At 38.7% G+C, this 71,554-nt stretch overlaps 5 protein-coding genes and 1 long non-coding RNA gene across 11 annotated transcripts; 3 read left to right on the top strand and 3 right to left on the bottom strand.

Moving 5' to 3' along the window:
* Positions 1–1,948: 1,948 nt before the first annotated feature.
* Positions 1,949–6,630, top strand: LOC149384875 (alpha 1,4-glycosyltransferase family protein). Its single transcript, XM_089625830.1, has 5 exons — positions 1,949–3,223; positions 3,308–3,457; positions 5,087–5,221; positions 5,588–5,782; positions 5,863–6,630. The coding sequence occupies exons 1-5, from the start codon at positions 2,067–2,069 to the stop codon at positions 6,047–6,049; spliced, it is 1,824 nt and encodes a 607-aa protein (XP_089481956.1). The 5' UTR covers positions 1,949–2,066; the 3' UTR covers positions 6,050–6,630.
* Positions 6,631–9,182: 2,552 nt separating this feature from the next.
* LOC149384874 (cytochrome C oxidase biogenesis Cmc1-like protein) lies at positions 9,183–10,078 on the bottom strand. Its single transcript, XM_089627025.1, has one exon. It carries the CDS (start codon positions 9,997–9,999, stop codon positions 9,745–9,747), a length of 255 nt encoding a protein of 84 aa, XP_089483151.1. The 5' UTR covers positions 10,000–10,078; the 3' UTR covers positions 9,183–9,744.
* A 3,689-nt stretch (positions 10,079–13,767) lies between these two features.
* LOC149384873 (uncharacterized) lies at positions 13,768–16,931 on the top strand. Of its 3 annotated transcripts, none has more exons than XM_089627319.1 (4): positions 13,768–14,270; positions 14,362–14,844; positions 15,241–15,890; positions 16,168–16,931. In XM_089627319.1, the coding sequence occupies exons 1-4, from the start codon at positions 13,872–13,874 to the stop codon at positions 16,679–16,681; spliced, it is 2,046 nt and encodes a 681-aa protein (XP_089483445.1). In that variant the 5' UTR covers positions 13,768–13,871; the 3' UTR covers positions 16,682–16,931. The 3 variants fall into 3 exon arrangements, with proteins under 3 accessions (XP_089483445.1, XP_089483444.1, XP_089483443.1); XM_089627318.1 differs by having other exon boundaries at positions 16,165–16,931; XM_089627317.1 differs by having other exon boundaries at positions 16,123–16,931.
* Positions 16,932–44,847: 27,916 nt separating this feature from the next.
* On the top strand, positions 44,848–51,002 carry LOC149384872 (Trypsin family protein). Its single transcript, XM_089625853.1, has 6 exons — positions 44,848–45,160; positions 46,366–46,869; positions 47,646–47,789; positions 47,916–48,156; positions 48,357–48,857; positions 49,956–51,002. The coding sequence occupies exons 2-6, from the start codon at positions 46,375–46,377 to the stop codon at positions 50,387–50,389; spliced, it is 1,815 nt and encodes a 604-aa protein (XP_089481979.1). The 5' UTR covers positions 44,848–45,160; positions 46,366–46,374; the 3' UTR covers positions 50,390–51,002.
* Positions 51,003–52,626: 1,624 nt separating this feature from the next.
* Positions 52,627–60,529, bottom strand: LOC149384871 (uncharacterized). Of its 4 annotated transcripts, none has more exons than XR_016301190.1 (6): positions 60,040–60,529; positions 59,415–59,481; positions 59,153–59,223; positions 53,842–53,979; positions 53,086–53,168; positions 52,627–52,933 (listed from the first exon to the last, which is right to left on the bottom strand). It is a non-coding gene; the product is annotated as an uncharacterized LOC149384871 (long non-coding RNA). The 4 variants fall into 4 exon arrangements; XR_016301191.1 differs by having other exon boundaries at positions 53,842–53,940; positions 60,040–60,528; XR_016301192.1 differs by lacking the exon at positions 53,842–53,979 and having other exon boundaries at positions 60,040–60,525.
* Positions 60,530–61,953: 1,424 nt separating this feature from the next.
* On the bottom strand, positions 61,954–67,076 carry LOC149384870 (peroxidase A2-like). The gene is made up of 4 exons (XM_089625090.1): positions 66,825–67,076; positions 65,348–65,539; positions 64,627–64,792; positions 61,954–62,669 (listed from the first exon to the last, which is right to left on the bottom strand). Exons 1-4 carry the CDS (start codon positions 67,026–67,028, stop codon positions 62,203–62,205), a joined length of 1,029 nt encoding a protein of 342 aa, XP_089481216.1. The 5' UTR covers positions 67,029–67,076; the 3' UTR covers positions 61,954–62,202.
* Positions 67,077–71,554: the final 4,478 nt, after the last annotated feature.

The raw sequence follows: 71,554 nt of genomic DNA, 5'->3' as shown, positions 1-71,554 counted from the left end.
TGCGACATGTCGCACCTAAAAATGTCGCATATAATATGCGACACTTTTAGATGTGACATGTCGCACCCGAAGCCTTTAGCGACGGAATTTTGGGTGCGACAATGTCGCACATAAAGTCGCACCCGAAGAGCTTTCGGGTGCGACATTTTGAGCATCGGGTGCGATTTCGTCGCACCCGATGCCTAAATTTGTAGTAGTTCCATAAGTTATGACATGCAATAATGGTTAACGGTCATAATCGTGCACTTACGATGAAATATTTCAAATGTTTCAAACGTTTGAACCATTATAACTCTCCACTCACTTATGGTGTTGTTGAGTATTGGCATTGTAATCATTCATGGATGAGCCTATAAGAGCTTGGATGATGTTCGCATTCGATCAATACTTGAACAGACGAAAAGAAAGGTTTATAAACAGTGCTCTCAATTCCCTCGTAGACTACGGTACAGGTTCTCGTTCGCCCGAATTGAACATTATAGTGCATTGTTTATCTTGTACGTCATTGTATTTTAGGAGGCGATTGTTCATATTTTTCAAAACTCAATGGAGAGTAATAACACTTTAAAAAAATCGTCAAACGAGTCCGTTTTATTTTATATATCAATTCTAGTTCGATATAGTTTTAACTTTGTTTTAAAATAAATTGCAGTTCATGTCTATTAATTTTTCTGTTTCATATTTTTTTAAATAAAATTTTGTAATTTATCTTTATATTTGTATATATTATTAGAAAATATGGCTAACAAGAGGCATCACGACTTTCATGTAGACTGTTTCTTCATGATTTTTTAGGTTGTCCTTCGCAGAGATTAAAACCTCTTCACAAGGGCGAGAATGCGATGACAATGTGCTGAATAGAGCATAATTAACACAATTGGTCGTCGCCTCTATGATCATTTACGCGCAGAGACAAAGCCAGGTGAAGTCCAGGGGAGGTTTTAACCCCTCTACCAGAAAAAAAAGATAATAATTCCCCTATATAATTCATTATAAAAAATAAATTACATATATTAACTTCAAATCTCCTGACCTATTATAAAAAATAATACCCACATCACTTATTTTAAAAGTAATTACAACCTATAACTTTAATAATAGTTTTTTTTAATCAATTGATTTCATTTGATAATTTGTATTTAGGTATTCATTATCTATTGATTTAGGATATTTAAGCTAAATAGTCAATTGAAACGAATAAATTTGTAAAAAAAAAATATTGGAAATCTTGTTAAATAGTCATTATTTGGTTATTTTGCTTTTAGAAAAACTCAAATAACCTTGCCAATTTTCTTTATAAATTAAAATATTGACTATTTCTTAATGAAAGTTTAAAACGATCGTATTATCTAATTTTTTCTTAAATTTTTTTTATCTTCACTAGTATCATCAATTTTTTTGTGCTTCGTCTTGCTGACGTGGTTATTGGTTCTCAAAGGTTAAAATCAAAGCCAATCAAAGTGGCAAAGTTTGAGGTAGCGAGGTATTTTTTTTAGGTCCTGCTTCGTTCCTTTATTTTGAGGGCACAATCGACTATTTTTTAGGTAGCTAGATATTAACACAAGAATAAAAAAAAGGAAAAATTATAGTAATCATTTGAAATTAATTGATTAGTAAACTAGTCCAAATTTTAAATTTTCAACAAATTAGCCAAAGTTACGTTGTCAAATTTTTTTTATGCGATGATTATATTTTTTGACAATTATTATAAGCAAGTTATTACTTTAAAAAAATATTAATCTTATGATCAATTTTGTTTTTGAAATCAAATTACTGTATATTTTATCTATTCTTCTAATTTTAGATAAATTTTGATTATTTTATAATTCTTTATTTTAAATCGATTATTTAGCAAAATAACACGTATAAAGATATCCTAAATATAAATAAAGGGGATAGTGAGAGCAAATCTATATGGGGGTATTTTCGTAACTATCCCTTAAAGTAAATACAACAAGCATAGTGGTCGTTCTTAAATCTCGACAATTACAAAACCCAAGCGAGGCACTAATGTCCGGTTCGATAGACAATGCCAGAGTCTGAATCTGAATCACCATGGAAATGAAATGAAGAGCGCCAACGTCCGCGGCTCCCACCGCCGCGGCCGGTCCCGCTCCGGCGCGTACTACCTCTGCGCCGCCGCCGCCGCGACGCTCCTCCTGATCTCCGTCACTGTCCTCTACTCCCGCCTCTCCATCACCTCCACCGATCTCCACCCACCGCCCTCCCTCTCCGACGACCTCGACGACGACAACGACCTCCTCCGCGGCGCCGACGACCGCATCGACGAGCTCGACGACGAAAACGACGCCGCCGTCGATGACGACGAAGGGGAGGATTACGACCGAAGCTCCGATAAGACTCGCACGGATCCGCGTTCGCGTTCCGGGTACTTCTACGATCACCTGAGCGGAGCGATTCGGCGGAGGTTCAGACGGAGATCGATCGACGACTGGGACGAAAACGACGGCGATGGTGATAGCTACGTCGGGTTCGGGTTGTTCGAGCCCGGCAGGGAGGATCTGAGCAAGGGCGTCATCGGATCCGACGATGTTCCGGTTGACGAGGCGGTTCGGAGGAAGGCCGTCGAAGTGGTTGGGATCGAGGATGCCTTGATGCTGAAGATTGCCGGGGCTAGGGTTTCTCCGCTGAGGGAAGGTTGGGGAGACTGGTTCGACAAGAAGAGCGATTTTTTGAGGAGAGACAAGATGTTCAGGTCGAGCTTCGAGGTCTTGAATCCATTGAACAATGCCATGGTTCAGGATCCAGACGGGGTTGGGGTCACTGGATTGACTAGAGGAGATAGGTTGATGCAGAAGTTGATCCTGAGTGAGATTAAGAAAGTGCCGTTCTTGATGAAGAAGCCTTTGGGTTCCGTTGCTGTCTCCAATGGGGTTGAGGCCGAGAGGAAGGATCCTGAAATGAATGTGGTACGGAGGAAATCGGAGGCGGAGAGCCATGTTTATGCAGATGGGAAGAGATGGGGTTACTATCCGGGGTTGAGGTCGGATTTGTCGTTTTCGGGTTTCGTGGACGGGTTTTTGGGGTCGGGAAAGTGTGGTCTGAGGGTGTTTATGGTGTGGAACTCCCCGCCTTGGATGTTTAGCGTTCGGTATCAGAGGGGGATCGAGAGCGTCTTCCACCACCATTCAGACGCTTGTGTTTTGGTGTTGTCGGAGACCATTGAGCTTGATTTCTTCAAAGACAGCTTTGTCAAGGATGGGTATGCACAATCATTTCACGTCGTCTCTGTTCTGTTGATTCATTTTTCTGTCTGCTGATTACGGGTTTCTCTTTTCACTTGAAGTTATAAAATCGCTGTTGCTATGCCAAATCTTGATGAGTTGCTGAAGGATACGCCGGCACATGTGTTTACTTCTGCGTGGTTTGAATGGAGAAAGACAAAGTATTACGCCACTCACTACAGCGAGCTTGTTCGCCTTGCTGCCCTCTACAAGTAAGATCAGTTTCATCGTGTATACGATTTTTTTTTTTTTTTTTTTTTTTTTTTTTTTTTTTTTTTACAGATTCCTAAAATTCCTGTTAAGATTTTATTTGTCTTCATTTAGTTGTAAGTCATAGTATATAGGAAAGATTATGCGCCTTTATCTCACTGCTTACTGGATAGAAAACTGGCCATGTTTGATTAATCTTGACACTAAAGTTTGCAAAGCCACCACCGACTACACCGTGATTGCTTTTTATTTCTACTTCAAAGTCATCATAAGAGGTAATACCCACTGAAACATTCCAATGGGTTCGTATTGGTATCATGTGGTTGTATACCCAATCGGTATTCTTATAAAGTTGCACGAAAAGACGTCTTTCCATCCAAGCTCACTAGCATGATATGAGTCAGAAGTTACCGTGTCCAATGCACGACGACAATCTAGGACAATGTATTGAATATTTTCATTTTCCCCTTTGCAAAACGGGCGGTAGCTTGAAGAGCCAATGGGCATTGTGGGGTTGAATAATGTTTTCCGTTTTGAGAAGTGCCAGCCTCTGATTGTCCCTTCTCTGCCTTTAGCCTCTGGTTCGGTTCCTCTGGAAGAAGTTCGAAGGTTCGCTCAGCTGTCAAGGTTGCTTTTCTCGCAGCCTGCTGGGCTATTTGGAAGCTCCGGAATAAGTGTATTTTCGATGACGCCCCTCCATGCTTCGACAGCCTTTGGGACAGTCTTTTCCGCAATATTGGTTTTTGGCTTGCTACCCTTGAGCCCGAGTTTCGGTCCTATAGCCTAGCTTCCCTTTCTAGAGATTGGCCTAGTGCCCTTTAGCTTGTATCTTGCTTTTTCATAGTAAAAGCTTTCTTTTCCCTTTTTATTTTAATTGAGTTTCTTCTAAAAAAAAAAAAGAAGTGCCAGCCTCCAACCGAATAATTTTCCCTTTCTCGATACTTTCGCCTTCCAGACAGTTTTGAAGATCTTGTCTCTACTATCAGGGTTTCTTATGTATTCGGGGCTGTGAATCCCTTTGGATAATAATAGGAAAAGAAATGTTATTAAACATTGGTGGCTGTGAATCCTTTTGGGGAATCATATTAAAAAGTAACACTCCATTACTTTTCTTTAGTTCACGAAGCGCTATGGAAGGCTGTGCTTCTACTGAACTCACAGCAAATCACTTCAGGTCCAATCAACTTCGTGTGCAGAACTGAGCTTATAATAGGCAGTAAATCAGACTAATCAGTGAATTTATTGTTCGTGTATATGCTTGAGGAGATTCTGCGATATAAGTGAATATTGTTGGTGAATTTAGTCGACAGTTCATGAATCATGATTAGGATCACCAACCTAGCTCTGATGGCAAACCAAAGCAACTTTGTGGTTCTGCCCGATAGATTTCGACTGAGGAGATAACTTTTCATCTACTTCATCATTACGATATACAAAACTATTACATTTTAATAAGGTTTCGTACTAAGCAAACATTTACAATATCTGCGTATGACCTATTGTACATCTGATATTGGAGATTTGTTTTTATACGATCAGAGTCTTGTTAAATCACTATTCGTGCGACTTAAAACATTTTATTCCCGAACATAAATAACTTCAATTATGCATTTCTATTGTGTTTTCTCCAGGTACGGTGGGATATATCTTGATTCTGATATAATAGTTTTGAGACCGTTATCTTCACTTCATAATTCTGTGGGACTTGAGGATCAGATTAAAGGAAGTCCCTTAAATGGTGCTGTGATGTCATTCAGAAAGCACAGGTACAAATCTCCCCCTTCGTTTCTCTATGAGATGGGGCTCCCATTATTCTTGCTTCCAATACCCTTTGTCAATATTTTTTTTTTTTTTGGGTAGAATTTGATGTAAGCTAATCGGTAAGATGTCTTATAATAAATTTGTCTTCGCGTAGTACATCAAGAGTGGGCAGGAAAAACATTGCTTATAACTGGTGGAGTATAGTGAGCCTGGGTTTGAAATATGTTTTGCAGAAGGATGCAAAACGGCCTTATATTGTTCAAAATCTGCTTCATTCTGTTTTTAACAGTATTTATAAATATAAACAGAAACATTTGTGTATTACGTAAGTTAGTAGAGATTCAGAGTGTTATTTTTTGTCTGCTTCGCAGTCCTTTCGTGATGGACTGCATAAAAGAGTTCTACATGACTTACGATGACACGCGCTTGAAATGGAATGGAGCTGAACTTTTGACAAGGGTTGCCACAAAATTTCTAAAGACGAAAAGAAAAGCCTCGAGAGAGTTGGAATTGAAGTTGCAACCCTCTTCAGCTTTCTATCCAATTAGCTCGCGGTATATCACAAGGTAAGAAGATCATGTTTCACATTCATCATTTGTCATATTGTTTTATCATCCAGTCATTAATTAATCTGAGCTTGAAACAGATACTTTATATCGCCGACAACAGATACTGAAAAACTCAACCATAATGCCTTGTTTGAAAGGATTCGGAACGAGTCATTCACGTTTCACTTCTGGAATAGCATAACATCTTCCCTCATTCCAGAGCCAGATAGCCTTGTGGCCAGGCTCATTGACCACACCTGTATCCGGTGTTCTGACGTGTTGTGAGGTCATAATACCACATTTCTCAAAATCCGCCAAATTCAAAATGTTTTGCCCAACAAACAGGTTCTTTAAAAGATCCCTGTCTCTCCTTGTATTTAGAGAAAACAGACAGTTCAGATACCCTGTTTGGATACTTAGTCGCAGCCCAAAAGGATAGTAAATTGTAGGTTTCCCTAGGATGATAAAAATGTAACTACCCAGTGATATGTATTTAACAGGGACATCTCAGTTGTTTCAACCATTTTTAGATTACAGTGGTGAATAGTTCTCGTGCCTTCCTCGGAGGGATCATCATTTGGCTCGACCCAGTTCTCTTATAGTTATGCAATTTTAAGATTAGGGAACAAGTTCGGCTCTCTGATTTCTTCTGCGAGAATGTGTATCGGCTAGAAAATTCAGAGAATGTTATCTTGTGATGGGAAAGTTTCTCAAGTTTCTATGTATAATTAATTATTTAAATATTAATTTTGTCAATAGACCTTTCTTTTTCATATGTAGATTGTGATATAGAAAACAATTCTTCTTCTTGCCTGGTCGTCTGTCCGAAAGCATTTGTCATAAAATATTCGTCTTCTTGCCTGGTCTATTTTTTTTTCAAGTATTTATTAGTTTTTTATTTGGTGAAAAGTATCAATCGAGTAGTAATGAACCGGCCTCAATATTTCTTTTGCCATAAAATATGAGTCGGAAATTGGGTCCCAAAATTTTGAGTATTTGACTGTTCAATAGTTTTTGAAAAATAACAAAAACTTGGTTAGTATAGACTCAGGCAAAGCTGTATACCCTGGCGTCTCTGCACAGACTTGGTTAGAATAGAAAGTGTTCTATTGAGGTTACACTTACACCACAATTACAGTGAAGAATCATCAACATAGCGAAGACATGTAATCTCCGCAAACTGCTTTCCTATAAACGCTCTTGGTTCACCGCCAATCTCTATGTACATATTGTCATCTAACTCGGTCCCATCAAAATCACCCACCCTCATCTACATGTGGTTAATCATTTTTGAGAATTTTATGATTTTTGGGCTGCTCAAGGAATACTGGCCAGAAGAGGACACACTAACAAAGCGCCTTCTCATCAGGTTACATGCCCACAGCCTACTCGAACTTGTCCACTACGCCAAAAAAGCTAAAGTTGTGGTCGCCTATCTTGTCTTCGGGGACAAATTTGACAAATTCCTACCTATGTCAACAAACACACATGAACTCTATATAAACAGTCAAGACATAAGTCTACAATTATAGATATTATAGACTTATATGTCTACGGTTACTGTAATTGTACACATATATGTCTACAATCACAGATGTCTCCAACTTATAGGTCTACAATATCATAAATTGTGAACTTCTTTGTTTACAAATACCCTAACTTGTTTACATTCAGGAATGCAACGGACGGAAATGATCCTAAACAATTTTACGTCATATTGGCTCTACAAATATACCTAATTCTATTCAATCAACAAATTACCCAAATTGATAACCCTAAATTACATTCCAATCAACAAGTTCTAAACCAAGTTCTATTCAATCAAGAAATTTACCTCATTTCTTGTGGACTTTCGCTTTTTGACCTTTAATTGGAAGTCTGATGCTTCAAAATCCGATTCCGACATCGGCGATTCTGACAGTGCATTGTTCACACGTTTTGCATTTTGACTTCGTCCTGGGACTCCTCTGAACCGGTGTGTTTTTTTTGGGATTCGCCATTCTGCGGTTTAGAATTCCAAAAAGGGAATGGAGAAGAAAGAAGGAATGGAGAACGATTTAGGGTTTCGTTCAGTATCGAGAACAAAAATAATCACAAAATGGGTTTTGAATGATATACTTGTTGTATATTCAGCGCGACGGTTGTGGGCAAGGGTGTTTTTCCCGTCGTTTTCGCCGATATCGGTGAGATAGAGGGAGACCGTAGAGAAAGTTTAGAGAGTGCGAACGTAGAGAGGGAGGAGAGAGACTGAAGGAAATGAGAACTCAACCGTCTTAATTGTTTTATTTTTATTTTTTATTAATGTTTAAAGTTTTTAGAGGGAAAATGAGTAAATGGGTATTCAAAAAAAAAAAAAAAATTTAAAGTCAAGGACAAATTTGTATTTGCTCACATAGTTCACTCGTAGAAGTGTCCAAAACTATGTTTTGTTTGATTTTGGTCAAAAGTATTGAAACCAAGAACTTGAGCAACTGGTTTAAAGAATGATGAAAACAGTAGGAGGTGGTCCCGTCCTTATAGGTCAAACTATTTGTTGGTGAAAAATAGAAGACAAAATGACCACTGTGAGATTGAGGCAAGACTGTGTAATCCGGTGTCTGTGGACAAACTTGATTGGCAACATTGTTCTGTCTGAGGTCAAAATATACATTTTCGCTTAAGAGCCTGAACCAAAGGTTCAAAGAACAATGATGATTGGTGACTACTCTCAAAGTCGCCTTTATCAGGGCTTGTGACTTTCGGCATTTGTTATGCGATACAAACCCTTTATAGGGTCAGGTCAACCTGAGAATTCTTCCCATAAGATTATGGTCAAGTTGATCTTCAATTGGTACACCTTGATGATGTTGGGATACATGGATCCACTTTGGAGATATAATATCAAGCTCGGAGCATATTTGATATCCACGAGGATCTTATGACCACATCAAAAGGATTGGGTATTCCAATTCCCGAGATCCCCTCGACCTCGACCTTTACAATGTTTTCTGATGTTCTAGGTTGATATGACCTCTAGGGGCCAGTTGGCCTTAGTACTATAAACCTCTCTTCGGCCTTGGGTGTTCTCGTAGGAGAGCAGAGGGATCACCCTACTATAACAATGCACAATCTCGATAATCTAGCATGATAAATCTTGGTTTTTTTTTAATCTATATCGAGTATAGAGCTTAAGTTATACATCTAACCCAAGACGCTTGCATCTGATTTGCTTCTGTTTTTTCTACAATTTTTCAGCTATTGTATATGTTTAACGTTTGCACTTGGGCAGGTTCTATGGACATAAAAAAGCCCAAGAAAATTGTCAACAATGAGAGTTTGGATATTATTTGGATGTTTGATTCCGTGTGCATAGATACCGGAGAGAATCCAGACTTGGACATGTATGTATCCCCTCCGCTTGCGAGCTAAAGTTGATGAAACTTGTAAAAAGGTTTATGATACTATAAATAATGGCATCTACACCCTAGATGAGATAAATACCATGTACTATGGACGGTGAATATTCTTGATCGTGTTCACTGGTAGTTATTATGTTGATCCAAGAACAGGCAGTGAAATAGTTGATGTTGGATAGTTTGCCACACTAACAAGAACCAACGATTAGCTAATCTCAATTAAGGATGAAATTGTTTCAAGAACTCGTGGCTCTTGATGAGTACCAAAACTCTCAGGGACGAGCAGCACATAAAGCAACATTATTTTGGAAACAATCCTACAAGAAACCCATTCAAAATGGGAACTATTAGTAATTTTGTTTCACACAAAAACATCTGAAACTTTGACGTATCTTAAACCAACGAATAATGTTTGTATATATCCCGATAATAATTACACGAGGACCTAATTCAGTAAAGGCGAATCCCGGAATCAAAGAAGCGTCGCTGTATCAAATCCCCACTTTGTGATATACAGTTCTGTCCTACGGCAAAAAGAAAGAAGAATAAAGAGAAATAATATTGGGAAGAGAGAGAGATAGAGAATTAGGGGGTTTGGAGAGAGGAGAGGCAGAGGGAGAGAGAGAATTGGGCTTGTTGGCACTGAGATCGCTTGAGGGCGGTGCCGGAGCTGGAGCAGAGGGTCCTTACGGCGTCGCATTCGTGGGGGCAGGCGGTGGACAGCAGACACTCGGCCAGAGCCCTGTTGAGATGGCGGCAGCCCGCTTCCCGCCCCACGCCAGCCGGGATCCGACGGTGGCACTCCTCCAGCGCCCTCTTCATCCTCCCGCACTCCTCCATCCTCCCTTTCAATCTATTTTCACAATCAACTTCCCAATCATCTCTCTTCCCCTTCTTTTATTTATTTATTATTTTCTGCTGATAAACGTGGCATACCGCTTTGACGTTTTAATTTTTTTTTAAATACAAAGCGGTGATTGAACTCACGACCTACTCTTCGAATGAAGTGTGAAACTACTAATTAAACTATACTAAGTAACACACGTTTTGATGTTTAAGGCTTTTTTAGTGACAAATTAACTTCTAAGTGAAAAAAAAACAAATTGGAAAAAATAAAAAATGTGTTATAAAAACCAAATAAATAATTGAAACTAAGAATATTTTTAAACCAAGGTTCTAAATGTCATTTTCGTTGCCATTTCGAGTTTCCTGATTTACAGAAAATCAACAAACCGATGGAAATCCGAACGGAAAAAATGTGGAAAAAGACATTCGATTTGCCGTTTTCAAATGTCATTTTCTATAGAAAATCGACAAACCGATTGAAAACCAAATGGAAAAAATGTGACAAAATATATTTAAAATATATACATTGTATATAATACATACATATATTTTTCAATTTATAAACATATATAAAGAAAATAAATTGTATATATAATCTTTTTTTATATAGAAAATTATATATGTATATATAATATTTTATTAATGTGTGCTAGTAATGTGTATAATATCTTTTATAATTTGCTTTTAAAAAAATAACAGCAAAAAGAAAACGACAACAAAAAAATAATAAAAAAAAACAGCAAAAAAAAGGGCCGGCTAGGTATCTAGCCCAAATTAGCTACATTCTTTAAAATTCTAGTCCAACTATCATTTAAATTAGGTAACTAGTCCAATCCACTACCAAACAATATTATATTCCTATCTTACCCCTCATCAAATTCACCAAAATTTTCGCCTCCGAATCCTTCAATCCTCCGATATTGCCTCCGACCTCCTTTATCGCCACCAATTTTCTAATTTTTCCACTTTCAAAAGCGACGAATACGTCTCCGTCCTCGTACTTGGAAAAAATGGTATGTAAATATTATTTCCAATTCGATTAACCCATAGAACACCATAATTGAAACCCTAGCCCCTATCTCCGATCAATTCTTTGTTCGATTAACTATAAAATATGGTAAATGTTATTTCCGATTCGATTAACCCATAGAACACCATAATCGAAACTCTGAAACTTTAATGGTAAATAATATTTACAGTCCGACCATTCGATAGTATATATTATTTATCATTCGAAAAAGCAAAATACTTGTCTCCAATTTGGCGAACGATTCCATGATTCAAATCCGATGATGAATAACTGAAAAAAATTTGGAATTAACAAACAAATAAGAACGAAGTTTTATGAAACCAAAGAACCTAAACACCTACACTAGACAAACATAAACTAGGAAGGATTAAATGACTAACCTAGACAAACAGATAATATAAGAACAATTGAAGAACATCTATGAAATCGACAATCCTAAACATCTATTGCAAATGAGTCCTCGTATATCCTGGTTGCAAATCGCAGGATAATTTTAATGGTAAATAATATTTACAGTCCGGTCATTCGATAGTAAATATTATTTACCATTCGAAAAAGAAAAATACATGTCTCCGATTTGGCGAACGATTCTATGATTCAAATCTGATTATGAATAACTGGAAAAAATTTGGAATTAACAAACAAATAAGAACAAAGTTTCATGAAACGAAGGGTAATTTTGGAAGTATGAGAAATATGAGCTATTTCCCTAAATAAATGGATAGTTATGTTATAATTTAAAAGTCCCCTATGTAACTAGGCTAGTTGTTTACAAATCTCTAAAAAAAAGACACAAAAAACGAACGACGAAAATTGACATAAAACAACGAAAAACGATGACGAAACGAAAAAAAATTTGCCTTCGTCAGCCGGACCTTCGACAGCGACGCCGTCGCCGGAAATCGGCGAAAAACGTCGACATTTAGAACCTTGCTTTAAACGCTAATAATTTAAGGGAATAAGAGAGAGAGAGAGAGAGAGAGAGAGAGAGAGAGAGAGAGAGAGAGAGGAGAGAGAGAGAGAGAGAGAGAGAGAAGAGTAAGACGTATAACCGAGATTAATTTTCTTTTTGGAATTTTAGTTTTAACCTTTTTTTTACATCCTTTTTAAATATATTTTATGCATTTTCTTTTTTAGTATAATTTTTTGGAATGTTAGTTTTAAGTTTTAACCAATTACGATTTTTATATCTTACAAACTTTTCAAACAATTTTTTTTCTTCATATTAATCCAAATATATATATATATATATATATATATATATATATGTTACGCCATTGTCCTCGATTATGAATAAACGAGACGCATGACTTGCAAACAATGAGAAGATATCGACTATTTCGAAGAGCCGACATTCAGACAAGATCCGCGACGCTCAACCCGGCGAAAAGTCTTAAAGAGGGCCCGAAGCGAAGCCCTCAAGACGGATACGCAACAGCGCGCACCGAGCGCGCGCCACAGCGGCACTACGATGACAAACACTTTCTCGACAGGCCCCCCTTGGCCATATGACCGGCCCCCTTGGTCACATGGCCGGTCTAAAATCATATGGTCGGTCACTTGACCATACGGCCGGTCCACGACCATGTGGCCGGCCCCTTGGCCACATGACCGGCCCAGAGTCAGTGGCCGATCAGTTTAGCACATGGTCGGGCCGGACTGTGCCACTCATCCGGCCAGATACACGGTTGGGCCGGCTCTTCGTCACCTGGTCGTCCATCTGCTACATGGCTAGGTTGGCTCCTTGCCACCGGGCCTGACTCCTGCCACACGGCTGAGCCGGCTCCTTTCCACCCGACTGGCCTCCTACCACACGACATGTGTCTTCTTGCCACCCAAGGCATGCCCAAGGGGCATCCATGACCTCTCAAACTGTATAAATACCTCTCTCTGTGAGGGAAAATGTAACGAAATTCTTCAAACTTGAAGCTCTCCTAAATTCACATCTCGCTGAGATCGTTCTCTCGAGATTCTTACGCGTCCAACGTAATCACACTAATGTTGAGCGTCGGATGGCGCGCCAGGGCACTACCTCCATGCCCTAACAACTCGTGTTGTTTGTCTTTCAAGAACACTTAAGCATAGCTAGAGCGACTGGAGCGAACTCAATAGCACAAGATACCATTCCCACAAACAAGAGCTTGGATTGGAGAGTCTTGTACCGATTTGGCATTAGTACGGTCACAGGGTCTGACAGTGGATCGAATCACTTTGACTTTAAGGGTTGATCTATTTTCGAGCATTAACTATATACATATTCAAAATATGTAAAAAAATGTATGTATATATATACATATATTTATGATAATAATTTGTAAATATTTTGCTATTTTTTTATATATGTTGTATATGTCATATTGTGACTTTTATTGTAATGGTTTTAATTAAAAAAAATCCACGTATGATTTTTATTTTTATTAATATTTTTTAGAATGCATCGATTTAAATATAATCAATATGTATAAAATTGTAACAGAAATTAAAAAGTATATAAATTAAAAGCATGTCCAAATCACATCCACTCTATTATATTCTCCTATATAATCAGTTGGATATGTTATTAGTGACTACTATTCCCCTTGGTCTTCGCATATAAACCGCAGAGGAGTTGTAATGAAGCGTAATCATCAATAATTAATTTGTTTTTCCTTTTTGGTAGTAGCAGCACAAGTAAGACAGTCCATACTACTTTTCCAAAGTGACAAACTAAGAATAAATGCTATAGAGGTTTGTAAAGAAAGAAAGATTGCTAAAAGACACAGCGTACGCATCACTCAAATGGAAAAGAGTAGTAGAATATACAGAGACGAATGAGTAGAGAGGAGTAGGAACAATAATGCAGAGGAGAAATGGGCATGTGTACATGGAAGTGCCGATCCCGAGGCGGGTTAAGAAGGCGTGGGAGGCGTGGGACCTGAGGGTGTGCATAGCGGGGAGCCTGGCGCTGCAGCTGGGGCTGGCGGGGCTGGCCCCGCTGCGGCAGCGATGGAGGAGTGCGCCCCTGCGCGTCCTCGTGTGGACCGCCTACCTCCTGGCCGACTGGGTGGCCGCCGTCGCCATCGGCACCATCACAAAGACGCTGGGCGACGTCGGCCGCCTCCCCGGAAACGACAACCTCTGCGCCCTCTGGTCCGCCTTCCTCCTCCTCCACCTCGGCGGCCCCGACTCCATCACCTCCTTCGCCCTCGAGGACAACGAGCTCTGGCTCCGCAACTTCTTCACCCTCCTCTTGCAGGTATACATTTTTTTTTTTTTTTTTTTTTTGTCGACTCGCTAGTCTTTTCCTCCTAAATTCGTGTGTGAATTTGATCGGCTTGTTTGATTAGGTCGCCTCCGCCGTGTATAGCTTGTACTTGACCATCCCGGACAACAATCTCTGGCTTCCGACACTCCTCATTCTGGTCTCTGGAACCATCAAGTTTGCGGAGAGAACCTGTGCTCTGTACCTCGCCAGCCTCGACCATTTCGGCTCCACAGTCCTCCCCGACCCCAACCCCGGCCCCGACTACGAAGAGGCTGCCGCCACCCACTCCGCACTCTCCAGATTGCGATCCGAGCCAGCGATTGCAATGGCAACCCCGACATCATCGACCATTCAGGTGCGAGCCTCGTCTTCCATGAGCGACCTCAAGCTCCTTGAGGTGGCGTACGCGCGGTTCGAGAGCTTCAAAGGCCTCATTGTCGGCTTCGTGGTGAGCTCCAAGGACCGAGAATCGAGCCGCACTTATTTTCTCAAGGACGACGCCATCAGCGCCTTCCGCGTGGTTGAGTACGAGCTCAGCTTCATGTACCAAGTCCTCCACACCAAGGTAAACATGAAAATGAGGGATTTGTAAAAAACTATAACCGAAATTAAACATTTGAATTTAACCATTGTGACCTTAATTTTATTAGAAACAATTATCAGATCAAATTAACTTAGTTAATTTAATTAATATTTTAAACTAAATTTAACATAAATAAAAGAAAGTAATTAAGATGAAACTGTACTGATTACCCTTAATTAAAATTATAACTTAAGAAATCAAACACACGTCTTCCTAATACATATGTGCATGCGTCTTGTTTTAGCTTAGACTATTTTCTTAACTTTTAGATAGTTTGGCCATGGGGTTTAAATATACGTCTAACTCCAGTTTAATGAAATTCAGTTATTTTCGGTTAAAGCTAATTTTAGTTAAATGAATTTCTACTTTTACGCGAAGGCCGTCGTCCTCCATACCCCCTACGGCTACCTCTTCCGGTGTGTTGGGCTGGCCGCTCTAGTCGCTGCTGCAGCCGTGTTCTTCTCGACCCCGAAGCCCGCCGGCCACTACGGCGTGCTGGAGCTCAAGCTCACATACGCGTTGTTTGCCGGTTCGATCGCTCTAGACGCCGTCTCCTCTGTCGGCATCGTGTTCTCCGACTGGATCCTGATGCACCGCCGCCACCGGAGATGGCTCGGGAAGCTGATCCCGGCGAGGGTCTCCGGCCGTCGGCGGTGGTGCGGGAAGATCTCGCAGTACGACATGGTCACCCACTGCCTGGACGGGACCAAAGCCCTGAACCACCCGTTGCTCTACAGGCTCGCGGATCTGTCGGGGACGAAGGAGATCCTCGACTGGGCGAAGATCCGGCTTTACTCGACCTCGGAGGTGGTGCCCGACTACCTGAAGGAGTTCATCTTCTCGGAACTGAAACGGAAGTCGTTGGTGGAGAGGGCGTCACCGGCGACGGAGCGGGGTGATGCGGCGCTGAAGCGCATGCCGGAGAGCTACGCGAAGCTGAAGTGGAGCGTCGAGGAGTTCGAGTACGCGGAGAGCCTGCTCGTGTGGCACGTGGCCACAGAGCTTTGTCGCCACGAGGCAGATGACAGGTCAGACCGCCCGACCCTACATGTTATAGTATCAGAAGAAACTAGCCACCTATAAACTTAAACTTTGATAAATACCCAACAGTCTTGTAACGACTGTTAAAAATAAAGGCTAAAAAAAGGTGCTTCTAGGATGTTATAAGCTCTTGATATAGAGACAGTCTAAACCATTGACTACAAGATAGCAATATTAGAATTCGCCAAGTTTTGAACATTAGAGTTATGGGTTTTCTAGATTAGGAAGCATAAAAAGGAGAGGTTATAATTGGGGTGACAGCAGGTCGAGCCATGTGGGGGAGGGAAAGGCGATATCGAAGTTGGTGTCGGACTACATGTTCTACCTTCTGGTGATGAAGCCGACAATGGTGGCTCCGGTGCTGGGGAACTGGCACGTGGTGTTCCAAGACACGTTTGCGGAGTCGACGCGGTACTTTGCGAAGCACGGGCTGTCGGAGGGGTTCGAGGTGTACGAGAGGACGGCGGCGGTGAAGACGAAGATGAGGGCCGCGGAGGTGAAGGGGGCGGCGAGCAGGTCGGTGCTGTTCGACGCGTGCGTGCTGGCTCAGCAGCTGAGGCTGGAGTCCCACGGGCGGTGGAACGTCATGAGCCGCGTGTGGGTTGAGATGCTCTGCTACGCCGCAATCAACTGCCGCTCCATCGTCCACGCCCAGCAGCTCAGCAAGGGCGGCGAGCTCCTCACCTTCACTTGGCTCCTCATCAACCATTTGGGCCTCGGCACACATCACCTCCTCGACTCCAGCCATCCTCTACCCACCATGGGAATCATCAACTAAGTCTACACCTATTCATTCTTTTCTTTTTCATTTGTACTATTTCTTGTAATTCGCACCATTTATTGCAGAATCTTTTATCACCTAGTTATTAGTTCAACGGCATTTTTCTACACTCCGACGGATTTTGGAAGAATTTCTACGGTACTGTCATCTTGTTTCGAGTGTACCATTATTGGAATATATAAACTTGTTCGAGCAAAGAATAGCTATTGATATGTCAAAAATAACCAATTGGGAATGGTCACAAGAGAAATAAATTCTTTCCTTCTTACTTTGATTTTGATGAAGCACGGAGAAGTAGTGCAAAGACTGTCATTGTATACGGTTTCCCAAGGCATTAGAACGTTTCCCTTGGAACAATTGAACTTTATTTTCTTTTGATTGTCAGGAGTTCGTAGGGACATAACCTTAAGAGCTTCTCCAGTGGGGACACCTTTAAACCCTCACTTTGGAATCCAAGAAATGATAAGCTAAACGATAATAGAGGAACATAATAATTTATCCTAGGCTCAGGTCAAGTCGATCCTAATCACAAAAGAACAATCACTAATTACTCTCTCTCTCTCTCTCTCTGTCTCTCTGTCTCTGTGTTTATAATTGATTACAATTCGACTCAATGCAACTCAATGGCTATTTTCTTTACTTATACTCAAGCCAAAACTTTACGGTTTAACCATCTGGATGGTGACGTGGACCACGACAGAGACACCATTTTCCACAAATTCCCAAAGTGTCTTTGTCATCCGAGTTCCTCCTAGTGAATCATAGTTCATCCTCGTGCCCTATTCATATTGATATTGAAACTTTGACAAGTCTCAGCAAGTTCAAAGCTTCTTTGCACTTGCTAACAATGTACAAGTTTTGTAAAGATATCTTTAGTGTTGATGTTAGTGTAAAATTTATCAGTGATGATTTGCGTGTTGTTGATTACATCTTTGATATGAAACATAGTCTTACAATGTGTTTTGTTCTGGAGTGAAAAACATTATTCTTTGAAAGATGGATAGAACTTTGAGAGTCACAATATACACGTTACTACAAGTTTTGTAAAGATATCTTTAGTTTTGATGTTAGTGTAAAATTTATCAGTGATGATTTGCCTGCTGTTGATTACATCTTTGATATGAAACATAATCTTACAATGTGTTTTGTTCTGGAGTGAAAAACATTATTCTTTGAAAGATAGATAGAACTTTGAGAGTCACAATATACACGTGTGTCTTCATTGCTCAAACCGAGTTTTGTTGTAGAAACTTAACCCCATAGCCTCTTTAATTAATAATTGCCTTGGTCAGAGTATGTACTCAACTTTTATTGTTGATAGAATCACTGGCTGCTGAAGAGAAGCCTTTCGATTACTTATATTTCCTTCAACAATGAACGTATAAGCATATAATAGTCTCTTTTTATCTAGACCACTTGCATAGTCATAGTAATTGACTCTGCAGCTTTGGCCATTCTCTCCTTTGAACACCATCTTCAAATCAAGACTCCTTTATCCGAGCAGCCATTTTGTAGCCTATTACTGGTCACTGATAGGCTTTCTCATGAAATCACTTATAAGATTGACTAGAGGCAGGCTCGGCCCAACCCTTAGGCAAGTTGGGCAATGACCTAAGGTCTCACCAAGGCAAAAAAATGCCCATTTTATTCAAAATAAAAATATAGTAGAATAATTGTTTCAAAAAGGATTGTGGGCTTGTTAAGTGTATTCACTGATAAGCCTTGCAAAAATAAAAATAATTATAAGAAAGGACAGGGTGTGGTTTTGGCACCAAAGCAAATGTGAATGTAGACACTTCAATGCCCACTTTATTTTTAAGGCCAACGAAGGACAGTTGACAGGTTGCCATATTTAATAATTTATTTGAAATATCCTGCCTAGCAAATGTGATACATTTCCATATTTTGCCATACCTTGAATACATCGGTCTTGAAGGCCTTAACGCTACAACTATTTTGAAATGATATTTAATTTGTTCATAAAAATTAGGCCTCAAAATTAAGAAGATCTCTAATTTTAATTATATTTAAGCCTAATTTTGTTTAAAAAAAAATTAGTTCTAACTTTTCTAAAGAAAAAAAATTAATAATTACAAGTGGAAATTACATCTAGTAGAGTATTTTTTTTTCTTCAAAAACGAGGTGAACGTTTTACATTACAAAAACAATGGATTTTAAATGTGAATTTTTTGTTGTTGCAAAAACGATAGGTGAACGTTTTTGCCCTTCCTTCGTTTATATTCGAATTGCTCTTACGTTTTACTCTGACCATGGCTTTTTTTGTCAGGTGATTGTTGTTGTCCAATAAAACTTAATTATACATTATACGATTTGTTGTCGGTCGTTTTCGAAAAACCCGATACGCCAAGAAGACACGTCGCTCAAAGGGCCGATGGTCAGGCCGGAGGTCCTGAAGAGTGGCGAACCCTCAAGTCCTCGCCCAAACTCTTGACTCCTTGAGTCGAGCCTAGCCCCTCGAGTCGAGACTTGAGTCGGATCCTCGAGTCGAGCCTCGTCCCTCGGGTTGAGACTTGATTCAGTCTCCCCGAGTCGAGCCTCGCTCCTCGAGTTGAGCTTTGAGTCGGTCTCCTCGGGTCGAGCCTTGAGTCAGTCTCCTCGAGTCGAGCTTCGCTCCTCGAGTCGAGCCTTGAGTCAGTCTCCTCGAGTCGAGCCTCGCTCCTCGAGTCGAGCCTCGACTCGGATTCTATCCGTCAAATAGCCACATTCATGTCACAAACCCAAAAATGCAAAGCCCACAATAGCTTAACGAGCCCGGAAGGACGACGGTCGCAAAAAACCCACGAAGGCGCTGCCCAGCGCGCGCCGCGCCCGGGCAGGATCGCGCCGCGCATGGTGCGTCGCTGCCCCCTTGTGCGCCTCCTCTTGGAAAGATGTGCGCCCCCAGTCCCACATGGGCGACGAAGGACCCCCTTAGGGTCCCCAAACACCTATATAAACCCCCTCTCACTGAGGGGGAAGCCATCCATTCATCTCATATCGATACGCTCGATTTCTCACTCCTCCCTGCTTCTCTTGATGCCATATTTGGCCTGAAGCATTCTCACAAGTCTCTCTCGTTCTCAGAGGTTCCGAAGCACTCACGGGGACTTCCCGGACGTCGCTCCCTCTGACCGAACGCCCCCCGGTGCTCAAGCACGCCCCCAGGGTTCTCGACTAGAGTCCCTTTACGCGTCTAACACGCTAGACGCTCACGCGATCTCCGAAGTTCTGAGATGTCGCCGAGGACTCCTCCGCGCCTCGTCTCCTTCGTTGAGCACGCTTCTCCACCAAGGTTCCACGCCTCATACTGCGTCCTACACGCTTGAACTACGTTCTGACCTGATCCCACGCACGGGTACGTAGGCAGCCGACACCCAAGGCATGGTCACTCCTCTTCCTCACCCCTTTCCTCTCCCGAGAGGCGGGTTGATCGGAGAAAACCTAGCTCGAGACTTTCGAGTTCACACTCTTGGCCCGGGTGCGATCACTAGGTCCGGCCTTGGATCGAACCGCCCGAGGTTTTCAATAGTTGTTCATTTTCGTGCGACAACATTTTGGCGCTAGAAGGAGGGGACTTCCCGACCTGTTCAGCCCGAAATCCCTTCTGTTCATCTTCTTCTTTTCTTCTACAAACTTAACTTTCTCGAACTTGAGAAAAGATGAGTAGTCAACCACCCGTACGTTCTGAGGGCGTTAACAACCCCGATAACGTCACTGGGACCAAAAAGTACTTCTTGCGCTCCCGAGCGCATGGTGACGAAGAGTCGCTCCATGAAGAGAGCTCGACCCGCTCACCATCTCCATCTCCTGATAGCAGGGACAACCGCATCATGGAGTTGGAGGAGAGTATCCACCGACTAAAGGCGAGGAACGCAAGGTACCACAGCCGACTGGCTGCGAAGCAACCTGCGCATGACACGGTAATCCCCAACGGGGATCCTGAAAACCTCAACGAGGAAAGCCGCGACACCGACCCTGATTACGAGGGTACTGGTGAGTCGGAGGATATCGAGACTTCTCTCACGAAGGACGGAGAACCCCCCGCCGTGTTTGAAGCCGGTCCATCGAATCCCCTACCCCGGACAGGTGACGCGCCGACAGCTTCCCAAGAGGGGAATTCCCGACGTTCAACCCTCGATCGACTAGGTCAAAGGGAGAATGTTGCGGAAAGTCAGGGCACGCAAAAGCGCGCCATCGCAGACGAAGCCTGCGACTCCGTACGACCAGCCCTGATCTTAGGGACCACCTCACTGCTCAACACATTGGGCGTGGCAATGATCTGAGAGAGCGACTAAGCTCTAGACCCAACGTCCTGCTGGCAGCCCCAACTAACGGGAACCGCCGCACAGGTCAGGGGTCTAACGAAAAGCGACAGGTAACTCCTCCCGAATAGGGGGTTACTCCGACAATCGGTCTCGATGTGGTCACTATGATCCACAATCTTCGGAATGAGGTACGAGACCTCCGAGAATACGGAGTAGGTGGAAGCACCTATGGGGTCGTTGAAGAGAACTCCTTGCCTTTCACGGCTCAGATATTGGCTGAGGTTTGTACGGGGAATTTCAAACTCCCGAACCTCACTCCCTATGATGGGAAAGCAGATCCTGCTTACCACATCCAGCATTATGAAACCTGGATGACAATGCAGGGTGTTTCTCCTGGTGCCATGTGCCAAGCTTTTAGTTTGACCCTCGCCGGACCCGGTTTTGAGTGGTTCAAGAACTTAAGGCCAGGAAGCATCCACTTGTTCAAAGACCTGAAGGACATGTTCCTAGCACGGTTCGCTACATCTATGGTCCAAAAGAAGACCAAGATGTACATGTGGTCAATCAGGCAAGAGAGTGGCGAGTCTCTTAGACGATACCTCGGCCGATTCACTGAAGAGTCGAACAAGGTCGACCGCTTTGACGACGGTGACGCAATTGCCGCTATCATAGAAGGCCTGCGCACAAGTGACTTCCTTAAGTCAGTCGTCGGCCGTGTCCCTTCGATCATGGCCGAGTTAATGACTCGGGCTAAGACCTTCATGGGAGTCGAAGATTACCTCGACGGCCGCAAGAGTAACAATCAGAGTTCTCGACGTCAGGAAGAACCTAGCCACGAGCAAAACGAACCTCGTAAAAGGCGAAACAAGGGAAATCAGGTTTCTAATAACCAACCCCCTGTACCCCAAAAGCCGCGACTTGCGGAAAACTTCAAAGGGTACTCGTCGTTCACGCCGCTGAACACGGCGCCGGAACGGATCCTGGCTCTGGCACGTGACAAGTTCACGCCCCCGGCTCCAATGAAAAAGGATCCCGCAACTCGCAATCGATCTAGATATTGCGAGTTCCATCGGGAATACGGTCATTTGACCTCGGAATGCTACAACCTTAAAAGGCAAATCGAGGCTTTGATCCAACGGGGTGAGCTGAAAGAGTTCGTGTTGCGCAGGATTAGCGCTGCGGGCCCCTCCACGAACAGACAACAGTCTGGTCAGGGAGGAGGAACAGCCGCTTCTGCTAACCGAACCGCGGCTGCCGCCAACGCCAATCCACAGCTCCACGTGGTGACCACCATATTGGGAGGACCACAAGATGGAGATTCGGCCCGACAACGGAAGAAATTCCTTAGGGCCGTAACTTAGGAAGACGCTGCTATGCACGTTAATTTCACGTATGAAGAACCTCTGTCCGTGCCTCACGAGACGATGTATTTCACCAATGAAGAGGCCAAGCGAGTTCTGCATCCGCACAACGACGCAATTGTGCTCAAAGCCCAAGTGGCCAATAACTTGGTGAAAAGGGTTCTCATCGACAACGGCAGCGCTGCCGACATAATTTTCAAGTCCACCCTAGAGCGCATGAAGCTCGGGGGACTGCGCCCGACTCCGACCTAAACGCCCTTGTTTGGGTTAATTGGGGAAAAGGTTATGACCGAGGGCATCATCGACCTGCCGGTCACCTTTGGGACCCCTGGAGAAATTGAGGCCGTTCACACGGTCCCATTCCTAGTGGTCGATCAGGAGTCGCCCTATAACTTAATCTTTGGGCGACCCACATTGAACCGGCTAAGGGCAATCACTTCCACGTACCACCTACTGGTGAAATTCTCCACCGAAGAGGGAATTGGCATTATGGCCGGAGACCAATCCCAAGCCAGAATATGCTACGTGCAAGGAGTTGATGGTAAATCCGCGGGAAAAACAGTCAACACAATCTTCCAACTGGAAGACGATTACCCATGCGACCCAAGGGACGCAAGGAAGTTCGGAGAACTTGATCCCCGGGATGAAGTCGAAAGACTCAAGGTGGAAACCTCTGATGATCTTGTGCCAATCGTCCTGGACGAATCTAAGCTTGATCAGGTTGTAAAGGTCTGCATCCGGCTTCCACTCGCCATCAAAACTCAGCTTACTGCCTTCCTCAGGGATTTCAAGGATGTTTTTGCATGGACTCATGCGGACATGCCCGAAATTAATCCCGAGGTAATAGTGCACCGACTGAACGACGACCCAAAGGTCGCCGAAAAAGTGCAGGCTAGACGAACGTTCAACCCAGAACGATACCTGGTCATAAATGAAGAGGTCGAGAAACTCCTCACCGCAAACTTCATTCGAGAGGCTAAGTACCCCAAGTGGGTCGCCAACGTGGTAATGGTGAAAAAGCCTAATGGGAAGTGGCGAATTTGTATAGACTACAAAGATCTTAACAAAGCCTGCCCTAAGGACTGCTTTCCACTCCCGCGTATCGAACAACTGGTGGACGCCACGGCTGGCCATGAGCTTCTCAGCTTCATGGATGCCTATTCGGGCTATAACCAAATTTGAATGCATGAGCCCGATCAAATTAAGATAACCTTTGTCACTGATCGAGGTCTCTATTGTTATAAGGTCATGCCTTTCGGCCTTAAGAACGCGGGAGCAACATACCAGCGCTTGGTAAATCGGATCTTCGCCGATCAAATCGGCAAGACAATGGAAGTGTACGTAGACGACATGCTCGTTAAAAGCCTACTGGCAACCAATCACGTACACGACCTAAGGGAGATGTTCATGATCCTCCGCCGATACAAAATGAAACTCAATCCCAACAAATGTGTGTTCGGGGTTGAATCCGGGAAATTCCTCGGATACATCGTCAGCCGACGAGGGATAGAGGCGAATCCCGAAAAAATCAAGGCACTCCTTGAAATGAAGTCTCCAAGACGAGTCAAAGAGGTGCAAAGCCTGATCGGTCGGATTGCCGCTCTGACACGCTTCGTGTCTAAAGCCACCGACAAGTGTCAACCGTTCTTCAAAGCTCTAAAGAAGGCGGACGGCTTTGATTGGACGGACGAATGCGAAGATGCCTTCCAGGAAATGAAGGCTTACTTTGGGTCCCCACCATTCATCTCTAAACCAAGAGAGGGCGAGATGCTATACGTATATCTCGCCGTCTCTGAAAGAGCTGTAAGTGTTGTTCTTGTCCGCGAAGAAGACAAGGTCCAATGGCCGGTCTACTACGTGAGCAAAGCCTTACTTGACGCGGAAACGCGCTATACCGAGATAGAGAAACTTTCTCTGGTTCTCGTAACGGCAGCTAAGAAGCTACGACCGTACTTCCAAGCTCACCCAATCGCGGTGCGAACCGAGCATCCGATCGGTAAAGCTCTTCAAAAGGGAACATCGACTCGCATGGCGATCTGGTCCCAAGAATTGAGCGAGTACGGGATTGAGTTCCGCCCAAGAACGGCTATAAAGGGGCAGGCCTTAGCCGACTTCGTGGCAGAATTCTCCTATACTCCCAATATGGGAAGAGCAGAAAATGACCTAAACGATGATGCGTTAACTCGGAAAAGAAAGGTAGACTCGACGGGTCCCATCTGGGAGTTATACATAGACGGAGCATCTAATGCTCGGGGGGCTGGCATCGGAATAGTCCTGATTAACCCCGACGGGGAAAAATTGCGTTACGCCCTGCACTACGGCTTCCAGGCCTCCAACAATGAAGCCGAATACGAGGCGCTCATTGTGGGGATAGAGCTAGCTCAGAAGCTCGGCTCCCATAACCTGCGAATACACTGCGACTCGCAGTTGATCGTAAACCAGGTAAAAGGAGATTACACCGCCAAGGAACCTAACATGGTTGCATACCTGGCTAAGACAAACTCCAAACTCGGTGCCTTCTCTTGGTTCGAGATTCACCAAATCCCGAGGGAACAAAATTCAGAGGCTGACGCACTTGCTCGCCTTGGATCTGGCATCGACGAAGACGGACTACCCATTGAATTTCTCCCACGGCCATCCGTCTCCCGAGACGAAATCGGGACCATAGAGGTGTCATCTCAGCCTACTTGGATGGACTCAATTGTCGAGTTTCTGTGAAGAGGGGAATTCCCCGAAGACCGCAAAGAAGCCGATAAGCTGAGGGCCTTAGCATCCAAATACACGCTCCGAGAAGGCGTACTCTATAAGCGCGGTTACTCAACACCGCTGCTCCGATGCCTCAATAGCGTTGAGTGGACCAAAGTCCTCCACGAAATTCATGAGGGCATCTGTGGGAACCACGCCGCTGGAACTTTCCTCGCGCTCAAAGCGCTTAAGCAAGGCTATTTATGGCCTACCATGAAGCGAGATGCTTGCGAATAGGCAAGGCGTTGCGACAAATGCCAGCGCTTCGCGGAAATTCCGTGACAGCCTCCGACCCCATTAAGCAGCATCGTTGTCCCACGTCCCTTTGCTAAATGGGGCGTGGACATCATTGGCAAGCTCCCTAGAGCGCCAAGGCAATACGAGTATACCATTATCGCCATTGACTACTTCACTAAGTGGGTAGAGGCCGAGCCGCTTGCTAGAATAACTGAAGCGAACACGACAAACTTCATCTAGAAAAACATCATATGCAGGCACGGTATCCCCGCCTCGATCGCGACCGACAATGGCGCCCAATTCGACAACGCGCGAGTAAGAGATATCTGTGATCAGCTAAAGATCAGCAAGACCTTCTCCTCGCCGCGTCACCCTCAGGCCAACGGCCAGGTCGAAGCAGTCAACAAGACTATCAAGGGAAATCTTAAAAAGAAGCTCGAAGATAGAAAGGGCGCCTGGGCCGAGGAATTGCCATTCGTCCTATGGGCTTACAGGATGACCGCGCGAAATGCCACCGGCGAAACGCCATTCTCCCTTGCATATGGGGTCGAGGCCGTGGTTCCAATTGAAACCGAGATACCCACGTTCCGAGTCGATGCGTTCGACGAAACGGACAACGACGAGGTCATGCGCCTGGAGTTGGATCTGATCGATGAAAAGAGAGCGGAAACATTCAGACGCCTCGCCGCACAGAAACGCAAGGTCGAAATATACTACAACTCCAAAATCAAAAGGCGAACCTTTGCCGTCGGAAGCCTTGTACTCAGACGAGTGTTCCAGAATACACAAGTCCAAGGCGCCGGCGTCCTAGGCCCGAACTGGGAAGGTCTCTATAGTCCGAAAAGTCATTCACGACGGGACATACTATATCGAGCACACAGACGGAACTCCGATTCGCCACCCGTGGAATGCGGAACACTTGAGGCAGTACTACCAGTAGCTAGCGTTCCCCACGTTTTTGTCGCTTTTATTTCCCATTTTCAATAAGGCCTACGAGCCAATGTTTTAGGATTTTAAATTTCTCGCAAATTTTTCGCAAACGTAATAAAACTCGAGTTTTCCGTTTCAAATTTCATTTTGTGCAAGTTTTCCGGTTATCAAAAATTTAACTTATAACCCTAAAACTTGGGGGGGCTAGCAATGGTAAGGAAACCCTCAAAAGACCACGCTCCACCAAAAAATTTGTAAGACGCCTACATGGCGCACTTAAGACGCCTACATGGCGCACGTAAGACGCATACATGGCGCAACCTAAGACGCCTACATGGCGCACGTAAGACGCCTACATGGCGCAACTTAAGACGCCTACATGGCGCACGTAAGACTCCTACATGGCGCAACCTAAGACACCTACATGGCGCACGTAAGACGCCTACATTGCGCAACCTAAGACGCCTACATGGCGCACTTAAGATGCCTACATGGCGCACGTAAGACGCCTACATGGCGCAACCTAAGACGCCTACATGGCGCACGTAAGACGTCTACATGGCGCAACTTAAGACGCCTACATGGCGCACGTAAGATGCCTACATGGCTCACCTAAGACGCCTACACGACGCACCTAAGACGCCTACAAGGCGCACCTAAGACGCCTACATGGCGCACCTAAGACGCCTACATGGCACACTTAAGACGCCTACATGGCGCAACCAGGACGCCTACCTGGCGCGACCTGAGACATCTACGTGGCACAATCCGGCACACGTAAGGTGCCTACGTAGCATGGCTAACTCGCAGTTGAAAAAACTTACAGAACGCAAACCATCCAAGCGACTGGCGCGTCTGAAAAGGTATCCTGCTGAGGTAAAAGAATTGGCAACACCATTGACACAAACACTTGCCTATCTAAACATGCCATAAAAAATGAATGTGCGAAAACGTTCATAAAAATAAATAATATCTCACAAAAGAAAAGGGCAACTGCCCCAAAATCCTAGAAAGCATGCGCTAAGACAAGTGGGCTGAAGGGAAAAATCCTAGTAAGCAAGCGCTAAAACGAGTGCGCTGAATGGAAAAACCTAAAAGAGAGCGTCCGCTAAACACTTGCGCGAAAAAAATAATAATAAAGAAAAAATGTCACTCGACAGGATCGTCGCCTACGGGATCGGCCCCGTCGAGTGGTGGGAACAACGAGTCGAAGAAGTGGAAAGTGACCCCCCGAGAAACATTCTCGGTAGTTGTGGCGTCCCGACACTCCACCGCCGCCACGTGTCTAGCCTCCTCGACTCCGACATCGAAATTGTCTTGAAGGTCGGACGCGAGCTGTTCCGCCGCGGCTTTCTCCGCAGTGACCCGAGCCATCTCCTCCGCCAAGGAGTCGCGCTCACGCTCCGCTCGAACACGGGCAGCTTCGCTCGATGTAAGCTGGCCCTAAAGAATGCCTACTTCTTCTGTGCGCGATTCCAACTGGCGTCGAAGGTCCCGCACCTCGCTTCGGAAGACCTCCGTCGATCGAGTCGCCACTTCGAGAGCTTGACGTTCCGTCGTTAGCTCCTCAGCCCTCTTCACCACCGCCGACTGAGCACGGTCGCATTTGCCGTGGGTAACTCCCAATTCCATGCGAGCCTCTTGGAGCTGCTCGCGGAGACTCGCAAACTCTGCCTTTGAGTGAGAACCTCGCTCGGCACGGGCCAGCTGAGACTTCGCTTGAGCAAGCTCCTCCTGGGCAAGGCTCATCCGTCTGATGAGGTCGTGAAGGATCTTTTCGCCCCGGGTCGCTCGAGCAAGCACCTGAGAAGGCAAAAAGACAATTCAGTAAAAGACAAAGCCCTAAAACAGACAAGGCATGAGAAACTCACTCTCTGAGCGTCAGAAACGCCGTGACGAAAGAACTCCACGTCACTGCTAGCCACGACGCTCTTCCACATCTTCATCGAGGATTGAGCGAGACCCAGGGAACATTCCCCTCTAACCTCCGCGGCCTCCACGTCCACCATCGAATTTATGCGCTTCGAGTCCGAAGACGTGTCTGGTAGAGCCGAGGAGGAAGGTCGCTTCAAAGAAGCGTGAGGGCCGTTCTCTGTCGGATGACCGGTATCGGGTCTCTCCCGACCATTCCGCGCGGCAATCAGAGAACGGACCGCCGCCAACGACTTCGGGTCCCGGGAAGCCTTCGCTAAGCGCGCTCGAGCCCTCGCCCTAGCCTAGGAGGCTACAAAAGCGACAAAGTCAAAGCCCTAAACTAAAAGCAAGAAACAACAAAAGAGCGAAGGTCGAAATACCTGGAAGACCGCCGCTCGAGGGAGATGACACGGCGCTAGGAGCACTCTCGGTCCGCTGACTGCCGCCATGGCTATGAGGAAAAGGCGAGAACCACCCGGTGGAAGCCATCAGCTCAGCCGAACGAAATCGTTCGATAGCCTTCCGAGCCTCCGACATTCCCCGGATCTCCTTCACGAAGTCGAGATCGTCGGCCCCTGCGTCAGCAGAAAACTCGGCCAATGGACCAAACCAAAGCGGCGCGTCGCCAAAGGCCTCGCCGAGACCCACACCCACGGTCTTCGGTTATACTTCTCCGAGTCCGTGATCAGCTTAGTGTTCCGGCGATCGCGGGCCATGAAGAAACCAGGCTGCTCGGGCGCTGGGAAGACCGCGATGAGATTGCGAAAGTCGTTCACGGTCATCACCCGCTCGGTCTGGCAATGCCACTCCATGTGACACATCGCCACGATGCGGTAAAACGCCGGACTCATCTGACAAGCATGCACCCCCAGTCGTGCGAGGAGCTGCTGGACGATGGGTTGGAACGGCAGCCACAGCCCGCAGTTGAGACTCGTGACCGAAACTGCGGCAAATCCACGGTGAGGACAGAAAGGACTGTCGCCCTGTAATGGACGGAGGAGCGCCACGGACGATGGAATGGCGAATGCCTCCCTGAGACCGATGAATGTTCGGCAGGTGAGCGAGCTCGAAGCATCGACCCCCGAACAATCGAAGCCCTCGGGAGCAGCAAAGCCCTCCTCGGGATACCACTCCGTCCTAGCAAGCGACCTCGCCGATACTATCGCCTCTGCGTCAGGGGTCTCGGGCTGAGAACCCCCTGGCTGTACGGAAGGGCCTCCGCCCTCCGGCACAGCCGCGGCAGCCGTCGACGGCCCTTCGGGACGCTTCGGTGCGAGGCCTTCGGCCCCCGGACATGTCTCTGAATCGCCTCCGGGATCTTCAGACTCTGGACCAAAATCGTCCACGCAGTCAATCTCGTTGAGGACCGACTCTAGCGGAGTCGCTTCATCCACGCTCGCAATATCGCCCGACGTGCCATGAAAGTCCAAGTCGGACTTAGGCGCGTTGAGGCAGGTCTTGTCACGAGCCCCCTCGCCGACCAAGTTGATCACATGGCGAGGAGCAGGATCCCCGGACGCGGGATGATCGACCTCCCCGCTTGTGCCGCGCCCAGTTGACGCGCACCCCTCCTGAGGCTGAGGAATGGGCACGGTCGCGCCCAGCTCGCCTTCTTCGAGCCACTGCTCTACTCCGCTTGGATTCTCTTCCACGTGCAGAGGAACTTCCCCTAATCCCGCGAAGAGATCATCCTCTACATGTTCAGAATCCTGAAACAAGAGAGAGAAATCAATCTCGAGACTCTCAGTTGAGAAAAGGGAAGGAGCATCCATAATGCAAGCGTAGAAAAGGAACATGTGTAGAGAAAGAGAGAAAAAATAAAGTGGAAGAATAAGAGAGAGGGGGGGTCTATTTATAGACTCCTAGGGGGGTAGGAGTCGAAATCCTACTCCCACAAAGAGAAAAAACGGAGAAAACATCCAAAAAGTCGGAGTTCCCCCGCGCGAAGCGAGCCAGCCCCGCGCACGGGGCGCGCCGCGTGCCAAGACCACGCGCCACGCGGGTTGCGCCGCACAGGCCGCGCGCCGCGCGGCCACGCCAAACAAAAAAAAAGAAAGAGAAAAAAAAATTCCTTGGGTAACGGGACTTGGAAAATATTTTCCTCAAACACCCAACTGGAAAGACAAAAAGTTCATCGCCGGGAACCTCCCGAGCGACGAACTTGGGGGCTAATGTTGTCGGTCGTTTTCGAAAAACCCGAGACGCCAAAAAGGCACATCGCTCAAAGGGCCGATGGTCAGCCCGGAGGTCCTGAAGAGTGGCGAACCCTCAAGCCCTCGCCCAAACTCTTGACTCCTTGAGTCGAGCCTAGCCCCTCGAGTCGAGACTTGAGTCGGCTCCTCGAGTCGAGCCTCGCCCCTCGGGTTGAGACTTGATTCAGTCTCCCCGAGTCGAGCCTCGCTCCTCGAGTTGAGCCTTGAGTCGGTCTCCTCGGGTCGAGCCTTGAGTCAGTCTCCTCGAGTCGAGCCTTGAGTCAATCTCCTCGAGTCGAGCCTCGCTCCTCGAGTCGAGCCTCGACTCGGATTCTATCCGTCAAATAGCCACATTCATGTCACAAACCCAAAAATGCAAAGCCCACAATAGCTTAACGGGCCCGGAAGGACGACGGTCGCAAAAAACCCACGAAGGCGTTGCCCAGCGCGCGCCGCGCCCGGGCAGGATCGCGCCGCGCATGGTGCGTCGCTGCCCCCTTGTGCGCCTCCTCTTGGAAAGATGCGCGCCCCCAGTCCCAGATGGGCGACGAAGGACCCCCTTAGGGTCCCCAAACACCTATATAAACCCCCTCTCACTGAGGGGGAAGCCATCCATTCATCTCCTATCGATACGCTCGATTTCTCACTCCTCCCTGCTTCTCTTGATGCCATATTTGGCCTGAAGCATTCTCACAAGTCTCTCTCGTTCTTAGAGGTTCTGAAGCACTCACGGAGACTTCCCGGACGTCGCTCCCTCTGACCGAACGCCCCCCGGTGCTCAAGCACGCCCCCTGGGTTCTCGACTAGAGTCCCTTTACGCGTCTAACACGCTAGACGCTCACGCGATCTCCGAAGTTCTGAGACGTCGCCGAGGACTCCTAATTACAAAGCTTAATTATCATAGTTTGCCTAAGACCTCCATATGTATCGGGCCGGTCACTAGAGCAATGATAGGTATTGCATTGATTATAATATACACGTACCTTCAAACATAACTAGAATAGTGAACATATCTCTCATAATTTATTTTGCTTTAGAATAGTGAACATATTTCTCATAATTTTTTGCTTCAATTGCATCTCGATGCTCAGCTTAAGTTCGAAGTCTAAAGACACCTACACATTCATTTCCTCTTTATGAAATCTCCTTGCCAAGAATCTTGGATATAGGTCCAATATCTTTAATGTCACGACTTCAACTTTATTTTGACATGCTATGAACGTGTCATTTATGTAGAAGAGCATGTGCATATAATCAACTGTCTTGAGCTTGGTATAGTTCCCACAACTATCACAGCTGATCATTTTTAAGGGCATTTGCTATCGATGAGAATTGAACCGAATGACTTCCAAGTGGTGTAAAATTACCACTAGACCAAATTAGTTGTCATCATCAAATTTGATCCATGAGAAGCGTTGTTTTAGAATAGTTGTTAGCATGAAATCATCAAACCTCATATTATGCTGGCGTGGAGACTCTATGAGGTCATAAAAATAAGTCTTACAAGCAATATACATAATTTTGTGCCATATATGAAACCTTCTGGCAGTTGCTTGAAGACTTCTACTTCCAATTTTCTTTGTAACAGACCGTCTTTACATGTAGTTGAATTTAAGGTTAGGTATGTAAGCTATTATAATTAAGGTGTGTTTTACCCACTACTACAAACTGTGGATTACACAACGGACTTTTCACAACACTTAAATTGAGTGTTGTGAAAAATAGACATTTCAGAACGGTTGTTTTAAAGTGTTGTGAAAAGTAAACATTTCACAACGGTTATTTTGAAGTGTTGTGAACTATGAGTACTTTTACAACGGTTATTATGTTCAGTTGTACAAAAAAAAAAAAAGACAGTCTGGACCTTCTAGAACGGTACAGTGTACCATTGTACAATCTCGTCGAGGTAAGGGGTACATCTCGCCGCGGCGAGATAGAGTCATGACCTTATACAACGGTACAAAATACCCGTTGTACAATTTCGCCGCGGCAAGGGGTATTTCTTGCCGCGGCGAGATAGATTCACTGCTAAAAATTGTAGTTTAGACCTCGTGATAACCAATCACTGCTATAAATATTATTTTAGAAGCGAAAAATATATAGGAGTTGCTTTTTAGAAGTTGTGCTTGTTGCTTATTAAGTGATTATCGTGATTTCTTACAAATAAGCCATGATTTGATTTTGTTTTTATCATTTAGATATGTTTTACCACAAGTAAAAAGAGACCTCCTGGTAATCAATCACTACTAAAAATGATCTTTTAAAAGCGGAAAGTCTTTAGAAATTTATTGCTTATAATTAGAAGAAGTGACTTGTTACTTCTAAAGCAATTACTGTGATTTCTCAAAAATAAGCATTGGTTTAATTTTTTTTTAAGTGATTTGTCTTTTCTAAAATTCGGATTTTGTTTTTAATTTTAAAAGAGCAACATAGATTATGAAAAAAAAATTGTTGTTTTGCAATTGATGAAAATTCATTAGAAGCAACTTCAGAAGCGAATTGTCGCTTTTAAAAGTTTGCTCAAATTTCTCGTTAAATTTTGAGCGAATTAAATTCTCTATTTTATTAAATATTATTAGAAAAGACTAGTCGCTTCTAATATGATACGTTTGGGTGGAAGATTTTTTCAGACGACAAAGTCATACAACGTTAACTATTGAGAATTGAGAAGAAGAATAAGATGATCGAGTTAGGCTCTTTACTCGACGACCATTCGGGTGATTCTCTGGTTTTGAAAGTGGATTGTCTCTTCGGTGGAGGTTCTCCATTAAGGGACGAGACTCCTCACTGGCGATGGGAACACGACCAATATATAGCGCAAAAACAGTCATAAAAATGCGTATATTGTCCAAGCCCAACACCTCAATCGATATGAGTGCTCTACTAAAAAAATCATTCAATTTTGTAAGAGAAAGTCAGGTCGTGGTGGAGCCCGCAGGTTTTTTTTGTGCATTTTGTAACGTCATCCAATAATTGTTTGGTTGAAATAAATACCTTTTTTCCATTCAAATGATATAAATAATTACTTGAATGTGATAATTTTATATATTGTTTCATTTATTTGGTTGGGCGCATGATGATTTTGGTTGGAGCCTTATTTCTTTATCTCTGTCTTTATCCAATGTCTCTTTCAAACAGTTTTAATTTTTATTTTTTTAATTAACATGCTGCCAGATAGGCAATTCCAAATTCTATCATTGTCAAGCATACGCTACAAATACATACGTTAGAAAAGACTAATATCCAGCTACACATTTTTTTCTGCTCAACTTGAGCCCGGGATGATGATGATCGTACATCAAATTGTACAAATATATCTGAAATGTTTTCATAATAATATTGCAGAACCAGTAAAAAAAATAATTAAATAAATGTGTCTTCCTTGTTTATTATATCTGTTGATGCATATGGTCACATTTATGATAAAAGTTGAGCTTTAACGAAATGGCGTCATCTTAGTGGAAAGTGTTGGAATTAAGTTGTCCTCCTCCCTGTATCATTTGTATTACATGTGGCGGGCTGATCATTATTTGATGATTAAAATATGTGACTTATAAAAGTTGAAGATATCCTGAAAAATTCTGATTAAAAAAAAAAGATATTCCGAAAAGAAAAAAAATTGAAGATAAGGTCTGGATAAATATTTGATGCTATGTAGAGAGAAAGTGAAAAATTAAATTCTAGTGAGGCAATTTTTACTTGTCGCGATGTAATAAATAAATTATCATATCATGCCATGTTATATATATATATATATATATATATATATATATATATATATATATATATATATATATGTGTGTGTGATATATAAATAATTTATCAGAAAATTAAGAAAATAGTTAATTAAAATGTTTGACATTGCTAAATAGCCAACGTTTGATAAATCTTAGTTAAATAGCCGTAAATAATAATGTAGCCTAATATATGGAGGTGACTATTTATCTAATATTTACATCTATAAATATATGAAGATGACTATTTATCTAAGATTTACCAAACGTTGGCTATTTAGCAATATCAAACGTTTAAATTATCTATTTTCCTAATGGACCCATAATTTATTACGCCATGTAGCTCTATTTTCTAGTTGCCCTTTATTTGTAATAAAATTCAAATTCAAGTGTAAACAAAGATTTTTTTTAAGGACTGCTTGAGTATAAATAAGGTTGAAATTTCATTTTTGGGACAAAGCCGGTTAATAAGGAGATATAATTTTATTAATAAATTTCTAGAGTTTGAAACAAAAGTTTAAAAGACTAATCGAACGAAATTGATCAAAGATATTCACATCTCCCATTTTTTTGTATCAATACCACATGGCAAAGCTACTATTTACTTCCAATCTCACTCTTTCTTGAAAAAAAAAACTTGCGAAAACTCCACCAAATCATTGCCCAAAATATCCAAATGACTTCTATGAATTAAACCTTGAAGATGACCTCCCTTGGGGTCTTCAACTCATGCATCATCAACACTATTTTCTTGATCTCAATAAAAGTTGGAAGCTCATCTCAAAATTCTCAAAAAAGACTGTGCTCATATATTAAAAGAGATTGTCATACATTTTCTGTAAGAGTCCCTCAATTTCTTTTTTTTTTTAGTCGAGTTGTAATCCATTCTCATCCACCATGCTCCAGATTTAGTATCGTTTTCTTGAGCCATAGCCATCATTTAGAATAAATGAAATTCCATTCCCCATCATTGAGTCACAATTCCCTCGATTTTTTACGCCAAACCGTAGCAATCTTGGTATTCTACTCCAGTAAATAGCTTGAGTATTTGTTTCCTCGTGAATATATCTCTCTCAATTTTTCTCATCTTGAACATGGAGAAGATTTTTCTAACATTACTTGACTATTTCCACCTTGTACCCCCACCTCTTTGATTGTCATCTACTCAAGTCTCGACCAATGACTTAGCACTTACCACCTTTTGATAAGACTTATCATTCACCCAAGCCTCATCGCACGAAATAAGGTTTCTCTCTTAGCATCATTGAGGAAACATTCAAGAAGAATTAGAGCATGGTCAAAACCCCAAGCAGGAAAAACTTGAACACCGAACTATTAAGATGTGAAGCCTAATCAATCGGCTTAACGACTGAAGATCTAGATTTAGATCCTTTAATCAGATCTAGATCTTGTCTCTTTCAATTAGATCTAGATCTAGTTTCCTTCGGTCAGATATAGATCTAGTCTCCTTTTAGGCTGTATAAATATTGTTGAGGTGTGGAGCCTAATGATGTACGGCTTAACACCTAGCGTTTCATGAGTGAGAAAAATCGGCACAGAGAGAAAGAGATGGAACGAATTTAAACACGCATCCCAAATTGATTTTATAGTGATATTTGCAGCGACATAGTAGAGGTAGATCTTACGTTGAGATTGAAGATCTAGATCTAGAATCCTTTAATCAGATCTAGATCTTGTCTCTTTCAATAAGATCTAGATCTGGTTTCCTTCGGTCACATCTAGATCAAGTCTCCTTTTAGGTTGTATAAATATTGTTAAGGTGTGGAGCCTAATGATGTGTGGCTTGACACCTAGTGTTTCCTGAGTGAGAAAAGTAGGCACAGATAGAAAGAGATAGAACGAATTTAAACACGCATCCCAAATTGATTTTATAGTGATATTTGTAGCAGCATAGTGGAGGTAGATCTCACATTGAGATTGGATCACTCTAAATCGTATGTCTTTCTTTGCATTTATTTATTTCGTTTTCTTATTGTGAGAGAGATTCGGATGTGAAATACCAACAAAATGGTATTAGAGCTCTCAAGTTGAGTCGCGGCGAAGAAGAGGATGAGAGACGAAGAAGGCACGGCACACGGGATCACAAATTTCGACGGGTCGGACTATGCATTCTGAAGAATGCAGATTAAGGATTATCAATATGGGAGATCAACCTTTGAGCGTGAAGCAGGAGAATATGAATGACGCAGAGTGGACTTTCCTTGATACATAGGTGCTCGGAGTCATCCGGCTAACGTTGTCAAAAACGCTGCACACAACGTGGCAAAGAAGAAGACCACGGCGGGCATGATGAAGGTTCGATCCGACATGTACGAGAAACCTTCAGCGATCGAAAATGTTGTTCTCATTAGAAAAAAATTTCACCTAAAGATGGAGGAAGCAACTCGGGTGGCCACATACGTGAATGAGTTCAACACGATCGCCAATCTACTGTATCGGTTGAGATCGAGTTCGACGATGAAGTGCGAACTATAATCTTGTTTGCGTCCGTACCGAACAGCTGGGAGCAAGTGAGGGTAGCTATAAAAAACTCGGTTATACACGCGAATTTGAAATTCAACGACATGCGAGATCGCATTCTTGCCAAAGAAATGTGAATAATTGATTCTGATGAGGTCGCATCAAGATCGGCCTTGCACGTGGAGAACATGAGGAGAAACCACGACATAAATCATTACTGAGGAAAAGGCACGTCGAAGTCACGCAATGGCCGAAGTCAGTTCAAGCACGGACGACCCCTTGAGTACTAGAATTGTGTCCAAGCCAACCAAATAAGGAATTATTGCAAGGCACCGCCTAAGGAGAACAAGGCCAGTATCAATGCCACCACAGAGGACTTGACCGATGCGTTGCTGTTATCGGTCGAAAACTCGATTGACTCCTGGGTGCTCGACTCATGTGCATTATTCCACATTACAGCATATCGAGGCATTATGGAGAACTATGTCACTAGAGATCACGACAATGTTTGCCTGGCTGATGGAGAGGTTTTAGAAATTTTTGGCGGGTGAGACGTCAGATTGAAGATGTTGAACGATCAAGTGTGGAAGATCACGAAATTCAGACATGTATCAAAGTTGATGAAGAACCTGATCTAAGTGGCCAGCCCGACAACGATGGTCACACCATGACCCTTAAGAGCAACTCGGGATCATAAGTCGAGCACGCTCTACATGACGTTGAGTTGTCGATAGATGATCTCTGTGGTCGACAACACTGAGAAGACCAAGATGTGGCACTACAGGTTCGGGCACATAAGTGCGAAAAGGATGGAGATGCTGGTGGCAAATAGCATGAATGTATTATAATAATTACTCTCAAGGATATTATTGTAATTACCTAATGATTACTAGTATATGAAATATAAAGACATAATCAATAATAGAAAAAGATCAGTTGCAAACAATTATAAGCAACAACATTTGACTTATCCATAGCCCTCAGCATTAATTGAGATTATATCTCTACATCTGATGTGAGAAAGTTAAAAGTGTTAGGTGGACTGCTTAAACTAGTCACTGATTAGTCTATGAAAGGGTAGCTAGATAGAAAATCACATATGGTACTCGCTCTAGACTGGATCAGACAAGTTGGAGCATTCTGTGTAGGGTGCCATTCTGTTGGTGATTATGCACCCATATAACAATGCGGAAAAAAATTTAATTACGCTACTTAACTAATTAATTAATGTTATATAACAAGATCTAGTTTTGTTTAATTAATTTAACTATGAGATCATATATGTCAAGCAACCAATTTAAAGAGACGAGTTATAGAAAACTTACGGGTTTCTCCTTAAGCTTTCTAGATTGGGATCTCCTCGAGCTCCTCGTCTTCTTCTCGTCTCATCTCAGCCTCTTAGCATCGTCTTCTACGATCAGACTTTCGGGATGTCTCTGAAACTCTCGGGATCTCTTCTTTACCTCGATGACACCTTATTCTTCCGAAACGTAATCTTCGGACGAACAAGAATAAGGTTTGGACCACACTCTGAATCTCATTATGACTTTGATTTATGATTTCAGATCGTACCGTATTTATGAGAATGGAATCACCGAATTCGGTGGGATAAGGAGAAAGAGAATTTCATCCAACACAAGGAGAGTTGGTCAAATTTTTAGCTATCAGCTTGAGTGATATTTTGCTTTCTCTTAGACCTCTATTTATAGTGGTATAAATGAGATATTCTATGAATCTCTTAGATATATTTTATTCTCCTTTATTCTTTCCTCTTTTGTAGTTAAGCATGAGCCATTGGTTCTTGACTACAAATCCTATTTTTTCTCTCATCCATCGGATCTAGGATATTTATTTCCTTATTTTTCTCATATATTTAAGAAATCTAGGTATTTGAGAATAACGAGGACAATATTTTATTTCTTTATATAATGGAGAGAATATCTCAACCATTATTATTCTTTCTCTTATTTAATTAGTTACTACAAATCTAGTAACTAACTAAAGAAAAAATATTGGGTAATTAGTACCCATAGTAAGCGCCCACTTAGACTAGTACTGGGCCTAGGAATTTCGAATTTTACAGTGTCCATAAGGCCCAACTTAAAATTCAATAAATTACTTACTTAATCCAACAATAAATAATTAATTTCACAATAAATATTTAATTCGGCAAATAGACAAATTTCCGAATGAATGCTACTAAAAAATTTACAGTTTTAAGATTGTAATAATAATATTCATTGTCACCAGGGAGTTATTATTCATCTTTATCGAAGCCGAATCGGAGACTATGGACCTAGTAATAGGAGCTTAACAAATCCGATGGAAAGACAAAAAAATCCTTTCTCTTTTTTTCATAGATTCATCTAATCTTGTTCAAATACTTCACCATGTAAGCTAAGACTGAACCCTCCGTTATACTAGAATTATATTTAATAATCGTGACGAGTGTCCACTGATCTAGTCAGTTCGTGATCAAGATCCTCCAGGTCCAACCCGTATTAAGAAATGTCAATTATTCCGTTATACCTTTCTTGATACACATATACCCTAAGTACCATTGCTTCCCCAGCGAAAGATTCTTCCGAATTTTACTTACTTCGAAAATAATAGTAATCTATCAGTTCTAGAATCAACCCTTAGGTGCCCAACACGTGATTCAGTTTAATACGGAGGCTATTGAAGATAGTTGTTATTGATTCTGATTCCAGAACTCAACCCACTAATCATATGATCTAATAAAATAAACTTCTTATCTAATTCAATAATCATTCATGTTTATTATCTTCAAGTGAGCAATATTCCTAACACATTTATGACCTAAACAGGTTGTGGTTAAGTACATATTTTAAGCAACCGTTACGACGCGATGTATTGCAATCACAAATTATGGTCACAATATGCATCAGCCTAAATCCTGAGGTGCTCTTGGAAATTAGGGTTATATACTCGACTCTTTGATTCATTCGTTCATAGCTACAATGATGCATATATACTTATGGTTTGAGAGATTGAGGTATAATAAGTGATAGAAGGGAAACATTAAAAGTGAAATCCAGCTCATAATAACGAGAGTCAATGTTCGCTCACCTGACAGATGAATCTAAAATCGATCAATTGTCGACACTTTAGTGCTATGATCAGCAAATGAATCTTTTGCTAGGGAATCAATGGCTCATAAGTGACTCGAGGGTATAACGGTATGTTTGATCCTTCGTGTCACGAGCCGAACTTGGAGGGTAGATACTTACCTACTGACTATATCAATAGACACTTATCTTTAAGGATCATGTAAATATAATTAAGATAACTTTGAGAGGTTCAGTTATGGGATTTAGGGGAATATCTCTAAAATTTGATGAAACAGAAGACGAGAGGTAACAGTGTCTATGCTCTCGCTTGTTTTCATCTAGCTTTGAGCTATTAGGTCCATAGTTCCCAAGTCGGCTATGGTAAAATGAGTTAGAATACTCTTGAAATAAATATGTGAATTTGACTAGTAATAAATTACTTTTCAAATAAATTATTAATTGTTAAGTAACTTTGGAATATAACTAAGATTTAAATGGGCCTGAAAGAGCAATTTAAATCAGCTCACATGGCCCAATAAAGCTTGTAGTAGGCGGGGTAACATAGTGTACATGGGCATTGGATTTGTTTTTATCAAATCTAATAGGATTGAGTTTTTTTTCTCAAATAGGAAATAAATATTGTATAATAAATATGATCCGATTAGTTGAGTATTTAGTATAGTAATTATTCAGTTACTTGAATAATATATTCTAATATGAGAAATAAATAAATATTAGATATAATCTGAATATTTATTTATTAAAATATCTTGATGATAATTTGATTTATTCTATTCATAGTATAAATATCTCATATGAAATAGAATAAGATCAAATCAAATAGAAAAATGCACATTCTATTTGCGTAAGTTAGAAAACTGAAGCTAGTCATGCAATTGAAGAAAAGATGATGAGAACACCGTGGTCAAGGTGAATCAGCGGACTCCGGTCACCAAGCTGAGGAGGTAAACCAGAGTCAGTAAACCGGTGCAAAAGTTTTCTCCGTCTCTCAACTACATCCTATTGACTGATGGAATAGAGGTGAAGTGCTATGATGAAGCTATGTAGGTCCATGCCTCGACCAAGTCGGAGCTCATCATGAAGGAAGGGATGGATTTGTTCCCGACGAACAACACTTGGAAGCTAGCTGAGCTGCCTGGAAGGAAGAAAGCTCTGCAAATAAGTGTGTGTACCAGATCAAGGAGGAAATGGACATAAGTCAACACTTCAAGGCATAATTGGTTGTGAAAGCTTCCAATAGAAGAAGGGAATTGATTTTATAAAAATCTTTTCTCCCTTAATCAAGCTCATGACGATCAGAATCGTACTCGGGCTGGTGGCAAAGGAGAATCTGCATCTCCAGCAGATGGACGTGAAGACGGCTTTCCTTCGCGGTGATATCGACGATGAGATCTAAATGAAACAGCCCGAAGAGAAGGTCAAAGAAGAGCTCGTGTGCAAGCTTCATAAGAGTCTCTACAGGCTGAAACATGCCCTAAGGTAGTTGTACAAGAAGTTCGACAACTTCATAAAGAGAGCTTAGTTTGGTGGATGCGAGGCTAACCACTGCTATTACTACAAGAGAGTTGAAGACTCCTACGTGTTTCTTCTTCTCTACGTCGATGTCATGGTGATTGTAGGTGGCGACCTACATGAGATCGACGAGCTAAAGAAGAAATTGTCCAAAGAATCCATGATGAATGACTTGGGAGCCACAAGCAGTTCCTCAGGATGAGGATCAAGAAGACTAGAGAGAGCATTGAGTTCTAGCAGGAGGAGTACGTAAAGAAAGTACTCAACCACTTCAACATGGAGAAGATAAGGCTAGTCACCATGCCGCTGGCTAGCCACTTCAAATTGTCCAAGGAGCAATCGCCACTGACAGAGGACGTATAAATACGTCTATGCATTTGGAGGGACTACTATCTTCTAGGTGTCGAGATTGCAAAATTAGTTGGATTATCGAGCTATGCGACAGAGTACATGGCCATCACTGAGGCCACAAAGGAGATGATATGGCTGTAGACGTTTCTGCGTAAGCTAAATCAAGACCACAACAGGAGTGCGCTATATAGTGATAGCCAAAGTTCCATTCAGTTGGCAAAGAACTCGATGTATCATACTCAGACAAAGCATATACAGTTGCAATACTACTTCATCATATCAACATTGAAAGATGAAGTGTTAGTGCTTTAGAAAATCCCAGTTAATCAGAATCCAACTGATATATTGACGAAGTTAGTGCCATATGAACAACTGTAGTTATGCTCGACTTAAGTTGGACTCCTTACATGCTGATTAGAGTCACCGTTGCAAATAGAGATAGATGATGATATTAGTCTCAAAGTGGGAGATTTTTGAGGTGTAGATCCTAATGATCGGCTTGACGTTTGAAGATCTAGATTTAGTCTCCTTCAATCAGGTCTAGATCTGATCTCCTTCAGTCAGATCTAGATCTGGTCTCCTTTTAGACTGTATAAATATTGTTGAGAGTGAAACCTAATGGTGTATGGCTTGACACCTAGCATTTATCGAGTGAGAAAAGTCAGTACAGAGAGAAAGAGAGTGAACGACTGTAAACACCCATCCCATATTGATTCATAGTGAAATTTGTAGCGGCAAAGTAGATGTAGAGCTCATGTTGAGATTGAACCATTATAAATCGTGTGTCACTCTTTGCATTTATTTATTTTGTTTTCCAATTGTGAGAGGGATATTCGAGTGTGAAATCCTAATACGAACCTTAGAAAGGTCCTCGACAAACCCGAGCTCATAATTGCCAGGTGTAATCTTTCTCAGATTCTTGTCTCCATCCCTTTATCATTTTTTCAAGTGAAGAAACTCACATTGAGATCTAAGATCAATACCCACAGATAGATTAAAGATTAATACACTTTATAATATTATACGAAGATTGGGGGTCTATGGGCTTAGATTGACCTACTTTCTCGGGCTTTCCTTTGACTTATGAGCATGCTCGATCACCATATTTTCTTCACCTGTTTTGACTTTGATACCCTTATACTTGGGAAGTTCTTTTCCTTTGAAGTATTTTATTGCTCAAGTTTTCAACTTTGGTTGTATGTTGCCCAAATCCACTGTAGAAGAGTTTTTAAAGTTCACCACAAGTTGAAATAATTTCGCATTAGATAATCTCTTTGCTCAATATGGTTGTAGTAGGATATCATTCCTGCAATTAATCTTATCAAGGAACAACGCGGTGTGATGAAATTTCATATTCTAAGATGAGATGAGGCCGATCGAGAGGGAATCTTGTAAGTATGAGACATATACCTGCTATATTTTCTATCATCCTCTTGTGGTCTCCTTCCCCCTGTCAATGTTCACTCTTCCTCTTCCAGTGCATCTCCTCAATCATAAATATAGGAGTGGCCATGACTTCAAGATGACCTAAGATCCTTTGATGGTCCAAGACCAGCCCCAAGAACCTTGTCCATGTCATATCAATCTATAGACAAAATTGAAACATTTTTATATCCTTCACTTTCCAAAAAATATAAGCACTTCCAGCCCATATGAATAATTCGTAAACCCTTCTTGCTCCAATCATGGTTGTTGACAGAATTTTGCCAGCCATGAGTAATGGCTCCATTCTTTCTCCATGTCAAAATCTAATTTTTAGACAGAAAAGATGCGTTACCATCACTTCATTATCTGAGTTCCCAAGGTCCTCCACCACCACTAGAGCACGTTTCAACACCCTTCTATCAACTCTCACGGTTTTCAATGCAGTCTTATAACTCTTCAACAAAGCCAAAGAATGATCGCTCCACGTGTTTCCCTTAGATACTCCAAAAGATTCTCACCAAAGTGAGAACAAAAACAATCTATACTCAGATGAAACTTGGAATATTTTAGTCACTATCAATATACTAGATAGAGAGGAAAGTAACGGCAAAGCCTTACTCTGTTATTAATTATAATAAATGCGCCTATATATGCAAAACCCTAACATAAAATCCACAAAGGGGTAGTGGAAGGCGACTAATCTATCTCCAATCTAAAACAAATCAAGCAACATGCAACAACAAATTAAAATAACAAAAAATTAAATTAAAATTTGATCTCGTCATCATTATGACAACTTTGTGCAGCCGAGACACTGCCACGCCGATATCCAAAATGTTCGTCGGTGTGAACCCACTTTGCACCATCATCATCGTTAACCCTTGATGAACCTCCGTTGAAAAATGGAAATCATGCGACATTAATTCGCATACCAAAAATGAGCAGATCTAAGATATAAATGTCTCAGGGAACATAGCGCTAATGGTGTAACACTGAAGAATCAAGAAAAATAGGTTCTTTCATAAAAGTGACTACATAGAAACGACGACTAGGTTTTTTTTGTGTGCGAATTCTTGAATACCTATAATTATTTATGTATTATTATTATTTCAATTTTAATACACATTATGTGTTTGATCGAGGTTCCGACCTCTGTCCGGAATATTTTTATGGCTGTTGCCAATTCTGCATTTTTAATGAAAATTTCCGTTAAAAAAAACCCATACCATACTCAAATAGTCAGTGCATAATTTAATGATAAAGTTAATTATTTTAATTAAATATATCCTACATAATCATTTTAAGATATTTCTCTGAATTGTTTAAAAGGATTCGAGGGGGTTGTCTTGTGATATTCGTATATCAACCAATCTAATAAATATATAGGATAGTAAAAGTAGATACTTTTGATAATATTTTCTGAAGTAACACAAAATGGAAGTGCGAAAAAACTCGAAGGAAATCAAACCTGCACTTTCACTAAATAGATATCCCAAGAGAAAATTCAAAATCAAACAGAGAAAAAGTTTCAATCGCTCTTATAATATGTGAAAAGAATTATTAGGATCAAGAGTGCGCTACTTTTGGGGAGCAAATTTGGATGGGTCCTATTCTCCCACCAAACTAAATATCAATGGGATCCTAGAAAAATAGATAGAAATAATTAAAAAAAAAAAAAATCTTCCTCTCTCAATTATTATTATTCTAAAGGGGATAAATTAATATTAAAGTGTAAAATTATTTAATAGAATAGCAAAAGAGAAGAATATAGAAAAAGCTATACAGAATGAGAGAAAAAAATAATTATTAACAAATTACGTGGTTATTTTGGGTAGTATTGTATAGTATTGTACAGAGGCTAGGCCTAGCTCCATAGATACTATAGATATATCATTCATCATATATTGTTATTAATTATTGATTAAGTAGTCTCTCTCTCTCTCCAAAAACAGCACTTTTCCTTTCCATTTCGAAAAGGCAAATTTCTCGCTTTCTAAATATAGTTAACTCATTCCTTCTCTCTGTCCGTCTATAGGCTTAGCTTAGATAGATTATTTCTTTGAAAGCGAAGAGACTCAATTCCGTCTATTGTTTCATTTAATCAAAGAAGCGGTTTTTGGTTTGACAAACTCTGATACCAATAATCATCGATGGGTTTGGGAAATCTGTAGTGAACTAGGGCATGAGAGTGTTCCACGGTGTTTTCTCTTCTGTCACAGCTCCGCCATTGTTGATCGGTTAGTTTCTTTCGTTTATGAGATTTTCTTGATTGCTGATTTAACTTCTCTTCAATTCAATCTCCGTATTTTGTAAATTTTTTGGTTCCACTGTCTTTTCTGGCAATCAATGCGTTGATATTGGTCGACATAGAACCACTAATTTCTTTCAGTGAAAATAGGATGTGTCTGTTAATTTCATAAGTTGAATATAACCTTTGATTCGTTCATAGTTCTTGTTGGTGTAGCTTTATGAGCTAAGTGTAGAATTGGGTAAGTTTCTTGCATTTTAGATATTGTATATGAATTGGGTAAGTTCCTTTTCTTTTTAGATACATTTTTATATATGAATAGATGACCTTAACTGAAATGAGAAATGAAAAGAAATTGACAATTTTGGTTAGAAACCATGTGATCTAAGTGTACTTTAGGTTCAAATCAATTGAGACATTTTGTCGGGTTGGCGTGTTCGTGTTGCGTATTGCGTACGGCCCGGTCTTCAGCCATCATTCAACTAACTTTCGATGTATATTTCCCATAATTTCATTATAATACTTGACTGTTACTTAAAAAAAAATGGTTTACTTCCTGTGGGATTGTCTAATAAAGGTTTTCCCTTTTCCATTTGTATCTCTGTTTCGGTGTTCTACAGTTTTACCTCTGTAGAGCAAAATGAACATTTTAGAGTGATTGAACTCTGATTCTGATTTCCTATTTCAACTAGTCTTAGATATCTGATTGCTTTGCATGATGCTAAAAGTGTACATGTTACAATTCAAGACAATGCTGAATGTTGAAGAAACATGAACTTGCGGAAAAGATCTACAGAGAAAAGAATAGCTGTAGATACGGAGGAAAATAAAGACTATGAACGAGGGATTCTAGTTGAGATTATGAAATCTAGCGATTATAGTTGGTATGGCTACAGCATCTAAGAGAAGTTCCAGTCTTATACTATTTTTCTCCAATGCCCTACCACTTTAGTACACCATAGTATTCTGGTTGCCATTTATTGTTTCTGTTTTCATTTTTCATTAGCTTAAGCAGTTCGTATTTTTTAAATCCAGTTAGTTTACATTATACTATCAGACTCTAGTCCTTTACTGAACGATGACTATATTCGGGGTAGGTCAATCAAGGGTAGCGAAATTCAAATGTATATCGTTTGGCCCTTCATATTTGATAATTATAGTGTGATATTTCTTGAGAGGTGTTGGATTGTGCAGGAGAGCTGAATGATGGACAGGGTCAGATTAGATTTAAGATTTCATCCTTCTGGATCAACTCAATCAGACGAGTCTGCTCTAGACATGGATCGGAACTACTGTGGTCTTCCTAATTTGCCATCCTCTAGTCCTTCTCTCCAGCCTTTTGCGTCGGGTGCTCAGCACTCTGAGAGCAATGCGGCGTATTTCTCGTGGCCGACTTCAAGCCGATTAAACGATGCAGCAGAAGATAGGGCCAACTATTTTGGAAACCTTCAAAAAGGCGTTTTACCTGAGACTTTGGGGGGTTTGCCAACAGGCCAACAAGCTACCACCTTGCTCGAGTTGATGACTATAAGGGCATTTCATAGCAAGATTTTGCGTCGGTTTAGTCTTGGTACAGCAATTGGTTTTCGAATCCGAAAGGGTGTTTTGACAAACATTCCAGCTATTCTTGTCTTTGTTGCACGTAAAGTTCACAGGCAGTGGCTTAATGATGTTCATTGTCTGCCTTCTGCACTTGAGGTTATTTTCTTTCCCTTTTGCACTCTTGTTCCGTAAAATATAGTGCGAGTTGAAAGATTTACCCCATTTTCCTTTACACCACCCACCACTCATAAACTGAGAGACCTCAAATCAGATGAACATACGTGAGGTGCAAGGGCAAGATGGTCATTTCTCAAGATGAGGATAACTGACGATATTTTTTTTTGGGTATTTTTGTCATGAAAGCTCAGGTGTTTGGGAGGATATAATATAGTAATAGTAAAAGGAAAGGGGATAAGATTTAGTACGGTATCAAGAATTTGGGAGTTAAACCAGAGAAGACAGGTCTCTTGAAAATCTGCTGTAATTGTGTTCTAATCATCCCTGAGCTAATACGACTGTCGCTGACTCCTTCCTAATCTATTTCTCTTAATGTATATATATATATATATATATATATATATATATATATGTGTGTGTGTGTGTGTGTGTGTGTTTACACTAGATTCTATCATAATTAAACTTTACTGCACGTTGGAGTTTGCTTGGCCTTTGCACGAGTCATGTTTCTTCTTAACATAGAAATTAAAGATATTGTTCCAAATTTGGCTGGGTGATTGTAGTTTGTCTAGACAAGTTGGAAAGTGAAGTTGAACTTTGTATTTCAGTTCATGTGTATTGAACCTATTTTTAGTTATTAAGTATTTATATTGTCATTATCTTATTTACATTGCCAATAAAAGTGCCTCGTTTCTTTAAAAAAAATGTGATAATCTTGTTTGTGGAGTTTAAATTTGTTTCAAAACTTGTGGCAGGGGCCTGGAGGTGTATGGTGTGATGTGGACGTGGTGGAGTTTTCCTACTATGGAGCACCTGCTGCCACCCCAAAAGAGCAGTTATATACAGAGCTTGTGGATGGCTTGAGAGGAAGCGATCCATGCGTTGGTTCTGGATCCCAGGTATATTCTTCATATATATATATATTTATATCTGATGTGCTACTCCCTTTATGATATTTTTTTTGTGCTCTATTCTGTTATAAAAATAAAAAAATTTGGGTGCTGAATTGGGCGTTATCTGTCTAGGTCGCTAGCCAAGAGACTTATGGAACCATGGGTGCTATTGTAAGAAGCCGGACAGGGAATCAGCAAGTCGGCTTCCTCACTAATCGGCATGTAGCAGTTGACTTGGATTATCCGAATCAGAAGATGTTTCATCCACTTCCACCAAGCCTTGGGCCTGGCGTGTATCTCGGGGCTGTTGAGAGGGCCACTTCTTTTATCACAGATGATCTATGGTATGGCATCTTTGCAGGAACAAACGCAGGTACTGTAGTTTTAATTTGCTCTTGTTTTCACTTTTTCTTTATTTAATACACTTTGCCTGGATTATCTATCTCTGCATGAAAATTTTACAGTTATATTATTTAATCTCCTTAAGCGTGATGTGTACATTTTGGATACTTCAGACTAGATAGATCTACTTGTTTATTTAACTTTGATTTTGATCTCACTGTGTTCGTGCAGAAACATTTGTACGTGCTGATGGGGCTTTCATTCCTTTTGCTGAAGATTTCAACATGAATAATGTGAACGTTACGGTGAAAGGAGTCGGTGAGATCGGCGATGTCCACGTAATTGATTTACAGTCTCCGATCAGCAGTCTAATCGGGAGACAAGTGGTAAAAGTTGGGAGAAGTTCAGGTCTAACGACTGGGACCATAATGGCTTATGCCTTAGAGTACAACGATGAAAAGGGGATCTGTTTCTTTACAGATTTTCTTGTTGTTGGTGAGAACCAGCAGACCTTTGATCTCGAAGGTGATAGTGGAAGCCTAATCCTTTTGACTAGTGCGATCGGAGAGAAGCCACGGCCGGTTGGAATCATTTGGGGAGGCACTGCAAACAGGGGTCGTTTGAAATTAAAAGTTGGCCTGCCTCCTGAGAATTGGACTAGTGGAGTTGACCTAGGCCGATTGCTTGATCTTCTGGAGCTTGATTTAATTGCCACCAATGAAGGCCTTCAAGGTTTGTGCCTTTAAACTCCAGCCTTAATTTTTTTTTTTTTTTGGTATAAATAATTTGGGTCAATAAACAACCAAAATGAGACTTCTAAGAACCTAGGATAAATGACCGCATGCTAAACAAATACGCCAGCTCTATCCTAGGAAGCAGAGAAGAATCACTAAAACCCAAATCGACATTCCGTACATCTCTGAATTTGAACTTCAACTGCTGCCCTGAGAATTTCACCTTATATTGCTTCTCAACCATTTGTTTAACTCCATGTTTTGAACTTGGATTATGATGGAAAATAGAAAAAAAAAATATAAGAAAAATTCCAGTAAGAATCAAAATCGCTTGCTCTGTTTTTTGAGTCGGGAAAATTTGAGGGAGAAATTATAAAAATAATGGTCCTTTCTACTTTACTTTTTTTGGATGTATTAAAATTTGTAAGGGAAAAGGGAACGGGAAATTTATAATGAAGAGGCAGAGTGAAGAGGAAAAATGAAGGCTACGCTTGTTTGACCAAAAAATTTCATTAGATTATGATAAAATATTGAATGAACCCTGTAAGGCTATGTTGAATGAACCCTACAGATGTTTTGAACTCTCTTTGCTCATCTCTTCTGAAGAATTGGACGTTGGATCAGGAAATACGTGCCAAGTTGCATACTTTTATTTTCTAAACGAGGCTTACCACATGGACTTCTCATGCTTTCTAATATCAATCGAGAAATCAGCTTATCGAATACCTGCTGTTTGTTTGGGTAACACTGCTAGTGTTGCTTTCCAGACTAGGGAATGCTTGTAGATTCCGCTTTTAAGTGTTCATTGTCCAAGGCTCACTGGAACTGCCATTCTCCTCCTCTTGTCCAGTAATAAGCATTCAGTTTGCTTTGCGCTGTATAATTATTTTCTTTAATGAGGTTACTTTTGAGAAATTTATTCATTTAATTATCTATCATTATTAAACTTCAACTTTTGAGAAATTTTCACATGTTGAAGCGCAATAAAACTAGTTCAAGGAATGCTTTATAGGACTAATTGGTAACTTTGTGATTTTCAATTATCTTACTTCTGATCTGTGTTGTCCCCAATTTTTCTGCTTTCTTTCATATACAGCTGCTTTACATGAGCAAAGAAATGTTTCGGCTGCGGGGATGGATTCTACAGTTGGCGAGTCATCCCCTACGGACCGAATTCCTTTTAAGGACAAACTTGGAGAAACCTCCGAGTCGCTTGGTTTGAATATCCAACTAGTTCGAGTTGAGGGGGAATCTTGCCAGGGACTGGGTCCAAATCTGAGATATGGTGGGTTTGATATCGAAAATGGACTTGAAACAGCTCCGAACATTGAGCACCAATTCATTCCAAGTTTTACAACGAGCGAATCTAAAAGCAGCCATGAGGAGAACCCAGAACCTAAAGGCCTCTTAGCATTGAGGCACGGCACTGAGGAAGAGAATTTCTTCTCGTTGCGGTTAGGCGAGCCTGAACCAAAAAGAAGAAAGAATACAATATCCTCATTTAGCAATGAAGAACCAAAACCAAAGTAGCAACGAGGAAGTTGAACTTGCTCTTTCATTGGAGGAACTCTCGCACTGAGAGAGGGCTGTTTACTTCGTCATAGCTTGACTCGCTTTTGCATGGTGGAACTGCCATATATAGGGGGGGCTATTTCCTTCATCATTCTGGGGTCGGAACTAGAAATTCAAATTATATTGTGAAGATCATTTTTCTTGAGATGCAACAACGGTGTCATCAGGTTTGTGTCATCTGGCTTCTTTACTATTATATTTTTTTTCTTTCCTTTTTTTGAAGAATAGGTTAAAATATGTGGGTCATACAAATATGTTACACAGATTGTTAGGGGGTATTATGTCGTTTAATTTCTTCAACTGTATCCCTTTGTGTAAGGTCTTGTACCATAAAAAAATTGGGATACCCCCCTTTAGTGGGAGCTTGAATGGCAATGGGGGGTTTTTCAAAAGAATGTAAAATGTCTCTTTTGGAAGCCACATCGCTCAGGATCGTATAGGAAAAGTCTAGTGTGGTAGAGGAGAGAACATGCTGTAAAAGTTCAAGCTGCGACGGAAAAGTATTTGTACCTTCCGATTTGTTTTATGAATTTGACTCTCGCCAATAAGAAAAATTGTGAGTAAAAGTGAATTGTGATTGTTTTATATAGTCTGATGATACATATATTATTATGAAAGCACTACACTGGACATACTAATTGATTTGATAATTGAATCTCATAATTAATTTGCATACACATTTTAATGAGTATAAGGTTTTATACGTGAATTCAAAAGTTTTCCATCGTGAAGTTAATTCGTAGTATATTGTTCGTGAATTGATTGGTTCAAATTAATGATTAAAATATCGATACTGATACCGAAGTTTTGATTTTACTGATATATTGAGTATTGACGGATATATCGACAGGTATCTTATAATAATTTCAATACCGACTACCAATGATATATCGACTACCAATGGATATATCGATAAAAATTCTATAACAAATAGATATTATGTATGTACATTGCTAAATAGCCAACATTTGATAAATCTTAGGTAAATAGTCACTTTCAATCCACTCTAAAAATCCACAACCGTTGAATTTTCCTTTTTGCAAAATTAATCCACTCTAATTGTATACACATTCATTCAACACAAACAACAACGTACCTTATAATGAGAACACCCAAAAAATCGCTGTTCAAGATTATCATCAGTCCACAAAGTGCTTTGGAAGCTTGGGAATCCGCAAAAACAACTAGGTCGCCAACGAGCTTCGTCAGAAGATTGAGCTTCGCCAGACGACTAAGCTTCATCATTTGTACTAGGTCGAGCGTTAATTGATGTTTCGTTGCTCCGAGACTGACTTCCATCCATTTTCTCAACCGAAATTCCAAGGATCACGCCTCTGGTTCACTCGATTTTTGGAACCCTAGCTCGATTTTTGGCTAATGTATACATGCTCATTTAATTGTTTCAATTAAGGGTGTTGTAATAATTTCATTCAAGTAAAGATTCACGCGCTTAAAACGTGACAAAAATGACGATTTATGTCAATAAAAGTTGACAAGGAGTAATTTGTTGCAAAGTAGGATTTCAGGACCTATGATGCATGATTTCAGATTTGAGGGAGTGAAATGTTAATAGTGGTATAATTTTGGGGGCAACCGTGTAGTTTATCCCCATCATAATTATATAAATATAATAGCTCATTAAAGAAAATAATATCCTAACATTGCGTTCACTTTAGTGATCAAACTTCAACTCATTTATAACTATATTTACTTCGGCTATACAACCAAAAGCACATTTTATTTTCTATTAGCGACGTGATTTATAAAACATTATAGAACGTGTACTTGAGTCGACCATTTGTTTTTTTATTTTATTTTATTTATGCGGCTATTACGTCGCGAAAATTACTACACACCAACAAACAAGGAATTAAGGTTAAAAAGTAAGAAACAAAAACCTAGAGGCTCAACTATTTCATTATTATAAGAAAAATTACACGAAGTAGCCAACGTGAAACATTAAAATTGTAAACTAGCCAACGTTTCAAAACTTTTGTTTAAAAAGCCAATTTTAATTATGTGGCAGTTAAACCAATTTCTTGATTCCGATTTTGCCCTTTTATTTAAATGTTTGTTTGAATTAAAAAAATTAATGAAAATATTGTCTTGTCTTTTCTACTACGCTTCATCACTTCTTTAGTATTAACGAGTTAATTTACCCGCGCGTTGCCGCGGGTTAATTGTGAGCTCCCACTATCTTAGTAAAAATATAATTATAGTTTTACACGTAATCATCTCGTCAAATTTTATGCCAATTAAAGATAACATATGCTTTTAATTATGTTTAGTACTTACATATATTCATACATGTGTGTATCAATATGGTATATATATACATATATTCATACATATGTTATTATTTATATATATACATATATTCATACATGTGTTTATACATTCATATGTATATATGTATTACTACTTATTCAAAACCGTGTTGACGATGCATTTGCAAAATTGCTACCCAATCTAATACATAATGTCATGAGGTCTTTTGTAGTCCTGCAAATAAATATTGATAAATCGAATCATATTTAAGAAGTAACATGAGTTAATAATAAACTAAAGAATATTAAATAGAATCATAAAAACAAATTAAGTAATTAAACTTATATTTGAATATTAAATCAAACATTTAAATGAACTAAAAATACCTTATTGTAGAGATATATTTAAGCAGAGATTGTAGTTTTTGCAAAAAATTGCAAAATGATGGATCTTGTAAAGTTTTCACCATCTGCAAAAAGAATTTCAAAGAGTATTTAGGAAATATTATAATCAAAGTTAATAACTTATATTTTTTCAAGAACTCAAGACCTTATGAATAGTATAAACAATAATATTAAATCTAATAATATCATAACAATTAAAAAAGTTATATGTTTTAAAAAGGAGGTCTATGTCATGCAATGGAAATTCGTATTAGTTCAATTCCAAGTTTTGTTGAACGGGAAAAAAGGTGAAAAATAAAACAAATAAACCACAAATACTAAGAATTGATTCCATGTTATCATTATCAGATAAATATTTTCATGGGCAACATATAATGCCTAATTATTCTTCAAAAACTAAAGAAAAGCTGTAACTATTTTTTAAATAAATTAAATATATATTTAAATAACCCCATATTTATAATTCAAAGGATATGAGATGTATTAAAGAAATTTTTTAAATTGGCAGACCTGATGATAATGCAAAGTTAATTTACACTTATATTGCTGGGAAAAATAGTATTTATATGGAGGCAGCAAAACAGAATGAAGGTAAATAGTATGTATTTGGAGTCAGCAAAAAAGAATGAAGTATTTGATACCTATATAATTCATGTATATATAAATGTTAGAAGTATATGAGAATAATTATGCTAGTAATATAACTTTACAATATTTAAATAAATTATATGTGTTTACCTATTCATGAAGCTGAACATAGTTATTTGGCCGGTGCCCGATGGTAACATCTTTGTTGAGATTTTTTCCCGCAAACCCACTGCGGAGTCGCTAAAACTCCTATGAATTTAAATTTGTATTTCCATAATTTGTCAACTCCTATAATAATGCATGTGTCCATGAATATATCATTTCATAGGAAATAGACGGTAGTATGTGCTTTATTTTGTACTATAAAGATTTTCTTTGTAAACAATGTTTTTTATATGATTTGGATATTTATTCAAGGATTCATGAATCAATATAAATAATCCATGTGGTGATTTGACTCTAGACAGCGCTACATATAATTGACCATGAGTAAAAATTTCATTTTCTATGTACAAACCAATCTTATCAAGAGATTGTCCTTGACTTTTATTTATTGTCATAACATATGACATTCTAACAGGAAATTGCCTTCTTTTTAAAATGAAAGGCCATTTGGATTCATGTACAGTCATCTCTATTCTAAGAATATAGACTTTTTCATTTGTATTGTCAGAAGTAATTATTTGTCCTTCGATTATTCTATTTGTTAGTTGTGTGATAAGTAATCTTGTACCATTGCATAATCCTAAAGATGGATTCAAATTCCGTAATAACATAATAGGCGTTCCTATTTTTAGAGTTAATTCATGTGGTGGTAATCCATTAAAATTCAATGTATTTAAAAATTCTTCGGGGTATAAAAGATTTAGTTCATCCACGTTTCCATGGGATGGTGAAATTGTGTCACAACTATAATACGTCTTTGAATCAGTTGGTAGTATTGCTAAAATATACTGATTTATTTGATCAACGGTTTTATTTCTTGGGGCTACAATTGTTCGTTGTTTCAAATATTCAATATTATTAAAATTAGTAAGAAAATCAGTATATATTGAATGAAAGATTATTTCAATTGGGTTTAAATCATAATGTAGTAAATATTTGTCAGGTATATTTATCCATGTCGCATCTTCGTTTTCTAAATCTTTTATTCCATCTACAATACCATCACCAATGTTTAAAATCCATGTGGAAAATTCAACAATTTCTTCTTTCTCTTGTGATGATATATTATGTCGGTTAAGTCTCATATTTTTCGTTAAAGTTAAAATATCAAAATATTTCCACAAATAAGAATTGGTTAATGTTGCATCAATTATTTGCTCTTTAGATCCTGTTGTTATAATAGGTAATATTTGGCGGAAATCACCGCCTAATACTATAGTCATTCCTCCAAATGGTGTATCGTAATTATTTCTTAAATCTTGTAATGACTTATCAAGGGCTTCAAAACAATATCTGTTATTCATTGGTGCTTCATCCCATAAAATAAGGGATGTTTTTTCAATTAATTTTGCTAATTGAGTTTGTTTTTAATGTAACATGTGGAGAATTTATCAACAGATAAAGGTATTTTGAATCTAGAATGTGCTGTCTTTCCATTTGGTAATAATAAAGATGCTATTCCAGATGATGCAACTGCTAATACAACTTCATTATTTGATCTTAGTTTACTAATTATAGTGTTCCATAGATACGTTTTTCCAGTTCCTCCATGGCCACTAATAAAAAATAATTTGTGACTATGGTTTGTAACCGCATTTACGATTTTGTCATATATGTCTCTTTGTTCTTCATTCAAACAATCGATTAATTTTGAATGTTCTTCTTTTAATTTATTTGTATCGTAATTTAGCTCGTCTCTTAAAAGTTTATTATTCAAGTCATCTAGTAATGATTGTTTTGGTAGAGGTAAATTATAACTTGACAAACTTGATGAATTCATATTCAATATTTTTTCTAATTCATACAATACATAATCATGTAATTCATGATCAGGTATTTGAAAATAATTATTGTTGAATAATTTACGAATTCTAAATATTATGTCGTCAGTCATAAATTTCCAATGCTTTTCAAACAATTTGATTGGATCATTTACATTACAAAATAATAAAATTAAAACAAATAATTGTCTTAATTGTGTTGATGTTGATATAAATGCAGCTTCAAAAATTGAATCGTCCCATTCTTTATCATCACCTAATAATCCTAAAGCGTTGCATGCTGATTGAAATGTTGGATATTTAATTTCGTCAATAATTTGTAATGATTCAAAGCTAGTAGCACTTTTTTTATGATTTAGCAACAATCTTAAATAGTACAATTCTCCTGAATTCGGGTGAACATAATATGTTCGCCCAGTTGTATGACCAGATTGTCTCTGAGTCCATATTTTATCTTTGTGGTTCCAAACCCATTTCTTTGGAAATTCAGTATAGGTAAGCTCTCTAGCCTTGTCATTATATTTATTTATTTCCATCCATTCTGTTAAAGTTGTTTTTTGAATCCCGGGTTGTTTTAAAATATTTTCAAGTTTTTGTTTCGAATGGTATGTAATATTTTGTGTACGTGGTAAATGAATTGATAATCTTTGAATAGCAGGTATTCTATGGTGTATATGATATTCATATAGCCTCCATATAGCTTCATAAGGGGTAATGTACCGGCAGTTAATATAATTTTTTATTTCATCTACTTCTATAATATTTGTTTGAGTTGAATTTTCTGAGCATATATTACTTTCAAAAACTGCTCGTATACGATCAGGTCCCTTTGTTAAGTATTTGAATAGATATTTGATTAACATTGATTGTGAACAAATTTCGGTATTTATATGAGCACAAAATTTGAGGCAAAGTTCTCTATTGTATGGCACAACAAATCTATTATCTAGTTTAATATTTTGTTTTTCTGAATATAAATTGGTGTCTCTGCGCTTGTAATTAATGATGCCATTTTCGTCAATTGTTGTTTCATTTCGAATCTGTTTAGGAAATCTTTTAGAACATGCTGAATTCTTCATACATGGAGCATTTGTTTTGGCAAGACCACATGGTCCATGTATCATAAATTCAGTGACGATATTGTATCCTAATGAGTCAGTCGTCGGATTTGGTATCTCAGCTGAAATTATTTTATCTATTTGCAATGGATCATGTATTTTATTTTCAGGGTGTAACCAAAATAAGAAATGACAATGTGGTAATCCTCTTTTTTGGAATTCAACAACGTATAAATCAGCAATAATTGGTCCGAATATATTTCCCAATTTTATAGTTTGAAGTATTAGATTTAATTTCATTTTGAAAACTCTTGTTGTAATATCAGGTCTATCTTCTGGTTTCTGACCAGGAATTTTAGATAATGCTTTTGTGATTTCTGGCCATTTTGGATTACATGTAAATGTTACAAATAAATCAGGATTTCCATACTCTCTACAAATTGCCATCGCATCTTGATAATTTTGTATCATATATCTAGGACTTCCAGTGTGACTTGATGGAAGAATAATTCTTTTTCCTATTGTATTTGCATCAGAATCTCCTCTATTAATAGCATCTTGTATACCTTGATATATTTCAGACCTTAAAGTTTTTTGGTTTCTTCTAACGAAATCTAATCGATCTTCTTCTACAGAAGCATATGCGTCGACTAAATATTGTTGAAATAATCTTCCGCTTCTCAGTAAAGTATTTTTTAAGTTAGAGCGTTCTTGTAATTGGTAGCAATAAACCGCTCTCGTAGGAACTCTTTTTCTTATAGGTTGTTTTTTCAAATGAGCACTATTCCATTTTAAGTCTGGTGCGTAGCCGTCTTCCCCGTAGGAAAATAGTAATGGATATTGCATCGCCATATATGAAGGGTGTAATTTTGTAATTCTTTGTAAAGTATTTGATTTTGTTTCTACTATTATATCTTTTCCTTTTTCATATTCTCCAATGTCGCCAACTATTAATCCACCAATGTCACTTGATGTTGGTAAATCATATTGATTTGAATCACAATTTCTTCGGCCTAAAAGTCTAAGTCTTATACATGGAAGATTCGTTTCTTTATATCTATCTCTTATTGTTCTAAATATTTGTACTAATATACTTGTTTCATCCAACATATTGACTAACTTTGTAATGATTGATTCAGTAATAAATCTTGAAGAATCGTCAAATTTAAATGTTGACATTCTGTTTCGGATTTCATTTTCTGTGTCATGTATATACAGTTGTGCAAATCTTGGACGGTTGTCCTCAGTAGGTAGTAAGGATCCCAATAGACGATGTACTTGGCCCGAGATTTTAAAAATATATGGACCTTCGGCATTGTTTATATTGAAATCAATGTTTGCTCCAAACGATGTAAAAGATAGCATTGAGTTCAATGTACGAATATTTTTTTTATAGTATTTACTCTCTGGTCCACCATAGTAATTTAACAAAATATCTAATATAGGAGGACTGTCTTTCAGTAGCGGTAATTTAACTTTCCCGTTTTGGCAACATAAACTATATTTGGGTATACGATTGTCGTTTACACTCTCATTTAACCAAAAATAGGCACCACAATACTGACAACAATATTTACAATCACCCAAGTCTAAGTATGAGTCCTCATGTGATGGTACTTATTGTGTTGTTTGCATATTAGAAATCAATGATAATCTTGTTCGACTACGGTTAGATAGAGTTGACGTTTCGGAAGTACAATATGAATTTTCAGTGTGTAGGTATTTAGTATTCTTCGGTTTAGGTTTTTTGTTTTGTAGGTTATTGGGTTGATCGAGGAAAGGATGTGTACGTTTCCTACCCATGACTTAGAAATACAAAGAAAACAAAAAAAGATAATAATTAATTTCAAAAAATTATATAGAATCATAATACGAAACGAAAGACATTTACACCGTTATAAAATATATGAGTATCTACTATATATTTGTGTCGTTATTTATTAATTGTTTTTAGCTAAATATATTTGTAATTATCTATATATTTTTTTAGGTAAAGGTTTCAGATAATTTATATGTATATATATCCTAAACTGTATTATGTAATAAGTGATCTTAGTTGAATATACAGCAAGACTTTTTTATATATAGTAATTCATGTAACAAATGAACTGAACATGAGATAATGATCATTTTAAGAACTTAAAATAAATAGAACCATCAAACGAACTGAAGTACATTTACACTCTTATTAGAATTATAAGGAGCCGTTACATATTTAAGCATCATTATCTATGAATTCTTTCCTAAAATTTTCTGGACATAATATATATGCATATATAACCTAAACAATATTAAATATTGCACACAATAAAGAACTATAGTTGAATATAGCAACAATTTTTTTATAGTATATTAATACTAACAAATTAACCTAAAATCTGAGTATATAGAATGAGCCTATTCATGATTGTAATAATTTTGAACTATTAAACACATGAATATAGATACATGACTTACGTGAATGACGCGGGGTTTGTTGAAGTAATGTTCAGCACTTTAAAACCAACGACCACACTAAAGATCAATGTCTGAAAAGAAAATAGTAACACAAAGAAGCATCGAAGATATAAATATAACGCATGCTGAAAACTAATATTATGATCAACACATATTACTCAGTACTAATAATATAGTGACTTTGTTAAATTAACAAAAGAATACAAAAAATATTTACTCCAATAAATAGGCCAAAATGAATTAAGTAATTGAGAAGACGTACATGAATAACACGTTTGTTGAAGAGATCAGCACAATAAGACCAATGATCAGGCTAAAGATGTGTCTATCTGAAAAGAAAATAGCAGCACAAATAAGAACTCATGATTTATTTAATTGATGTTGAGAAGTAATCACATCATTAGCAAATATTACTCAATACAAAATAATAACTTGTTAAATCAACGATAGACGGAAAAACCAAATGTGATTGGTAGTTGTAAACGTCAATAATCTGTACGTGTATATACGTACATGCTTGATACTTTTCAGTCATTTTGGTGACACCATTATATCATTTAGACTTGATACTTATGAAATTATCATCATAACACAGCCAAACTCAAATCTCATCTTTACAAACATATATACTAACTCCCGAAGATATAAACCTCACATCTTGCAAAAAATAAAAAATCACAAATTATAGCATCATATTAACCTCAAACAAATTATAAATCACTCGCTATAAAAAAAATATAGCGTCAAATTTAATTAACAGGTTGAAAAAAAATTAAAATTGATTGTTATATATATATATATATATATATATATATATATATATAGAGAGAGAGAGAGAGAGAGAGAGAGAGAGAGAGAACAATGAAAAGTAGTATATATGTATATACCTTAATCAAGACGATTGACTTAGTTCCGCTGTAGATATTTGAAAAAAGGAACAACTTCTTCTTCTTTTTTTGTCTCCCTGTAGATATTTGCAGAAGAGAGAGGTTTTTTTTTTTTTTTTTTACTTGTCTCCGCTATAGATATTTGCAGAAAAGGGAAGAGTTTTTTTTTTCTTTTAGGAAGTTGGATACTTTCTGTAGGTATTTGCAAAAAAGGGAACAACTTTTTATTTGACTTGTCTATGTTGTAGAAATTTACAGAAGAGAGAATGGTTTTTTTTTTCTTTTTTACTTGTCGACGCTGTAGATATTTGCAAAGGAGGGAAGGTATTTTTTTGGTGCTTTTTTTACGAAGTTGGATACTCAGAAGGTCTTTTCTCTTGTTCAGAAGGTTTTTTTTTTCTTTTGGTGTGTATGGTTGTATAACTCTAAACCAAAAGAATTGAATGATGATTTATAAGAGAGAAAGATAGATAAGGATTGAAGCGGCTGATATGATCTTTCTTTTTAATTTAAACAATAGAAAGAGTAATAGTAATAAAAAGACACGTGTTCAATAACCACCTCAACACCAAATCCTCAATTCATCTAAGTTATAACTTATAGCTACTATACTTAAAGCTATATATATATTATGAAAAGAAAAAAAAATGCATCAATATTATCCATTGTGGATGTTTTCTTCATTTGCTTCGATCCTATCTTAATTTTATATATTTATAATCAATTTGGCTTTGGCTCACTCGGTCCAATAAGAATGAACTTTGAAATTGAAACTATCCTCTTACGTGAATCATAAAAACAATACACGTTCTCATTCTCACTCATAGCAATAGATAAGAGTAAATACTTTATTTATTTTTATTCAATTTTTTTTATTGGTTAATAGGCTTGCTACAGTGATAGTGTACCTCTTTTTAGTAGTATATAGAATGAGAATATTTGGCAATGATGATATTGTTCTCATCGTTTGGTACAACATGTGACTAGCATTTGTTTCTTTCTAAATATATTTAATGAAAACTTCTTCTTTCTTTCTTCGAAACATGCCAAAAATAAACCAAATCGTTTGATATGATTATATGTGTGGAGGAATAGAACATAGATTTCTTCAATTGAAATCATCTCTCTTGCAGTGAATATTTCTAAGGTTTAGTTTTGCATTCATGGCGACTTTAGGGTTTCGTATCCGCCGGATTATTTGAGGAAAAATTTGGTGTTATTACAGAAATTCGATTCCGTTTTTTCTCTGTTTTTCTTCATTTGGAACGGCTAGGGAAAAGCGCGATCAGAAGCGGTTCATTGTCGGAGCAGAGCAGAGATCGGCGGAGATTCGTGAGGCTTTCCAAGGAGAAGCTCGTGTAGTGGGTACTTAAGATTGAGTGGGCGTGCATAAATCTCTCCCTCTCTGCAACTTTCCCAGATTCGGACAAGGTGTGTATTTGAATTGGATTTTTGTGTTAATATCGGTATATTTATGTTTATTTGTGTTAATATCAGTTAATTTGTTGTAGAAACGTAGCTGAATTGAATTGGAATTGGAATTGAATTGGACTGATATCTGTGTTTATTCAATAGGATTGGTATTTTTGTGTTTATTTGTATTAATGTCTAAGTAAATTTGTGTTAATATCATTATATTTGTGTTTTTTTTTTGTATTAATATTAGTTAATTTGTTGTAGAAACGCAGCTGAATAACTATGAGAATCTTAGGGTTTGAAGAATTTTTGGGCGCCAATTTTTTTTTCTTCATTTCGCCTGTGTGAGGGTTTCAGAAGATTTCAATTTGAATTGGGGATTTTAATTTGCTCTATTTTCGAGAACCGAGTCTTCCATTTAATGAAGGGTCTCATCGGCTAGATTAATGTGGTTTATTGGCTATTACACAAAATAAATTAAACATGGACTATTTTAACAATGTTATGTTTATGATTGGTTATTATGCTCGAGCTCCCTTATTATAATAATTATTACTATTCAACACAATCACACGAATGCTTATTTAATCTTTAAACCAGTGTCTTAAATTACACACGGACACGGCAGTCCACGAATGAAAAATACACAATCACAAAAAAAAACACTAGGAAGCTCAAGCAAAGCTAACCATTATTCATAATTTCCACACATAATCTCAAACCAGTGTTTATTATACCCTTAATTCATTAGTAGGAAGCAACCGAACCGCCAGGTCCTGAAGCCATTCCCATACTACCCCCATTAACCCTTCTGCAGTTTGCCCGAATCTCTCCCTGAGTGCTAGTCAAAACCCTAATATTTCCCATATTGATCATCGACGCGGCAAAGCTGTCAAAGAAAGCTCTCTGGTCGGCGGCGAAGGCGGCGACGATGGGCTTGGTGTCTGTGGCGTTGGTGGAGAAGAGGACTTGATCGCTTACCAGGAGACCATTGAGGTGTTCGAGGTTGGAGAAGTATTCATTGTCGAAATGATCTGGTGTGGTCTGGTCGAGATTAGTCACGACGAGGTCGTTGCCGCCCTGAGGGCAGATACGACGAAGGGTCTCCAAGAGCGTTGTGTTCAAAGTGGGGTCGGGGTTTGATGAGGTGTTGTCGAAGTTGAAAAGTCGAGCAGCAAAAGTTCTACAGCGAGCCCGTCCAAACGTGTGAGCCCCTGAGTATATCAGAGTATCAAGCATACACAAATAATGTACTTGCAAACAAGGCTATAATATTAATATATGAGTATTAAAGATGTTCGACGATAATACTTCAGAACGCTAAAATATGTATTCCTTAGATTAATGTAGGAAAATATTTATGTTGATTTTTTTTTCTTCATAAAACAAGGAAATTTGAAAATGAAAAAGAAATCAATTGACTTTGTAACTTCTAAGGAATTTCCGAATTACATGTAGCATATTCCACCGAAATTTTCCAATATACGATAGCCCCTAGTTTGGAAATTCAATAGATGCGACTACGCAATAAAATTTGGGAGAATTATGAAAATAACGGTGTGTAATGTTTTTAAAATGGCGGCTATTTTAAATGATTTAAAATAATAGTGTTTTTTTTTTTCAAACGACAAATAATTATTTTTACAAAAATTTGTAGTTGGCTAATCATTTCCCTAAATTTTTTAAGATTCTGGTCAAAGTTTTATTTTAGTTTTATTTTATTAAAAAATAGCCTATCAAGCCCACTGATTAAATAAAAATACTCTTTATTTAATTAATTTATTGCGGACATGGTGAACTACTTTTTTAATAAAAAGAAATTTGAGCAATTTTAAAAAATGGTGAGCTATTAGGTTATTGGTCTAATTATCTTTTATTTTTTTAATAAATAAAATTATAAATAATAAATAAAGTTAAATAGAACCCAAAATAATAAATTATTTTATAAAATGCAAATTATAAACCGCAAGAAAAAATGACTGTTTGGATCTAAAAAAAAGCACTGATTTCGAGATGAAGACTACCAAAGTATGCCAAGGAGGCAAGGACTACTATAATTTAAATATTGTTTTTGTTTTCTATTTTCTAATTTTTGTAGTTGTACTGAAAAATTATTTTGCAGTTGTTTTCAAAAAGATGTTTGATACAGTTTTCATTTTTGTTTTTGAGAAAGTGAAAAAATTGAAAAAAGTGTTTGGTACAGTTTTCATTTTTGTTTTTGAAAAAATGAAAAGAGAAGATGAGGAGGAGGAGAGAAGAGAAGAAATTTTTTTTCCAGAAACACATTTTATTTGTTTTCAGTTTTCTTTACTTTTTTACAAAACAACTTCAAAATTTTTTAAATTTTTTTTCCGAAAACACCTTACCAAACACATTTTCTAGTTTTGTTTCCTATTTTCACTTTTTGAAAACTCAAAAACAGTTTTTGAGTTGATAACCAAACATACCATTAGCTTCCCTTTTTCACCCAATTGTTAAATATTGGCATCAGTAATCCTTATGAATAATCAAACTCTTTTGACACGTTAAGGAGAAATGATTACTTATGATACTGCCCTTCACTTTCAAGTCTCCTCACAAGTCACAACACATCATTACATTTATATTTTTCTAGATAACTCAATAATTACTTACATAAGAATAAATATATAATGTTGTGACAAAATGAGAAAATTCTTAACTTTGCCAACTATGCTTTCACCAATTTTTTTTTTTTTTGAGGAAATACTTTCACCAATTCATTCGCTCTTTTATTTAGTGTTCATGAGCCCGCATCATAATGTGAACCATTGTATCATATAGTTATCTAGTTCTTTTATATTTGTTCGTAGAAAATTATAAATTCTCAATAATTACTTACATAAGAATAAATATATAATGTTGTGACAAAATGAGAAAATTCTTAACTTTGCCAACTATGCTTTCACCAATTTTTTTTTTTTTGAGGAAATACTTTCACCAATTCATTCGCTCTTTTATTTAGTGTTCATGAGCCCACATCATAATGTGAACCATTGTATCATATAGTTATCTAGTTCTTTTATATTTGTTCGTAGAAAATTATAAATTTCAATTGAATTAGGTATAATGATATAAGAGATACATCATCAAGTTTAATTGAATAAGGTATAGTGATAAGAGATACATCATAAGATACATAAGAAAATTTACCGGAGAGAGCAACTAGATCGTTAGTGTTCAGGCCTTGGACCAGAAAGTTCTGTTTTAGCTCATCTACGGACATAAATGGACTCGGGAGTCTTTCATTTGCAAGCGTTATATTTGCCGTTAAACCATCCCTTCTTCCCAATGGGACTGCCCAAGATGGACCTCCTGACTGAAATGGAAACATACACAAATTAATTTACGGAAATGCTTTTCAACACTACTCATGATGTTGAACGATCCACTCACAACGCGACACGTGGCACTGAACATCCACGTGTCGCATTGTGAGTGGATCGTTCAACATCGTGAGTAGTGTTGAATAGCATTTGATAAAAGGGCACATGTCACATCAAGACCAGCCCAAGACAAAACGAGACCTTAAACGGAAATTAATAATTTGGTCTCATTGTAGCATTTTGGTCACTAATATATATATATATATATATATATATATATATATATATACATATATATATATTGTGTGTGTAATCATTTTTGTTATTTTGTAGTATTTACTCTTTTTTTTTAATATTATTATGTAATACCTAAACATCTTAAATATATTTTCAAATTAAAATATCTTATTATTTTATAAAATAAAAAAAAAAAATAAAGAACTAAAGTTTCATTGAGATCTAATACCTAAGAATGTTATTATTTTGTGTTTTCGTAATATGAGATCCTTAGCATATAACATATCTAAAAATCTAATTCAGATATGTACCAAGTTCACAGAATGAACAGACGCGATGGCAAGAATGTCGGCACAAGAGACTTCGCCAGGACAAGCACTCTCTAGTGCAGCTTTGATGTCGTCCACAACTGTGAAACCCCTCGTTGAGTTGTTATTTCCGATCGCCCCTTTCTCGCTCACTATGGTGTCGCTGTCATCGAGCAAAAGCGACCCGTCACAGCCCTGAAATTGGTGACAGTTAAATTGTCATATTAGTTGGTGCCGAAATTACTAATTGGTTAATATCTTCTTGAAATGAAATGTAAATCTGATAATGAAAGAAAAGAAAACGTAGGAACATTTAAGACGATTAATCAAGGTATATATTATTTTTTTGAATTTGTTTTCTCTCTCCTATCGTATTCTCTCTACGATAGGGCTTTTTTTTTAAAATAGCACCGTCATCTATTCCCCTGGGGCTGGTGCAGACTGGTGGTTGAGACCGCTCGCCGTCGTGCTTCCGGCTCTGGGGAGAAAGAGTAAAATAATGATGCGTGGCAGGAGGAAGAGAGGCACGGCGGAGCTTTACAACTGATCGAGAACGCGTGTTGTCAGTGGTGGTGCTACGGCGTTGGGCAGGGTGGCAGCGTGGCTCGTCGGCGTCCATGGTGCAATATATGCCTCATTGGCGGTTGAGCAGCGATGCACGTCGCTGGTGGTGTGCAGCGTCCGGCAGTGGTACGGATGTTCTTCCTCGATGCGTTGTTCGTCGGTGAGGCAATTCGGCGTTTCTCTTCGGCGGCGGTGGAGTGGCATTGGTCTACATCGTTGGAGGTCAGCTAGAGATTGTCCACGACGGGCTGCGTTGAGATTGGTGGTGGCGGTGTGTATGTGAACATTTTATTTTTTGTAGTTATGTGTTGTTTTGTTTAGATTTGTTTGGAGACGGATTAGTCATCGTCCACTATCTCGGTGTCTAGGTGTGAGTTTTATGTTAGCTATTTATCTATACAGGTTGAAGAGTCATCTTCTCCATGGATCTTTCCGTCAATCATTTTGAGTAATTTGAAATAGCTTTATGTGTGCTTGATATTAAATGTGCTCATTGTTCTTCCACTAGTCGGAACTATGCACAAAATGAACGATCACTTGTATTTAGTGTTAGATTTATTTCAACCTATGTCTGTAATGTGCGTACTAATGTGTTATTCTCTTGTATTGATGGATATTTTATCCTATTTTTAGTAGAAAATCAATGCACTTAAAAAAAAAAAATCAAGGTATATATTGTTTCTAAAGGAATATTGTATAATAATAACTTATATATTTTGGGAAAAACAATCACTGAATATCTTTATAAATAATTATTTAGAGAGCACAACAAACGCACCAAAAAAATAAACCATTAAGTAAAAAAAAACGTTCACGACATATTAAATAACAATAATAAAGGTATTGCGAGATATAGAAATAAAATATCAAATTATTTGAAGATATAGGCAATGTTGTGATAAGGAGGAGAACATACAAGGACAAAGCAGTCATGAAAATGAAGTCGAATGAGGCTGGCTGTAATTCGAGGGTCTGTCTGCAGAGCCGCTTCGATGACGCCTCGAACAATGTTGCTTGCGTTTGGACAAGTTGAATCGTAAAATGTCGGAGAAAGCTGGGCGAAAGAGCCAACTTGGAGGGCAGAGAAAAGAACTATGAGAAACTTTGTTGTGAAAGTCATTTTAGTGTGATAAATGATCCTGAGCTAATAATAATATAATAACACCTGTTCAGTAAAGAGGAAAAGGGCTGGCGCATTTATATAGATATGACGACCTAGTGTCTTTGTGTCTCACACTCTCCTTACAATGTAGTCATACCATATATGTATGTCAATAGCTTTTTTTTTTTGTTTTTGTTTTATTTTTTCAAAGTTGTTTATGTTTCCTAGCGCTTTATTTTTTTCATTGCAGCATGATTGTTTGTTTTGTTTTAGATTTTTGGATCTCTCCATTAACTAATTTATGTATTTTAAAAGAGCGAGATAAGTGCTCAAAATATAGTGTGTCTCTTAATCTTATTTTTGTTGAAAGTGTGAATAGATAAACGAACACTTATATCTAGTGGTAAATCTGATCTAAGTATTATATTGTGTCTTGTATCAAACATGTTCTACAACTTTAAGAGTTCTATGCATATATAATCTAATAATAGAAGGCACTTTACCATTTAGAAAGATAGGAAGGAGAAAGAAAAGTCTATATATGAACATTATGGACCCAGGGTCAATAATGTTGGTTGAAAAGTCCATGACTATTGGGAATATATAGCGAAAGACCATCCCATTTGCTTTTACCATTGGACCAATCTTATAGACATTTCATCGATCTCTATGTATGTGAGGAGGGACTACATAAATATAGAGTTCTCCAACGAGAACGATAGAAACTCTATAATTTCGCAATTTTATATTTGGTGTGAATTTTTATAGAGAAATTATCTCATTTGTCACAAATTTTATAACATTTTCTCACTTTTCACCAAAAAATTAATTTGGTCCAAAATACCACCGAGATGTCAACATTGTTGACATAGATGTCAACAATGTTGACATCTCATAGTGAAAGGAAAAAATAGATGTCAACATTGTTGACATAAATGGTGGTATTTTGGGACAAATTAGTGTTTTGGAGGAAAGTGGGAAAATGTTATGAAATTGGTGGCAAATTAGGCAATTTCTCATTTTTATACCAAATAAATAATGTTGCACTAAATTTATAGCGTAACATTATTTATTTGGTGTAAATAAATATTTACATTAAATATTTAAGCATTGCTTTAAAAAGAAATTAAGCAAGTAATTTAATAACACACTCTTCTTTTAAAAAATAGTCAAAATTTCATTTTATTAAGAAAATAGCCCACTAAATCTACATTAATTAAATTAATTAACTAAAGATTTAATTTAATTAATTATTTTCTTAATAAAATAAAAATTTGACTAAAATCTTAAAGAAGCTAGGGAATTGACTAGTTACAACAAATTCTTCTTATTTTAAAATAATTAATTCATAATGCTTAATTAAAAATAAATATTTTAATTAATTCCACCATGTGCGGGTTCAATTCCCGTCGTTCGCCCGGGACCATGTCACTATTATTTCTTTTTCCGCTTTTATGTTAAGCATATTTTTTTTTAATAAATGATTGGCAACAAAAAGGCTGTTTAATCAATATGTTTTTAACTGTTTGAAGCTTTATTTATAATCCAAATTAATTTCTTCAATACCACTTAAATTAAGCAAATAATTAATTTTTTTTATAGATATCAAATCAAATTAAGCCAATAATTAATAGGGATAATTTATAAATATCAAAACTAATTAAATTGATAATGAAAAGACACTAGTATAAATATTATTACTACTATTTTAGTATACTTAGTGATGCAGTGGTGCTATAACATATATCTGTTATAATAATAATAATAATAATAATAATGATGATGATGATGATGATGATGATGATGATGATAATAATAATAATAATAATAAGAACAAGAACAACAACAAGAACAACAAGAACAACAACAACAGCAGCAGCAGCAGCAGCAGCAGCAGCAGCAGCAGCAGCAGCAGCAGCAGCAGCAGCAGCAGCAGCAACAACAACAGCAACAACAACAACAACAACAACAACAACAACAACAACAACAACAACAACAACAACAACAACAACAACAATAACAACAATAATAATAACAATAATAATAATAACAACAATAATAACAATAATAATAATAACAACAATAAGAACAACAATAACAATAACAATAACAACAATAATAACAACAATAACAACAATAATAACAACAATAATAACAACAACAATAATAATAATAATAATAATAATAATAATTATAATAATAATAATAATAATAACAATAACAACAACAATAACAACAACAACAACAACAACAACAACAACAACAACAACAACAACAACAACAACGCCAACTAAAAGTAAAAATATATTATGTGCAGAAGGTGCAACATATGTAAATCACCAAAAACCAATTGACACATGCATACACTTAATTATCGGTACAAATCTTGTGCACAAGAAACGTACTTTAAAGGAATACCTTACCACTCCAACAAATACTAATACCTTATCAAAGATTAATTTATAATACTAGTGGACTAAGCTTTAATTAGATTTTTGCTTGCTAACACGAAACTTTACATATCTTATGCAACAAATAATAGGTCGCACGAAGTATGGTTTATTTTCTAGAAGAATGTAATGTCTTTAATTTTCATAAATAAAATAATTATTTTACCTTTCTCTTCACTAAATCATACCCCATAATCATATCACCATTTTTAGAAACTTAGTTTCAACGGGAAGGTTAAACGATAAGATTATATTGATACCGCTGAATGCCTACTCTAGTGGCTAAAATAATTAGATTTCTATTTCATTTACAAAACTACTTTATTTAATTTTCAAATTTAATGTTTATTTTTGTTTAATAATAATGTTGATGTTGGTTTTAATAATCGTATTCACTTCCCAAGAACAGAGTTTCTACCATGCATTGTTTTTACGTAGTTTTTTTGTGGTATATTTAGAAATGCCTAATTTCATGTGTGTATATACAATCACATGCGGTTTATGCCATTGAGTGTTAAGTTGGAACCGACCTAAAGCCTTACTACTTATCGATGACTTATCAAGCAAAGAAACATGCTTGGTACTGTCTTCGCTTATGGCAAAGCGATCATGTCATAGGTTGGCAACCGATACCATCCAAACCTTTGATAGGAGAACAATCTTTGTTAATTATATCATGTATTCTTATTGGATTCTATGCATAATGGTCGTACTTTGAAATACCGTCCCTAGGCCTTACGTATCATGTATTTTAATGGGTTTAGTTATTATTATTATTTTTTAAGATAACAACTTCCATAGGATGGAAAGAAGCTCGCACCAATAACCTCGTTGCAAAACTCGTGTTCCTTCTATGTGTTCTTTCAGATCCGCTCAAAATACTCATTCACCAAAGTCATGTCCAGTGATGAGCGGTCGGAGATAATAAACTCGCTAACCTTCACCTCCTCCCAAATCGGCCTGTCTCTAAAGCATCACCCATCAGAGTAAATAGAACATGTCCACTGCTACCGATGATATAGACAAAGTAGACTTGATCACAACTCTCCAAATATTTGTGCCGATGAAGCACCTTGAATTGCACCATGTTGTTACTTGTATTAGCTGTTTTTGTATTTTGGCAAAATTGTTTTGAGATGTTCTCATAGGCATTAGAACATCGAGTTGTGACATATTTTGTTTGACAAAGATTGTGACATATACGATTCTGTGAATACTTTGCGCAAATTTATTATTTTGTTTGATTCGCTTATGATTTTCTCTCCACCGAATCAAAATTTGGAGATCAAATTGCTCTTATATATGAGAAAGTCTCCCCATTGGAGTCCGGTTACACACTTAGAGTTTTTGTGAGAGTTCTTGAGCAAAAACACATTGTATGGTTTAATTTTGTCTTGTTCCTTATTGCCGCTGTTCGTGCAATTTACAGAGTTTTGTTTTATAACCGTGGTGTTTTAAGTCACGTACTATTATAAATATTGATCAACCACTTGGCGAGTGTGTTGAGAGTGGAAGTGAGAGGACTGGGTCTTAGGGGAGAGCCTGAGTCAGAATTCATTGATGTAGTTTTGAAATAGGGATCTTAAAAGTAATCATTCAGATTGGACCAGTTGTACTTATTCTACAAAAAAATGAAGTTCCTTTCCACTGGGATTGCATCCTTTCAGATGTAGGCATGATTTTCCGTACTGGGTTACAAATTCATTCTCTTGATTTAGAGCTTTAATTTCTCTTTTATTCTGGTAAATTAATTGGTTTACATAACACTTATTAAGAAAATCATTAAGAGACATCACGAAGCAGTAAATACACTTTTTCAATTGGTATCGGAGCGGGCACCTTGCATTGTCGTCAATGATGCCTACAAGAAGAGTAGTAGTCTTTATTTATGTACATTTGATGTAATAAAGTCTCACGAAGACTCTTGCTTGTAACTGCTGAATTATTAATAAAAGTTGAAACGTTCATTCATCCTTCATTGTCTGTTTGAAGCTTTATGATAAACTATAGTCTTTAGTCTTTAAACAAACCTAACAACAAATGAAGAGTCAAATATCAATTTGCATGAACAAACTCTTCATGGTTTGCTTAAAA

This window comes from Urtica dioica, chromosome 9, assembly GCF_054948205.1.
Source record: "Urtica dioica subsp. dioica isolate 48M chromosome 9, U.dioica_male_clone48M_v1_H2, whole genome shotgun sequence".
NCBI lineage: Eukaryota > Viridiplantae > Streptophyta > Magnoliopsida > Rosales > Urticaceae > Urtica > Urtica dioica.
Note: the sequence above shows the minus strand (reverse complement) of the source record. Positions and strands in the feature narration are given on the sequence as shown.

Bases quoted from the DNA above. Each gene is read 5' to 3' on its own strand.
- LOC149384875 (XM_089625830.1), top strand. From the start codon at position 2,067: ATGAAGAGCGCCAACGTCCGCGGCTCCCACCGCCGCGGCCGGTCCCGC. The intron at 3,224-3,307 runs GTATGCACAATC...TTTCACTTGAAG, and splicing joins GACAGCTTTGTCAAGGATGG to TTATAAAATCGCTGTTGCTA. The intron at 3,458-5,086 runs GTAAGATCAGTT...TGTTTTCTCCAG, and splicing joins CGCCTTGCTGCCCTCTACAA to GTACGGTGGGATATATCTTG.
- LOC149384874 (XM_089627025.1), bottom strand. From the start codon at position 9,999: ATGGAGGAGTGCGGGAGGATGAAGAGGGCGCTGGAGGAGTGCCACCGT.
- LOC149384873 (XM_089627317.1), top strand. From the start codon at position 13,872: ATGCAGAGGAGAAATGGGCATGTGTACATGGAAGTGCCGATCCCGAGG. The intron at 14,271-14,361 runs GTATACATTTTT...TTGTTTGATTAG, and splicing joins TCTTCACCCTCCTCTTGCAG to GTCGCCTCCGCCGTGTATAG. The intron at 15,891-16,122 runs GTCAGACCGCCC...TGGGTTTTCTAG, and splicing joins CGCCACGAGGCAGATGACAG to ATTAGGAAGCATAAAAAGGA.
- LOC149384872 (XM_089625853.1), top strand. From the start codon at position 46,375: ATGATGGACAGGGTCAGATTAGATTTAAGATTTCATCCTTCTGGATCA. The intron at 46,870-47,645 runs GTTATTTTCTTT...AACTTGTGGCAG, and splicing joins GTCTGCCTTCTGCACTTGAG to GGGCCTGGAGGTGTATGGTG. The intron at 48,157-48,356 runs GTACTGTAGTTT...GTGTTCGTGCAG, and splicing joins CTTTGCAGGAACAAACGCAG to AAACATTTGTACGTGCTGAT.
- LOC149384870 (XM_089625090.1), bottom strand. From the start codon at position 67,028: ATGACTTTCACAACAAAGTTTCTCATAGTTCTTTTCTCTGCCCTCCAA. The intron at 65,540-66,824 runs GTATGTTCTCCT...CACCAATTTCAG, and splicing joins TTCATGACTGCTTTGTCCTT to GGCTGTGACGGGTCGCTTTT. The intron at 62,670-64,626 runs GTAAATTTTCTT...TGATATACTCAG, and splicing joins CGATCTAGTTGCTCTCTCCG to GGGCTCACACGTTTGGACGG.